The sequence below is a fragment of the Ruditapes philippinarum genome, unplaced genomic scaffold (assembly GCF_026571515.1).
Source record: "Ruditapes philippinarum isolate M1 unplaced genomic scaffold, ASM2657151v2 ctg675_1_1_1_1, whole genome shotgun sequence".
Lineage (NCBI taxonomy): Eukaryota > Metazoa > Mollusca > Bivalvia > Venerida > Veneridae > Ruditapes > Ruditapes philippinarum.
The window spans coordinates 162,200-234,288 of record NW_026867036.1 but is presented as its reverse complement, the minus strand read 5'-3'; the positions used below and the strand labels follow the sequence as shown (position 1 = coordinate 234,288).

At 31.8% G+C, this 72,089-nt stretch overlaps 5 protein-coding genes across 6 annotated transcripts in view; 1 reads left to right on the top strand and 4 right to left on the bottom strand.

Annotated features, from left to right (window-relative positions):
* Positions 1 to 8,386: 8,386 nt before the first annotated feature.
* LOC132734586 (uncharacterized) lies at positions 8,387 to 13,885 on the bottom strand. Its single transcript, XM_060721360.1, has 5 exons — positions 13,827 to 13,885; positions 12,890 to 13,080; positions 10,765 to 10,882; positions 9,571 to 9,961; positions 8,387 to 8,689 (listed from the first exon to the last, which is right to left on the bottom strand). The coding sequence occupies exons 2-5, from the start codon at positions 13,007 to 13,009 to the stop codon at positions 8,527 to 8,529; spliced, it is 792 nt and encodes a 263-aa protein (XP_060577343.1). The 5' UTR covers positions 13,010 to 13,080; positions 13,827 to 13,885; the 3' UTR covers positions 8,387 to 8,526.
* Positions 13,886 to 15,487: 1,602 nt separating this feature from the next.
* LOC132734584 (uncharacterized) lies at positions 15,488 to 17,266 on the bottom strand. The gene is made up of 3 exons (XM_060721358.1): positions 16,848 to 17,266; positions 16,315 to 16,416; positions 15,488 to 15,597 (listed from the first exon to the last, which is right to left on the bottom strand). The coding sequence occupies exons 1-3, from the start codon at positions 17,263 to 17,265 to the stop codon at positions 15,488 to 15,490; spliced, it is 630 nt and encodes a 209-aa protein (XP_060577341.1). The 5' UTR covers position 17,266.
* Positions 17,267 to 17,505: 239 nt separating this feature from the next.
* On the bottom strand, positions 17,506 to 29,396 carry LOC132734594 (uncharacterized protein DDB_G0284459-like). The gene is made up of 13 exons (XM_060721371.1): positions 26,686 to 29,396; positions 25,751 to 26,114; positions 24,853 to 24,972; positions 24,320 to 24,485; positions 23,325 to 23,534; positions 22,694 to 22,779; positions 22,075 to 22,403; positions 20,621 to 20,817; positions 20,233 to 20,343; positions 19,197 to 19,353; positions 18,453 to 18,607; positions 17,840 to 17,890; positions 17,506 to 17,516 (listed from the first exon to the last, which is right to left on the bottom strand). Exons 2-13 carry the CDS (start codon positions 25,802 to 25,804, stop codon positions 17,506 to 17,508), a joined length of 1,647 nt encoding a protein of 548 aa, XP_060577354.1. The 5' UTR covers positions 25,805 to 26,114; positions 26,686 to 29,396.
* Positions 29,397 to 34,000: 4,604 nt separating this feature from the next.
* LOC132734592 (1-acyl-sn-glycerol-3-phosphate acyltransferase delta-like) lies at positions 34,001 to 65,226 on the bottom strand. 2 transcript variants are annotated; one of them, XM_060721368.1, is made up of 9 exons: positions 65,154 to 65,226; positions 63,820 to 64,005; positions 63,112 to 63,281; positions 59,147 to 59,314; positions 49,861 to 50,014; positions 48,272 to 48,377; positions 46,100 to 46,178; positions 44,970 to 45,171; positions 34,001 to 44,072 (listed from the first exon to the last, which is right to left on the bottom strand). In XM_060721368.1, the coding sequence occupies exons 2-9, from the start codon at positions 63,995 to 63,997 to the stop codon at positions 43,972 to 43,974; spliced, it is 1,158 nt and encodes a 385-aa protein (XP_060577351.1). In that variant the 5' UTR covers positions 63,998 to 64,005; positions 65,154 to 65,226; the 3' UTR covers positions 34,001 to 43,971. The 2 variants fall into 2 exon arrangements, with proteins under 2 accessions (XP_060577351.1, XP_060577352.1); XM_060721369.1 differs by having other exon boundaries at positions 59,153 to 59,314.
* Positions 65,227 to 68,365: 3,139 nt separating this feature from the next.
* The window catches only part of LOC132734581 (choline/ethanolaminephosphotransferase 1-like), a 19,904-nt gene continuing 16,180 nt past the window's right edge, over positions 68,366 to 72,089 (top strand). The window contains exon 1 of the mRNA XM_060721353.1: positions 68,366 to 68,730. Within this exon, the coding sequence (XP_060577336.1) occupies positions 68,503 to 68,730 (228 nt within the window). The 5' untranslated portion in view covers positions 68,366 to 68,502. The remainder of the gene's footprint in view (positions 68,731 to 72,089) is intronic.

Here is a 72,089-nt window from a genome sequence, read left to right as displayed (position 1 = left end):
GTTTACTTATCTTTTTTTCTGATACAATTAAGAAGTCATGTTTTTATTTATTTATTCATTTATTATCAAATATGCTACACAAAAGAGACTATATGACATCATAAGAATAACACAATAAAGTGTTAAAATACATCATCATCGTTCTTGAGGTATGGCTTTGTGTGACGTAAGAAAATATGGCTTATCACAAATTAACAAAAGGTAGTATACAGTATAACATAAAACACAAAACATAAAATTAAAAAAAAACCAACTGAGCATATTTTGATAAATTTAATAGAATGTTTACAATTAAAGCAATATGAAAATATTCGTTTGACAACAACTACGATATTAACACTGAATGACAAAAGTTAAGAAAATTTATAATTAAAAGATATTTATAAATAAAGACAGTATAATGTTGTTTTATCAAAGATTCATGTTAAATTATTTCTAAAGAATTGCAAATATTGTTTGATTTTAAGGTCAATGCATCTTTGCCAATAGATAAGACGTTTATACATTGGCTAACGTTGACTCGTATTATATTAAAGGAAATATTGAAGGAAATAATTTGCTACAGATGTCTTAAACATAATTTTATCGATTGATTAACACTTCTAAAACATAGATAAACGCATTCACAAACTAATTAAGTTTATGCTATTTGTGTCATTAAATTCCTACGCAACACTTTATCTTTCTCACTTCACAAGATTTCTGAGCAAACAGCTAGAGACTCATCCGAATATGCTAGGCATTTAAAAGGATTCAAGATTAAAGAAAGTCTTATTGGCCACAGAATCAAATTACAAACAGAAATGGCTGCGGAATTTTATGTGGCTGGCGTTGTTTTAGTGTTTAAAAAGAATGTTCTCGAACATGATAATGAGTGTAGTTTAACATCAGAGTCAACTACTGAATACACAAGTACAATTATGGTAAGGCAGCTTATACAGGATCATAGTCACATCATACTGCGACACGCATAACTAAAACATCAACAATAATGATGCCATCAACTGTAAGTAATTGAAGTATTAAGAAACAAGAATATATGTGACATATATGAGTAATCCCAAAACATCACATCGATGCAGCTAAACGATATTGTCGATATTTGCAGAAAAAACACTAGAAAAAGCATGTTATGGCCATAGTGACCTCATCGAAATTAAAGTTCATGCTGGGGTGTTGTTTCTGCAGGACTGATTTTTTTCAATTGGTAACTTCTCGGAAAGCAGGTAAGGTGAAGCGACAGCTGAGATATAACCATAAATGTGTTAAAATCGGCTTTAAACCCAAATCATTAAATAAATTTGGTGTTATTTATATAATGCAAAATATTGGATGTATTTGAAAAAAAGATATGATGGCGTTTGCTCATTCATAAGTGTTTGTATTTATTGATTACAATCAAGATATGTGTATTGTAAATTATTTCAAAATACACTCAAACTTCATTAGCTTAATTAACCATGCCAAGGAAAATCTCCTCCACGATATGTTTCACTCTGATAACAAATAATTGACTATGTTAGAGATTTTATCTGTATCCGAATATTGTATTGGCGATATATGATCGCATTGTAATGTTTTGATGTGGACATAATTTGACATTGTTTGATAATGGTAACATGATTTGAGGGAACACAGATCTGCTCTATATCGAGAAAAATGTCCTTTATTGTTTCTTCATGACATAGCTTGTTACGGCGGAGATTAAATGTGTCAGGCGTTAATCTACATTTGTATGTTTGGCTTTTGTTACAATGCCATAAGAGAAAAAGATATGGTATCATATTAGGTTTAGAAATTGATCGTTAAAAAAGATAATTGTTTCAATCCTAACAGAGAGTTATCTTCAGATCACGTGATCAAAAATAGGCGTGGGTTATGCTCAGAGATTCTAATACTGGCATTATAATCAAAGTAGTATGCTCTCATCTGCCTTTGAAATGAGATTATAAAACTATGAGTAAAAAATCATGGTATATTAAAATGAATATCTTATTTGATCCAGACTAACGAAAATGTACATGTAGTTAGTCAGTATTGAAACTATTACCTCGTACTTTTAAAATGCAATGTTTGATTTATTGGATTAACAATAATCTAATATGAATATTACAAGTTAATTTTTTACAATTACGACATGTCTATGTATCTATATACAAAAACTAACCTTACAAATTCTACCATAAATATTAGAAACAAATTCCGATTGTCAATCACGAAAACGTTTTATTACACATAAATATTTTAGCTAATATCGGAAAATATATCGATGAATATTATCAAAAGAGAACAGCTAAATTTGAAAAATACGTAGTTCTGCAGCGTATAAGCAATAAAACGCAATCAAATACCACGCATCGAATTATTTATTGATATGCCAGGCTGAGAATTACTAACATTTAACTTACTAAATCATATATTCACCAGACATCTATTAAAAAATGGACAATCTATTTCCGTAATGACTAATATTGTTCTTAAACTGAGCTGTCTCCTATATGAAGAAAAATGAAGCCAGCGGCAAAAAGCACTTTAATCTCTGACCTCTGACTAAAGAGTTCTAGTTCTGAGTGTGTGTTTAGTTTCTTCTTATTCATTAACTCTCTATGTGTATGATTAGATATGTGTATTTGCTTTCTTCCTATGTGTATGATGTCCTGATTAGATATGTGTATATACAAGTTGAGGATTTGTTAAGAAAAATACTTTAATGTAAACGACCAATCGTTCATCAAGAAAACTACCTTTATTTGTAGGTATAAATTACCGTCCTTTCCTTTGGCAAATATTGAAGTTAAATTGCTCGAAACCGGTACAATTGCAAAAAATATAGTATCTTTTCTGACACTTATTTCACATAACCTATGGCGCATGTACATACTTGTGTATGTTTTGTAAAGTTCAAGTGTTAGAAGTAATAAATAATGTATAAAATGATGTTATAACTAAAATGTTTAACAAACGTAAGGCTGAGAGAGCTTGAGGGATTGATTAGATAAGGATTTTCACTGTGACCTTGAACTTCATCTGCTCAAATCAATGGTAGAAATCCACTGGTCATACCCATGGTTCCGTCAAGTTATATACACCAGTACTCAAGAATTGGACCGGACAAGGATAAAGTGCGTTGGGACAAACCATAGTATCACATCATGACTCCCACAAGTTGGGGCATTTATATGTTAAATTCATTTTCTGTTTAAAGAAAGATTACCTGACACAAAGACTGAATCTTAAGTTTCATTTTTTAAATGGGACCTTTCTTCAGCTTACAGAACAAATAGAAACAAGAAATGCTTTGTGTTTTTAACTTAACAAATTTCAATTTAATACTAAATTCATATTCACAATTCTATTATGGCACTTAAATATTTGAATGAAATTGTGAACTTTTTAAGAATTTCATATATCCATCCTTTATAGTTGTTAACTGCCAGGGTTACTCAATTATCAATATTGCATTCAAATACAGTGAAATGTGTTCAAATGTAACTTGTTGTTATTATTATGAATCAAGTGCTAAAACTCTTTCCTAAACCTAATTGATGTGCTATTCAATAAGTGTTAAATGGCTTTTTTATTAGTATTTCACATACCTAAAACAATTCATGAAGGGCTTATCGTTAAAGATCTACTGTTGTCCTGTGTATGTTAAATGCGATCTTATTGATATCTTCTTTGTACCGAAGGTTTAAAAAGTGGAAATAGGTCACATTTGACATGTCAATAACACTTTTACTAAGTAATCAAATAAATGTACCAATGGCCATCTACTTAATTTATATTTTAACAAAGTATCAGATTGATGTTATGTACAGAAGTGATCAAAAGACGGAATAATTCACATTTGGCATGTAAAACGTGAACTAAGACCACGTGAAAAAAGCATTATGTCCATCTACAAAAGAACCACATTATGAACCTATAACCATTTCCTCTTCTATCCCATTGTTTACTTTCTTTCTATCAGTTATCAAGTTAGCTGTAACACTCATGTCAACTTTACTTATTCAACATTAAAGCAACACGCCTCCAGATTCATGCTAACTTTCATGAAAATTTTGAAAATGTGTTTAAAAGTAGTATTTAGTGAAATAACCAAAAGGAAGCAATTTGCAAATTATCAATGGCACTTACAGCCCACGTAAATTATGAAAAAGATGACAAAATATGCAAAAATTGCTCTTACTGCGTTAGTAACGCAGTAGAAATTTAATCATAAATACTGAATAATCAGTCATTAATCGCACATAACATGTAAATTATTACTTGAATCTTCTTGAATCTTGAATATTTTTACTTTTCCTAAAATCTTAGTACATTTTTCTCAAATTTGTTTTTATTGAAATATTTTCGCTCATCTGGAGGCATACAGCTTTAAAGAATGCTTAAAATTCACAATTCAACAAAGAAGTAAAGTGTATTTTATTCGTTTCTCTCACATGGGATTGATAAACATGGCAACATCATAAAACATACAACCATGCAAAACAGAAACAACAGGTATGACTATACAAATAGCTCACAATTTCTAAGCATAATGCATTTGATCACAGATTCAGGTATATAATTCTAAAACCGTTATATTTTATATGTAATACTATGTATCGAAATGAAACGTTTTGAAACTTTGGATGCAACAATTTGGTTCAGCTCTCTTAAACATAAGTTCATTGGTTAATTAAACACTTTTCGAACATAGATAAACGCGTTCACAAACTAATTAAGTTTCATTTAGTTTCTTCGCAAAATTTTATATCCTCTCTCTTCACACGATTGCCGAGCTAAGAGTATTAAAGAAAATGCTTGGCATTTATTAAAAGAAATCATCAGAATACATACTAAAAAATACTAAGAGGATATTTTTTCGTTTGCGTGAAATATGGAATATATTTTCACGAAACATGATAAAATGCCACATATTTTCACGAGCCGGTACGGCGAGTGAAAATATGTGGCATTTTATCATGTTGAGTGAAAATATATACCATATTTCACGAAAAACGAAAAAATAACCTTTTTATTTAATTTCATTATCAAAGAAAATGGTAACGAATGCCCTTGCTTGCTACCAACTGCAATTGTACGGCGCGCAGTAATTTATGCGTAAGCACGCGCTGTTTGGCGCTACATTGTGACGTCATGTAAACAACTCTTTAAACGTCTGTACAGCGTTAATTACTGAATTAAAGATATTGGTGTTCGGATTAATTTTCTTAGTTAGACCATTTTCTATCATGCTAGATAGTTTTCAAAAACAATATTCAAGAAAAAGTTGTTTTGTATTCATCAGATTTTTCAAACAAAACGGCGAAAGAAGTCCCTTAAAATAAATATGAGTTTTGACTCCGCCCTCTTTCATATTTATATTTCATATTTATTTTAAAAAAATATGAAATATATTTGACTGATATAGCACCATATTTCATGGGTAAAATTAAATAAAAACGTATCTTTATAACTTCCCAGCGACAAAGGGGTAGCTTGGCCCTATATGTAATTTAACAGTGCTCGTGTTTAACCAGTCATTGAGTCCTTGGTAGTAATAGATCAGCCAAGCTCCAAATCTTCTGCCTGTGTTCTGTGCCTTCTCTGCGACGTGCACGCACCGAGGTGAAGAGATAAGTCAATAGCCTCCATTATACTGAAAGGTTCTTGAAGATTTCCCAAAAACACACGGATATTAGCACGTGATAGCACGGCTTCCGTAAAACGTGAGAATATTGACCAATCGATAACTATTTTCTTTTAATAACCTGCAAAATTTTAAACAAAAATGTGCCCATTTAAACTAATCAAAGGCCATAACTCCGTGTTAAAGGATCTGACCGTTTTTCTTTTTTCTAATTTTGTAGTTAATAAGAATTAATTAACCTGCTTATTAAAGGGACACCACTGACGGTTTTTTTAAATGGCGGGACTGGAAATAATTTTTTGGAGATTAATGTTTCATTTAAGACCAGGCGCAATGAAGACGACAAACCAAGAACTTAAAAAGTTGTGATCAAAGTTAAAAGTTTTCGGACGGCAACGGCAATGGCGACATAACTGTAACAATACCTCTATTTTCAAACAAAAATTGAACTTAAAATGGAAGCTGAAAGCGTCAATTCATGAAATTATTGTCTTAGAGAATGGAACATTAAAAGTATATAACGATAAAAATTTGATCTATCAAAAGCAAATCATGGAAATCGATAAAGAAGATAACAAATTACTTGAAAATACTAAAATATCATTCAGAATGAGGTTAGAGATATATAAATTTTAGTATGTGGATATTTTAACTCCCCTATCATGATGATTTCTTATAATTATATCAAGAATGAACTTGTATTAGAAGTATATAAATTTAGATTTTTTAACTTGGTCCCATATCAAGGTGATTGCTTGAGAAGTCTTGGAAATATGGGATAGTGTTTTATGTTTTAGTGTGATAATTATATAGTATCTCTAGTGAATCAAATATTTGATTGGTTTCATATACGAGGGCTGTTAGAAAAGTATCCGGAAAGGTTTTATATGTATGCAACTGTCATATATTGCATTGTACATTGATTGAATGATTGAATTATACATTATCATTATTGAAACTCTAATAAATTAATAAATAAATAGTAGTTCAAATCAGTGTACCAAAAGGCTATACCTTGACAAATAATCCAGAAAATGGCCAAGTGGTTTAGAAGCTAGTGTCCTTATATTTATTTCTTTCAAATTTGGAAATAAATGAAGGATATATTTTCCTCTTCTTAAAGAGCCTCTTTCAGACAGAGACTAAATCGGTTGATATTTAATCTGTTAATTTTCCCTTGAAATACCAACTTTATCAAGCATTCAAAAAAATAGAGAAGGGAACAAAATTAAAAGAAAGACGCAAAATTTTTCTTTTATTTTTTATTCACAATTATGTATAATTCATCTTTCCATAATCTATACAGAAATTGATTTTTTTACAATTGTGTCATAGGAAAAACGTTATTTCCACCAGATTCAGCTGGCCTTTAATAAACCAGAGACAGACTGTGAAGACATGGCTATCTACGTCATTCAATATTCAATTTCATCAATTAATTATTTGTAATTTTAAAGTATACATAAATAATTCATACTCTCTTGAAAGATTGCACTATATCAAAGGTTGCCAGTAAATTAAACAAATGTACATATATAGAGTAAATGCCTAGCAAAGGAAGACGCTATTTCCATGTAACAACTTTTTTGTTTTGTTATTTTTTTATTGTCAAAGTATCTCTGACAATTTAGCACATAAACATGTTAAAACATTTCTTTGTATTTCTCAAAATCATATCTGCTTAATGTATTGCACACAAACGTTTCATGAAAACATATGAATAAAGGTTTATAAATTCCTGAATTATAAACAATGTGTCTATAACAGATGAAATGCAATGGGTACTTCATATACCATGTAACCATCAATCACTGTTTGGTAATCTTAAAATTTAAGAAAAATATATAACAACCTAACACATCGTATTGGTTGATTTGAGCATATCAGTTTGTATATTTTTTTAAATAACAACATAAGTTAGTTTTGCTTTTTTTTTGTGTTTTTTTGGTGTTGTTTTAATTTCATTTACAATTAGTCATTCTCTATAATATAATCTAGAAATGTTTTCATATTCTTTTTTTTCTTTTAATCAATAAATTCAAATTCTCAGAATTCACTTATCAAATAAACATATAAAATAATGACGAAAATCTCTCAAAAAAGAATACATTAACTTTTATCCCAAAGTTATATAAGTGCCCACAAATTAAGCTGTTCTAAAACTAATCACTTTAGTTTCATATTAACCAACAAAAACATATAAATAAACACCCTCTATGGCCTCTTATCATATAAACAAATTTTTATTTCATAATATTTCATCAGAAAATTTAACACTTCTCCTTTAGCACTTTTTTTAATGAAATCGTAATGTTTTGAAAAGATGTCATACATCCATGATTTGTTGTTGTTTGCGGCAAGGACAACTTAACAATACCATGTCCAAATGCTGCTATAATTATTATTAATCAAGTGCTAAATCTCTTTCTTGAACTTTCACTGGATGTGCAACTCAACAAAATGCTAAATGTCATTTTTATTAGTATCTCATCTAACTAAAATACTTCATGAAATATAAATATACAAGTTAAACCTAGTTCAAAATGGCCTTCAGTCCAGGGCAAGAAGAATGAGGTCTTATTTACATTTTAACAAAGTATAACACTAGTGTTATGTACAGAAGTTTCAGACAGAAAATATAATTCACAATAGGCATTAAAATAACACTAAGACCATATACAAAGTAGCACTGTGACCATCTACAAAATGTAAACTTATAAACCTATTACAAGCTCTTTTTCTATAGCATTAGCAATCTCTTTCTCTTTATCATCAATTGAAACACTACACTCAAGTCTTCACTCATGATACCAACTTTAGTCATAGCATGTGAGCAACTGTCATTATAGAATGCTTAAACATCACATTAATCGTTTAACAAAGTTGTAATTTTATGAGAGCATTTCATCAATTTCTCTCATTAGTTCATCAGTATCCTTGCCACCACCATCCAGTTCGAGATCTATGTCGTCATCATCATCCATGTTGAGTAAATCGTCTTCAAAGTCCATAAAACTCTCCGATATGCTTTTCTTCTCTTCTCTCCCTTTTCTACTGTGAAAGAAAACAAGGAAACATGAGTAGAAGAAGAGATTTTTCAAACAATAGAATATAATGTTAATAACAGCAGACTTATTTCTTCTCTAATCCATGTCAAAATACATTGTTCTCTTATGTAAGCCTGTTTTTGCATAACAGAACATTCATTTCCATCAAACTTGATGATTTGTAAATCTGAAATCCTTCATGGTTTGTCAACTTAGTGCAAGAACTGGTAAACTCCTTTTTAAGTTAGAAGGACTTAACCTGTTACTGCACTAAGGTGACAATATATGATATATCTAAACCACTTAAAACCATGTGACTACGAGTCTGTGTTTGCATTTTTCCTATAAAAAAAATCAACAGTAATCAATGCTAATCAGAGCATAATTACAATGTAAGTAGCGAGCATTTGTGCTTATAATTAAGTGAAAAACATTCCTGTGAAGTGGCCGCTTTCAAGTTAAAAATAGAATGAACATCAGGAGTGAATAAAGACACACTTTATTCAAGTATAAAGGAGGCAGTAAACCAAATGATCATTCTGAAATTTTGTTACTTACTACATGACAGAAATTAAGTTAACATGAAAATATCAAGATAAAACCACTGCTTAACAGACTGCATTAGTGTGACTGTGAACAAAAATAGTCAATGACTCCTCAAAAAACATGTACATAGCCTATCACATGCAAATCATTAAACCATCAACACTCAAGAGCTTCCTTGACTTAGCCCCTAAGCTGCTAAAAACTTATAGTGATTAGCCCTTGCCACCAGTATAGAGCCAGGCCAGTCTGTACATCCAAAACTGATAACGGATTTTTCCAAAAATGGATGCTGGACAAGTCCATTTCAGAAATTCAAAAAGTTCAGGGTTAAAACAGCCTTACCTTTCATGAAAAGTAATAGATGACTCTGTTTTCACAGGTGATACAGATGTTAGTGAGGTAAACTCTTCGTCAAACCCAGATTCATCCACCTTTTCACTTTTATCCACTACAAAAATATCTGACTCACTTGATTGTTTACTATCTTTTGTGATATTAAATTTATTTTCCTGAGTTTCTGTAACACTTTTTTCCTGTGCAGGAGCTTCTGGAATGCTCGTTTTGCGTTTTTTCCAGCGAGATTTTGTTTCCGTTTTTTCTGTATTTGAAGCACTTGGTGGTTGAGACAATGTTTTTACTGGACTAGAGACGTTAGAAATGCTGGATGATATTGTGGATTGCGATGGTGTAGGTGATAGCCTGTCATCTGCTGATATACTTCCTTGTGACGATTCTGTAACATATTTAAACATTGTATAAACACTGAATAGAAGATAAGGAGGCTGCTTAATATATTTTACAGAAATTCAATAAAATATACACAACTGTGTATGAATATTGATTATATTGAGTAGGTTTGATTTGTTTGTTTGTAAAAAAATTTAGGTCATACAGCGCCGAAACAGGAAAGATGATTTTGCTAACCTCGGTTATAACAAAAGTAAAGCCACACAAGGGGTAAAAACTATCCCACCTGTGAGCTAAGAGATGCACTGTCTCCAGTTATTCGAACCCATTTAGTTGTCACTTACAATCACACAGGGATAAACAGATTTGTAACAAAAGTAACAAATGATATACAGAAATAGGTCTAAATTCTTTGAGAATCTTATAATCCATACATTAAGTTTTAAATTTAAACATAGTAAGTGTATAAATCCTGATTGTAATGAAAGCTTTAAGATTATTTTAAATCATTTTCAAGTCCACTTCCTGGAACTAACCAGCATTGGTGTCACACGAGGAATTATGGTCATAATTTAAGTTAGGCTACCTGATTTGAAAGACATACACCTTAACCACTTGGCCACCTCCCTTGTCTATTTTTGGGGTTAGGTGATTTTAATAAAAGATGTAGAAACTATGATAGGAAATGTTATATTATGAATCTTATATTTCATTGATAATTCCAGATTAATTTTAGATATATCGTATAATGTATCCATTTTATCAAATCTAAGTTATTTCAACACATCAAATGAAATGGATATATATGTTTTTTCATGTTACACTTTAGAAATATAATAATATTCCTACCTTTATCATCAAATGATATTGGTGTATATGGTTTTTCTTGTTGGGCTAACATTCGTTTCCTCTTCTTCTCCGCCATGATTTCTGCAAATGTCTTTACAGTGGCGTCTTTTACTTCCACCTGCAAACATTACATAAAAATGATATATTCCTGTAAAATCTCTACTTTAACTTTTCAATTTCTTTACTGTATAACTTTTCCTTTTGATCTATACATAACTTGATAAGATAGATGAGAATTCAAGCACTGTTGTTAATAAAATGACGAATGAGGTCATAAGCCCTACATCAGTAACTGGAGGACAATAAGTACAGGTGTTAATGTGACAGCTAATTATAACAAAGTCCTGTTGCTTTTCAAAGTAAAAGGACCTTCTGTTCTCCTGCCACCAACCTCCAGGTGGGGCTTTTATTAAACAAGAGGGCCATGATGGCCCTGAGGTCGCTCACCTGTATATAGGCCCCCAGAGCGGGGCCAGTTTAAACCCCAGGGCTTTTATTTGAACATACTTGGAAGACACCCATTAGAAGATGTTTCAGGATGTTAATAAGTTTTTACTACACACATATAATGAAAAACAATGATCTCCCCCTTTTCCCCCCCCCCCCCGGCAGGTCCAATTTTAACCCAAGGGCTTTTATTTTAACAAACTTGGTAGACACCCATAAGAAGATGTTTCATGCTAAACATCTAAGCTCTACCTTATTGGGTTTTTTAAAAGAAGATTTTATAAGTTTTTTCTATACACATATAGTTAAAAACAATGACACCCCTGGGGCGGGGCCAGTTTTGACCCTAGAGCTTTTATTTGAACAAACTTTGTAAACACTTACTAGAAGATGTTTCATGCTTAATATCTAAACTCTAGCTATTTGGGTTTTTTCAAAGAAGATTTTTAAGTTTTTGCTATACACATATAAGGAAAATCAATGACCCCGGGGCAGGGCCAATTTTGACCCCAGGGCTTTTATTTGAACAAACTTTGTAGACACTCACTAGAAGATGTTTCATGCTTAATATCTAAACTCTAGCTATTTGGGTTTTTTCAAAGAAGATTTTTTAAGTTTTTTGCTATATACATATAAGAAAAATCAATGACCCCGGGGCAGGGCCAATTTTGACCCAAGGGCTTTTATTTGAACAAACTTGGTAGACACCCATTACAACATGTTTCATGCTACATATCTAAGCTCTAGCTCTTTGATTTCTTTTAAAGATGATTTTTTAAGTTTTTACTATATGCATATAGGGAAAATCAATGACTCCCTGGGGCGGGGCCAATTTTGACCCCAGGGCTTTTATTTGAACAAACTTAGTAGACACTCATTGGAAGATGTTTCATGCTAAATATCTTAGCTCTAGCTCTTTGGGTTCTTTAAAAGAGGACTTTTTTTAAGTTTTTACTATATGCATATAGGGAAAATCAATGACCCCCTGGGGCGGGGCCAATTTTGATCCCAGGGCTTTTATTTGAACAAACTTGGTAGACACTCACTAGAGGATGTTTCATGCCAAATATCTAAGCTCTAGCTCTTAGGGTTTTTTAAAAGAAGATATTTAAAGTTTTTTCTTTCGGTTGCCATGGCAACCAGAGTTCTGCATGGAAATTCTTTGAACAATTTTCAAAGGTGACCACCAAAGGAACATTCCTGTGAAGTTTGGATGAAATTGGCTTAGTGGTTTATGAGGAGATGTCATTTAAAGTAAAAGTTTACGGACGGACGCCGGACGAAAAGCAATCACAAAAGCTCACCCTGTCACTTTGTGACAGGTGAGCTAAAAATACAGTAGATTTAGGTCTAAATATTCTAACACCTAACTCTTCTTCAAAACAGTTTTAATATAACTTTATAAATGCATAAAATAATATATTTTATAAACTTTAAACATAAAAATCTGGAAACAAAGTGATCCCTCGGAAGTATTAATCACAACAAAATTACCAGAGAATTGCAGACTCGGTTTGATTGAGTCTGTACATGAGGGTTAATGAATATGTGCAACATCCCTCACGCCCCCCTAGCACCGGCTTGAGCGGTACTCAATTCTCAACACTTAATAGTGCTGGTATCAATGATCCCGAAGGACAAGAAAAATATAACAACACTAGTTGCAACATAAAGTTACCTTAGGTGGTCCCCTGTTTAGCTGTAACCGAGGTCTTATTACACTCTCTGAGGCAGATTTTGTCAGCCTGACTGTACTCTTCTTCTCTTCAACAGCTGGTGTGGATTTCTTACTGAACATGTCTTCATACTGAATTATCTCACGACCTTTTGGAGGTCCTACCTTTTTTATAGTCACTGGTTCTTCTGGAACTATAAATAATCACCAATTATCTTAGGACTTTTATCACAGTTGCTAAGCTTTAATCAGTTAAAAAAGCAGTTTAAAAATATGATATCATTATGTTATTCTATTTGATTACAGGAAAAATATACATAAGGAAATGAGTAGATTTCATTGGATACATACAGTAGTAAACATTGCTAAATTATGATAATACAAAATAATGCTTTTTGCATATATATATTTTCATAAATCAAGTTAGTACAAGCCCTTTTCAACCTGAATGAGAATAGTAACATAAAGAAATCACATATACATGTATCTGAGTTTTGATTTCAACATCATTGCTGTAAAACTTCAATCAATTAAAAATCATTTCTAGCACTGTACCAAATTTGATTTGTGGAGAACAATTTTTCCCAGTTTTGCTCTGAATGGCAATGTATACATATATAGTAGGTATAAAGTTTTATTGAGACATTGATAGATACTAGAATTATAGTCCAGTAATTTTTCTCCTCATACAACAAAGGCCTATAAATTCTTCTTTGATTATAAAAGGCCACTTCCCAAATAAAACGTCTTTTAAGCCATGCAATTTTCCCAAACATCTAAACTCATACCACCTTTTTACTTCCCAAATAAACGATTTTAAGGGGAAAAAAATCCCCAAATCAACAGACTAAGTCCTTTTCCCAATTAAATGAGAAAAACTACTGAGTACAAATCCATCTTCATACAATTTAAATTATATGTATATTAACAAATATCTAACCTGTTCTTTTAGCTGTAGGAGGTATATATATTTGTCTTTCTCTTTTAAATCCTCTACCAGTTGCCCTTACCCTTCAACTGGTTGGGATTTTTTTTTTCCCCAACCCTTCCCTTCCCCCCCTTTCCCCCCCCCAAAAAATTACTTTTTATAATTTTTTACTTTTTTGGTGGGCAGATTCTATCCCAGGGAATGTGATATGAAAAGGGGCGATCAACAGTTTTAAAGGAGGTTTGTTTCCTTTTTCTGTAAAAAAATACAGTTCTGTAATCATTCTATTTGATATAATTTTAAAAAAAACCCCCGTTCTAAAAATCAGAGAAACTATTTAATCCCAAATGATAAACATATCTTTTTTCCCATTTTTAAAAACCCCAATTTTGAACAAATAATTGTTTTTTGCAAACCAGTTTTTTAAAACCACAACCCACGGGAAAAGGTTTTTCTGAAAACCCCTTAAAGCACACCCTCCAGATGGGGCCAAAATATTTGAAAAAAAACCCAAACCGGGGAAAATATTTATAAACTGAAACCCAAAAAGAAAAAAATTTTTAAAGTAAAAATTTATTTTTTAAAGTGTAAATTAAGGGAACTGTTTTTTGCAAGATTAATACATGTTATTGGAAACTTTGTCAAAATAAAGCTCTATATATTTATCATTTCTTACCGACAACAATTTTCCTTTTGTTCTGTCCCTGGGCAATCTTTATTTTAGTGTCCCCTGAAAAAGAAACAGCAACAACTTAAAAGCTTCATATATAAAATTTTACCAGCACCATTATGTAAACAACACTGCTAAAAGTCATTGCCTAAAAGTAGGCAAAACTGTTATCAAGATTCATTAGAATAAGGCAAAATATAACTTAATGAACAATATACTGGTACCACATTTCTACAAACAATTCAACCTGAGTAGAATCTATATCTTCTGTTATCCTAAATTACTTTAAAATCTGACTACCATATGATATCAAAAGATTCTGAAACTTTTCTAAATAGAATATTAAAGGCATTAAGCAATATATTAGAAAAAGATAAGCCTCTAATAAACTCTAGCCCTGCTGAAACCTAAAGTGACTAGTCATTGACACTAGTACAGACTAGCCAACCTACATGTTCGTGCAGTCGGACCAGGCTCACCAATTTAAAATTTTCATCTTGATATCAACCAAATTGGTAGTGGACAGATCCAACAATAGAAGTTAGACAAACTCATTTATGAACATTCAGCATGTTAAAGCTGCATGCCTCCAGATGAGCCAAAACATATAAAGAAAATAAACTTTTACAAATATGAACTAAGACTTAATTAAAGTAAAACAATTCACAATTCAAGTAATGATTTACATGAATGAGTGATTTTTAGGTATTTATCACTATATTTCTACTGTATGAGTCTCTCGCAGTAAGGGTTTTTTGTTGTTGTTGTTTTTGTTTTTTTTTTTTTTTTTTTTGGGGGGGGGGGGGATATTTGGACCTTATTTGGTAATTTAAGTGCTGTTTGCAATGTATACTTTATTTGTTCACTTAACAAAAAAGTATTTTTGCTATTACATTTTCAGAACTTTCATAACGATAAGCATAAATCTGGAGCCATTATCATAGAACAAATACAAAACCAGGTTGGGATTTTTTAATGCTCGTTTTCTTTCCCCTGATATCATCTAAAGACTTGGGTTCAAGAGAGCTCGCGCAGCTTTCAACTCCTTTTCATCTTTTTCTCTTTGGATGTTCCTCTTTGCCTCTTTACAATTCTTTTGCTCTTTTTCAACTTCTAAAATAATTCTTTTATTGGGTGGTAACTTCAAAATTGCTTGCTTGTTTTGTTGGATTTTAAGTCATACTGACATGATAAAGGTCATACTTCACTGGTGGAGAAAAACTCACTTGTGAATTATTTCAGGGACAAACAGGCACTCAAGTTAGCTGGATAGGTTGCTAGCATGAAAGACTACAAGGTCGCTGACAGGATTCAAACTTTCAGCAGTGAGGGGCAAGTGATTTTAAAGACATCAATCTATAACACTCGGTCACAGAGGACCCCAAAATATTCAGCAAATGTTCTTGATTAGAATCCTTTTATACTGGGTTTGGTTTTAAGTTATACCAAAACAGTTAAGATGGGCTCTCCAGCTTTAACTAGTGGTGGAACAATTCAGATGCCTGTCCATGCTGGCTTGAGCAAGCACACAATTAGAATTAACAACCTATTCTCACCTAGCAATACAGCTATCAAATGAAAGAATCTTATGTCCATGGCAGGATTCATTTCACACCCACAATGATGAGGAAAACCCACAGTGAGGAGTGACAAGCAATCTTAACCACTCTACTACATACATCCCCTGTTCATAAGCAAGTTCTTTATACATTAAATCATGAATGGTTTTATACAGAGGAATTATAATTTTAAGTAATTTCAGCTTATTTAATACATCTATTTTTAGTACTATATTATACCAATGAATGAATGAATATTGAAGTCTCTTACCTTCAGTATGTATTATCTCTGTCTCTTCTTCTTCTTCAAGTTGTATTTCATCCTCTGACTGAAGATCTTCTAAATCTACATCTTCCCCTGCATCGTCATCTGCTATTGTTTTAAATATTACCATAATTAAGAGCAGGTGGTTTAATAATAGTAAATTTATACATAACAGCATCTTTCACTACTTATCATTCCATATAGACTGCTATTAAACTAGAAAACTGTTTGTTTGGAAAAAGATGCATAACTTTTCAAATACAATTAAAACTATAATCAGTGTCAAAATAAACAATTTTTTCATAAATACAACATAAATGGTATCGCTAATTCTAACAGATTAAATACCCTAACATAAACAGTTTACGCTGAATCTATTTTAGTTTGTGTAGGAAGCTGTAAGCTTATAGTCACATTATATTTCTCAATACTGGAATAAACGAGTACTGAGCAAGGAATACAGTTTCTTGCTTAAGGAAACGATGGCTTACCCCTGAATGAGTCTGAACCCACGCTATATCAAAATACTAGAAACTGACCTTTTTCACTTTGTACATTAATCTTCCTCTTGGATTCCCTCTCATCATCCAGATCTTTGTACTCTCTCTTCTTCTTTAATCCTTTTTTCTTCTTCTTTCTTAACAGCTCATATTCCTCTTCTCTCCCTTGCTGAGTTAACAACCTTTTCAACAACTTCTTTTTCTCTTTCTTCGACAGAAGTTCTAAATCTTCCTCTTCAATTTCCGCCTCTTGTTCATGCAGAAGTTTCATCAGTTCTTCGTCAATGCCCCGCTTTCTTTTCCGCTCTTTTTTGGAGTCGGAATCATTTTCCTCGTCATCTTTTAGGCCAAGTCTCTGAAATATTCCGGCTTTTCTATCTTCGATGTCCGACTGATTTTTTATAGTTATCTGCGGCACCATTAAAATGTTTTTCCCGGAACTCTTACGTTTTTTCATGTCGGTAAATTTAAACTTTTTATAAAAAAAACACTTCCCCCTTTCCCAAATTTTTTTAGATCTTTCTGAAATTTTTTACTCACTGGATTATTTTTTAAAACCCAAATCTATCTTTTAAACCAAAATCTTTTTTTTACAGATTTTTTTATTGGTACCGGCCAAAGAAAAGTTTTCTTGCACTCAAAAGCTCCCGGATTTTTTTTTTCCCCTTTTAAAAACCAAAAACCCTTTATTTAATTTCTAGGCCTTTTCTGAAAATGTTACAAAAAAGGCATCATATTGGTTTGATTCCACAAATATTCAATTTTTAAACAAATTTAATACATACATTAAACTAAAATATACATTAAACTAAACTATAAAAACACCAAAATTAACATAGACATTGAAACATAAATGCCACTAAGGCATAGATTACTTTTAAAGGAAAAAAAAATTACTGTAAGGAAAATAATTAATAAAATACTGTCAGAACTATCCTATCACTTTACTAAATGACTGTTACACCTTTACTGGTAAATGTTGAGTGTTGTTAAAATTTATACTACCAAGCCAAATATTAATTTCACTTTACCTGGTATGGATACAGAACTTTTTGATTTAATTTTGTGCTTGACCGGCAAGTCTGAAAAAAGTAAAAATATTGCATAGATATGTAAACATATCAAATAGGTATGACATTATTACTGCCTATCAAAGTTGCCATAAGGAGGCAGCTGTTTTGGCCCAAGGGGACTGTCTTTTAAAAAGCCCTTTTAAAAGGCCCCCCTCAAAAAAATTAAAAAAAACACACTTTTTTGAATGTAAAAAAAACAAAAACGCCAAATTTATTTTTGGTCTGGAAAACCTTTTGCATTGGTATATTCCCCGTGGCAAAACGTTAAAAAGATTGGGAAAAAGGATTGTAAGTTTTTTAAATTTAAAATTCCCTTTAAATTTTGGATTGTAAAATTTCCCAAAAAAATTCCTAAAGTTTAAAATATTGAAAAAAGGGAAATAATAAGACGGGTTTTGAAAGAACAAGGATTGGGAAGTTTTTTAAAAAAAATATATTAAACCTTTTTAAAATCATAGAAAAAGGGCACTTTTTTAAGACGACTTTTACAGCAAACCCCCATTTTTTTCTTTAAATAAAACAGCCCTTAAAATATTACACAGAACTGCTAGTAATATAATTACAAGATTACCTTCTTCTCTCTTATCATGTTCAGATTCCTTATCAGATTCACTTTTCTCACTTTCATTATCATCTTCTAGATCACCTTCACCAATTTCTATATCTATATCATCAGGTAGGTCAATATCTGACTTGTTATCACCTCCCTCATCTGCAGAGTCACTACTGTTGAGAGAGAATATATCTTGGTATATGTATATATCACAATTTGATCGCAGTATATAAATGTTTACAATGTTGACAATTCTACACATGAAAAGAAACAAACTGGTTAAATAGTTATAGCCCACAGACAGTTGAAATAATATAACTTCTGAATGATAATAACATTTTTATTGTCTGACCATATTATCATCTTTAATTCTTTTACCCATAACTTGCTGGAATTGAAAGTAATCAGCCTTTGTTATCAGTTACAGCCAGGCCACAATGCACATTAGTTGGTAGCATAACTTTTGTATTTTGTTAATGAAATCCCCTACAACTAAAGTCAAATGAACTGAAGAAGGGTAGAATCATTACCTAATTTCAGCACAGTATGGTAAAACTATCCATTTCAAACTAACAATGATGAGTAGAAGAAACATCTCAAATTTTAACATATCAAATATTCTAAGTGGACTTTATTTTGAAGGAGTCTGTTATCAATTTAAGGGAAATAAGCCCTTTATAGAGTTCCAGCATTAAAAAATTTAATTATATTCTTCCAGTGAACCTACTGAGGGCAGTTTTGGTAATTGTGGAAATATTTTACCTTGAATCCACTTCTTCATTCTTATTATCTCCCTTTTCATCAACATTGGACTGGTCCTCATCATCTCCAGACTGTTTCCCTGATTTATCGGATTTCTCTGACTCGGATACCTTCTTTGCCCCCACATTTTCCCACCTTTTTCTCTTGTTTTCAAGGACTGTAAATTAATCATATAAAGCATTTTTTTAAAAGTTTGCTGGTAACAAATAATCATTTAAACGTATCTTGTTTCCTCAAGAAAGTAAGTAAGCATAATGGTACAATACTTGTGATCATATACCATTTGCTAGGCTGGTTCTAGGGCTTTTATTGGAAGACATTTAAGAATCATATATATGAAATACTCATTCTTAAATATGAAAAGATGGATCAAAAATATTAGATCCCTTTATGAAATGACAATGATTTTATAATAATCTTTACCAAACAGTCAACAATAGATGGATTCAAATTAGGACAATCAAAGTTACTGTAAAATTAATAAAGATTACAAAGAATTTTCGAAAAACGCCTACCAATGGAAAACACATAAAATCATAGAACAAGAGCTGTCGGTAGGACAGCAACGCTCGACTATTCTTAGTGCTTGATAGTAAAAAAAAATGCTTGATATAGTTACCTCCTCCTGTTTACAGGTTGGGGTCATGATGGTGAACAAGTGTGCAAAGTTTCAAAGCCATATGTCAATGGACTTTGAAAATATTTGAACTATTACAAAAACTTTAACGTAAATTCTAAGTCCAAAAAGGGGCATAATTCTGTCAAAATGCTTGATAGAGTTACCTCCTCCTGTCTACAGGTTGGGGTCATGATGGTGAACAAGTGTGCAAAGTTTCAAAGCCATATGTCAATGGACTTTGAAAATATTTGAACTATTACAAAAACTTTAACATAAGTGGTTACGCCGACGCTCGGGGTACTACAATAGCTCTACTTATTCTTATCGAATAGTCGAGCTAAAAATCACGACACATTTGGTCAGCATTATTAAATCAAACAATTTCTCACAAAAAATATCTACATGTATAACACTAACTTTTCTTTCGTTTTGCATCCATCAAGGATTGCAGGGCACGTTCTCTATAAATATCTTCCAATGATTTGACGTCCTCTTTCACAATGTCTGCGACAACTTTACTGCGATCACCTTAAATACAACAATGTTTTAGTAAAAATATTGATGCAAGAACTGAAACACTTTTTTCTATCGTAACTTAGATAGCACTATTATTAATATGGATTACTACATATGCAAATGGCCAAACTTTGATCTAGTTCATTCGCATCAAGAAAGCACTTCTAGAAATTGGACTAAAAAATAACATATTTAACCTTTAAAGAAGAAAGCCACTTTCATATAAAATCCCATTGTAATTTTACAAGTTTGATAAAATGAGCAAAAAAAATATTCAAAAACTATATACTTTTCACTTTGTCCACTTTTTCTTCTTTCTTCTCTGTTTGTTTTTCCTTCTCTTCTTCCTCCTCTTTCTCTTGTTTCTTATCTTTTTTAATGGATATAATTTTAGATCCTGTCACTTTCACCTCCTGTAGTTTCCGACCCCGGCCCCCTTGTCGGAACTTGTTCAGTATACCTCTTTCCCTGTCACGATTTGGACTTCTGTAACAGAAATAGATAAACATACATAATAATAATAATATTTTCCTTTTGGTTGGATTTTAATCACAATAATACTGTTAAGGTAAGGTAAGACAACAGCGAAATGCTCCTCTCTGTGTATTATCCAAAGCAATAACAGCCACTTTCCCAACCCCCATTTGAATCCAAAATGTTTTGTTAGTTAAGTGTGGAAAGATTAATCAAATGCCTGTGCAGCTTGTATCACTCTGTCAAAAAGGTAAGGCATGACAAAGTATATATTTCGACATGACATCATTTGCATTAGGCCACAGAAAATTAATCTTTAGACTCTCATCCCCGCCCGCCCGTATCAAAATCTTTCCGCCCCAAAATAATTTATTTTCAAAAAAAAAAATTGTTCATTTCCAGGGTTCCCTCTTGGTCAAAATTAGTTTCATCTTCACATGTTCCCGAAGTGTCACACAATTGATGACATAATTGATTATACGGTACCCGATTAATAGTGCGTGACCTTTAACATTTGGGCCGCTTATGTAATTGACGCGGCCTCTTATGACATTTAAGTGTACTAGTTGTCGGATGCTTTTATCTTACGTTGGCGCCAGTTGAATTCGCAAATTAAAGATTTTATGCGCCAGAATTAATATTTTGTCGCATTTGAAGCCATTGGCGATCGACAGCGGGAACCCTGCATTTCGCAGACGTCTGTGGACGAAAATTCGTCCGAAAATCGTGGTTGAATATTCGCGGGACGAACACATAAAAATCAGACTGAGGTTTACAGCGTCTAGTGATCAAGATTTAAAATACGTTGTTTTCGATCAGTAAAATTGTCAAAATGTTCGTCATATGTGAAATATATGATGCAGTAAACAAGAAAACTGTTTGTGATTGGTTTGGGTTTAGTTTTGATCAAAATCTGGGTGGAAATGATGCGACGTTCATCAATATATTCATACATTTCTGTTTTTTTTCAGGTCTTAAAAGTGCTGGATAAAATAAATTATAAATTATAAATTCCGCCCAACCGCCCCAATTATTTCTTGAACCTGGATGAGAGTCTAAAGATTAATTTTCTATGGCCTTACACAAACATAGCATAAAAGGGGACTAAATGTAAGCATTACACTATAGCCTCCTCAATGGAAAAGTGATAATTTTTATTGTAAACAGTTCTTTTCTCAGTAAGCAATAAATAAAATATTATATTCAGGTATGTTTATTACTTAATAAATTCATGTTAAAAAAACAAAATGAAATATCCTGTAATTTTACCTGGATCTTCGCCTGGGAGGACTTCTACTTGACCTGCGGCCAAATCTTCTGCTATCTCTCCACTCTGGACTCCTTGACCGGTCTAAACTTCCTGATCGTCGCCTTATACTGGAACTATAGCGCTCAGCACTTAATGACCTCTGTCTGCTCACTGGAGTCGGACTCTGGGACCTGCGTGGGCTTACAGATCTACGTGGGCTCAAAGACCTACGAGGACTTTTAGAACGTGACCTCCTCAGAATGGGACTAGGTGATCTTCTATAAACATTTCTTTGGCTTGTATCAACCCAAGGTTTGGCATTTAGAAAATAATCCAAAGGATTACTGGACTGAAAATCAAAAACATTCAATTCAAATTAACTAACAAATAAAACACTTGATAATAGTCACTTTATTAATGACTTGTATTTGTACACACAAAAATTAATTTAGAGCAGATCACAAATAATTATTAATGTCTTATAAAATTCTGTAGCAAGAAGTATTACTCCTATCTTTTAATGCAGTTATTATACATTTGGTACAGAGTAATCCCTAAAAGAAGCACTAATGACTATCAGAAAGGTGTTTAAAATCACATTTAGACGGGAAATTACTTTGAAATAGTAAAAGATCATACCTGTATTTGTGTATGAGGTGGAACTGTGGGCTGTACTCTTGTTACAACTTTCATCGGTGAGCCTTTAATGCTATCTTGGTCAGACTCTGTAAAACAGACAGTCTTTAAGTATGTTGTATTTGGGATGACTAAAACAAGCATGCATTACACCAAAATAACAGTTTAATAACATGGTTTTCCGCTGTACTAGCTATTTAGTTCAATATATCAATATATCATCAATACTTGGCTTTCAATATACCAATACAAAATTTTCTGTCAATGACAGCTAGAATACATTTTGTAAATTTAATGACAAGATGGAAATTAATGTTATATGAAAGTACAGTAATCATTTCAGTTTGAGTTGTGTTAACAGCTAAAAAGGGTGCGTTTGTTTGTTTTTTGTTTTTTTCATAAATGTAATTCACATTCATATCAATATTAACAGGTACAGTAAAAACTCTGAAAACAGGACCCTGCTCAGGCTAACCTAAAGTCTGGTTTTCAGAGGATTCATTTTTTCCGAGGTTTTATAGATAGTCATTTACTGGTCATTATTATGATTTTTTGTACATTGACTTTGTATCTTGTAATCGCATTTTGATATTTCACAGTATCAGAATTCTGTGGTAGAAATGATTGTAGTTACCTTCATTTGGGTTAATTATAACAGGATCAATCTGCATCAATGGAACACTTGCTGGTGGTAGAGAAGCACCTGGGTGAAATGGCGGGAACCCAGGAGGTGGTCGAGTGATAGGTGGCCCTGGGAACATCTGTGCCGGTCCAATGCCCGCACCTTGCCAACCAGGGCGTGGTGGTGGTGGAGGGCGATTGTAAATTACTGGTACTGGTCCCGCTAATAAATAAATTCCACTTATATATAACACAAACAATTAAAATGCATAAGCAAAAAATGGATTATAACAAAGGTATTTGCTTCCCAATGAAATGGTAAAATCATAACAAAGAATTACTGTTTATCATTACAATAAATTTTAGGTTATATTTTGCATGTCCTGACATGCTAGGTTTTTGCAAAAAAAATTCATCAAGTCATGTTCTATTAATCATTTCATATTGACATCAAAAGCAAGTTTAAGGAGAGGAAAGTTCAAATTTAGTTTGAAATTTTGATAATGTTGTCTCTTTTTTATTGGGTTTAATGTTGCACCAACACAGTATAGACAGCTGGCGACTTTGCAGCTTTTACTGGTGTAGAAAGACCTCAGGTGCACCTCTTTGCATTTTTTTTTTCAGTCACATGCAAGTACCTGAGTAGAATCACCAAAATTCTGTAAGCCAGCTGGAAATAAAGCCTTCAACTTTTGACATCTCTTAAGTCTACACTTTTAGTCAATTGTCAGTGACAATATCACTACTTTCTGGAAGATCGATTACTGTCTACTTTATAACAAGTATTGTCAATTTATTGTATTCAAGACATTTTTTTGTCACAGAAGTTTTTTGGCTTCTTTTTTACACCAAAGGGGGTCTCAGTAATAGAAATAACAGATTCTGAATAACTGATGCCGTACTGTTGTTCATTGATTATCAGGTGTTGAATTTTAAAATGATGCCAGAGTTTTTTTTAATAAATATAGATTTGAAGTGATATGTTATATAAATGCAATATGAACATACCTGAAACTGGTGGCCGTTGGAGGATATTTCTGGCCGGTACTGGAGCGACTGAAACGGGTACTGGTCCTGGTGGGGCAGTCTGTTGTTTACTGAACTTGTGGCGGAACACACAGTTTGGTCTGGTACAACCCCCTGGCTGAGTCTCATAAAAACATGGTACATTTTGCTGAAATTTTTCATATATATGAACTTTATTATCTACAGCTTTGTAAATATCATAGCATTTTTGTGACAAATGGTCAGACAGACAGACATGCAATCAAAATGGAAAAAGGGGAACATTTCTTTTATTTTCTTTTGTTTAATCGGACCCTTCCTCTTTTGTTACTAAATAAATTGTTAATAATGAATAACTCTATCGTTATCTTTTGTTCTGTTTACATTTAGATTGCCCCCTATTTCTTTTCCGTAGTGCAGACAGACAAAATAGATGAGATCCCTATTTGTCCCGGCAATTCTGTAGCAGGAGTCACAAAAATCACATTAAAATTATGAAACAAATTCATATTTGTAAAGTTAAACAATATTCCTACCTGTAACTCCATATGTCGTAAAGGACACGGGAGAGCCTTGCATAAATGCATTCTCCATTTATCGCAAGTCACCGTACTACCCTTGGCTTCCTCGACGTGTCGGTATGGACACAATTCTCCCTACAATATATAGTATAATAGTAATATATACATAAACAATCTCTGCAGAGAATCTTAACATGTATTCAGAATTTTTTTATGACAGTAATCAATCTTTCCTCTTCAAGATCTCATATAACAACATTCTTCCTATTTAATCTTTGTATTTTTCTTGTACCAAATCATGCAAATTAGTAAATATTTCTTTTACTTCCTGGCTTATTACCAAATTATTTAAAGGAATTTACCTGATGGGAAGACAAGTCTCCAAAAATGTTAAGTAAAACAAAGCCCTGTGGTTTTACTGGCTTAACTATGATGAAAAGCAGGTATATCTATTTAAAGCCTAAGCCTCAGTTTCTGTGGCCTTTATCCGATCAGCCTTAAATCATACCCAAAGGTAAAGGTCAATGTAATGTACCAAAACACAAATTACCTAAGATACTGGTAATTCATAGAAAGGTGCTATGAGAATGCTGGATGATCATTCATGGAAGCATATAAAGTCAAAACAGAAACTGTATGATCCATTGAAATATACCGTGTAATGCAAGGATTAAAAGTTAACACTGAACCAACTGTATTTGCATAATGGACCTGCTCTGCCTTGATTTTGGAACACTCCATTTGAAGTTTGAGGGATTTCAATATCAAAATACAAAAAAAGTGAGCTACAAACAGTATAGAACTTGTAGGCTGGGCTGGCTCAATCCTCGTGACAAAAGTTAATCACTTTCAGTTCCAGCAGGTTAAGGGTTTATAGAAAACAAGAACTGCAAGATTAGTGAAATGATTTTACCTTTATACAAGTTTGGTTGTAGAAGAAGTAACAATCGTCCCCTGTCTTTGCCATCTTCCCTCGATCCCTCTAGTTGCCCTAATGAGTGTTGTTGCGAGCGGAATGTGTCGTCCCCTTAGTCCATATCTAGGAGTTCAAGTTGAAAACATGCCATCTATTTTATTATATATATTTATCAGTCATGTCAAAAGTCCTGAAACATTTTCACTCACACTTTTCATTCACACAACAATATAATTTTTTTTCTAATTAAACCAACAAAATGCAATAAGACTGAAATAAATCATGTCCTATCCAAAGATGGCTTAAAAATTTTCTTTCCTAAAACTGAGAAGGTGGATGAACTTGCGTCCAATAGCCAGACCTGCAATAAAAGAAATGTAAATCCCTTTAAGTATTAAGTTACATAAACAAGTCATTTACTATTAACAATTATTACACCATTGAATATGGCAGGAAAAATAATCAAAAACATTATTATTAAACAAACAATTAAAACTTCAATCTACATGTATTAACATTTTTACAAAACATATTATTTTAGGTGCGAATGAACACCAAAGTAAAACCATCGACCTTTCGTAAGCAAGCCGGATACATGTAGTTTCCTCACACTAAAGTTTAGGATTGGATTCAAAACAACAGCAGTGAAGGAAAATATGAAGTAAGATGCCATAACACAAGGCCATTCTGATCTTAGTAACATTTTAATAATTGGTTAAAAAAAAAGCATCAAATACAGTATCACATTGTTAATTATTCTCTATAATTTGTAAATTTTTCATCAAACTAATATTACTTAGAATTTCTTTTCATTTGCTTCGCCTTGAAATCATAAATAAAAGTTAAACAAACAAAAATAAACAACTTCATAAACAAAACCTCGACACAAATGTATTTTATGGAACAGTATCTTTAAAAGTAAGATATTTTACCTTAAAGAGTCAGACTGCAGGGAACCGGCAACTTCTTGGTCTTCATGTCTCTTGTCAGTGTACCCTATATTTTTATCTTATTTCTTAAACTATATTTTTTTAAACTATAACATTTTTTTCTGTTATTGGTCTATATGACTATTTTATATTTTCAAAAAAAAAAAATTTTTTAAAACTTAATTTCAAACAGTTTTTTTTTTTTAAAAATTCATTTCAAATAAGGATAACAAAAAGTTGATTTTACAGAATTTGACAATTAATGCAAAATTAAGACCTCAGAAAAAAAAAGACCTCAGATTTGTTTCCAAAAATTTTGTTCAGTAACAATGTTAAAAACAGGGGAAAACATGTTAACTGAATTACTTAAAATTTTAATTCTCCTGCTTCTAGAAACTTCCTAATTTGGATATCAAACAAAAATTTTAAGAATATATTTAAATTCACAATATGTTTGTTATGCACAGAAGTTAAAAATACCAACTTTTGTCTTGACACATACATGTCTGTCTCCAATATGCATTAAGTGCATGTTCTAATATACATATTATTACTTCATTGCATTTTAATTAGAAATTTATCTATTTATATTATCAGATGTATACACAACTTCTGACAAACAAAAAATCAACAATGTGTATAGATTCTTTCTGTAACAAAATATCATCAATCTGTATAGATTCTATCATTCATAAATAGTTCAGGGCAATACCTGAATGAACAATTGTCTTTATTTTAAACACAAAAGCTTCTGCGCTCTTCAAAATTTCATTTTAACAAAATAAAAGATTTTAACAAAATGAAAGAAAATACTTAAAATAAACTTTCTTCCTACAAGATATGCCTGACACGTAAACAAACATTTTGTTCAAAGTCATGGCCCTTGAGCTTTTGTTTTATGAAATAGCTTTAGTAAGTTTACAAAGTAAATCAAAATAAAATGCTCCTCCTATATACATGAAGTATATCAAATATACTGGTATAAAATAACCATGTCCATCCCAAGTTTCTTATGTGGCCTCAACGAGACTCCACTTAGGTTTTTTTGACATGACAGATTTGTTTTACTATTTGAAACATGTCTGAATCAATAACCTTTGTGCAAAATTTCTGATCATCTGCTCATTTTTTCAGAATAATCATTTTCATTGTGTAAAAAGAAAGAATAAAAAATCTTATGCCTTTATGCTTTTTGGACCTCAGTGGCGTTCCTTTAATTCTAACTGTCCAGTTCACTTAATTGTAACCCTAAATAAACTATAAAATTCAAACCAGATTTACACCATTTGTTCACATTTACTTTCATACTTTCTACAATGCTGGTCAGTCTTACAATTTTACTTTCAAATCTGATGGTATACAACTGCAAAATAATTCTGAGTTTCAAATATCTTTATATGCTGTTAAGACAAAATCTTAGATTAAATTTTAACAACTGCCATATATTTAATTGCATAAAAAATTGATTTGACCAGATGACATGTGACAATTTTGGTTTTTAAAAGAACATAAACTTCTTTTCTGTAATGATAAAGTAAAACTGACCAGTTAAGTTGATACAGGTACATGTCATTTTTTTTATATTTTTTTTCTTTCGCACTGACACTTATTTGCTATCACATTCCCTAACAAAAGAAGAATGTCAAAACAAAACTGATTTTCAAAATTATACACATAGGATTTGTGAAAAAAAAAAGAGACCAGTGGCATTGCACTAATAAATATATTTAATTAATATAAACAACATTCAAACAGCATAAAATCCTTGCCGTCTATAGATGTTATATTTTGGTATCTTAATATTTTCATTTCACTTTTCATTCATTTGATTTAAGTTGTAACTGCAAAAGTTTAAACTCTTTGAAGTATTAATCTACATTTTATTCCCCACTGGTATCTTTTTACTTGCCACTGTACTTGACAAACATACATGTAAATTATAATCAAACATATATCAATATGTATAGATATACCAAAAATGAACAAATAAAAATAAATTTCAAACAAGAAAAAATCCTTTAAAAAAAACTTATATTCTATCAATCTTGTAAGTTATATTCCATTAAGTCCACTAAGCTTATAATGTGAAATTTGGAATCACCTAATTCTTAAACCTGACAAACATAATTTTCACAGCAAAACTTTTACTAACATTTTTTTATCACCAAAAATATACAAATTGTCTTAATTATTAATTCTTAAAAGTAAGCTTTTACTTTTTCTTTATATTTGATCTGAAATTTGTATTAATTTATACATATGCAATAAAATTCAACTGGAATGTAACTTTCTTGTAAAAAAAATTAAAACGCTTAAAATAATTAATGAATGGTATGCCCTTTATAAAGAAAATTGAAGTTAAATACTGGGCATATTTCTCAGTTTTTCATATATATATTGTTCAGAAATTTAACTTGTTATTTTTAAACAAGACTTCCTAAACTATATTCTCTGGGCTCCATTGCCATATATCTCATTATATGTCCATATTTTTCATGTACTATTTATAACTTTTAACTGTGCCTTTAATGCAAGTCTTTAGTGTCTGCTTTAACAAACTTCATTATAAAACATTTAGCACAAAGCACAACATTATGCTATTGTCTTACTGACATTAACTTGGAATGATACCCTGTACATGAAACTTACAAGACTAAATTTTTTGTTTCCTTTACCCAACCCTGTCAAATATCATATTTGATCAATCATCTTCTTTAAGCGAGTGCCCAAAAACAGACTCTACAGAAAATTTTAAAAGATGGGTTTAAACACGAGGGAACACCCGCATGCCACGGTCCCTTTGTTAACTTTAAATTTAACAGAAACTAGTTGCCCTTCTTTCTTCTACAACAATTTTTTTCCTTTTAACCCATATAAAGTAAAGTAATCCTCTGCTCCCATCCTTAACTCCCTAAAAATTAGTAATTTACATTAATGCAACACTCTTTGTATCACTAACTGTCTCATGTAAAAAAAATACAATGCAATGCGAGTGAGCATCTTCAAACCACATATTTTTTTACACCATGCAAATGTGAGCACTACAAATATCTTCCAGCAATGATTTCAGGGACATGTTCTTAGAAACGGTGTCTTAGTGTTGTTTCACTACTGAATCAAGTACAAGTTATGAGAGATACAATTGCAAAGGAAAGTTGCTTCTGGTAAAGAGTTTTTAAGTGAATGGTGAAAAGACTAGGGAGAGAGCATGGGATCCGTTTTTTGTGGTTGTGAGCTCAAAAATCACACCTGTAGTATGATTTCTTCAACATGTATAATCTGCACAGGTCCACCTGGGGATAGTAACCTAGCATCTGTTGTGGTAAAAAGTCTACTCTGTAAAGAGTCTACTCGGCCCTACAAATATGGGCAGAGTTGACCCATGCCAAGTTGGAAGAGGGCCAAGCTGACTCTGGGTCCCCCCCCCCCCGAGTACAATTTAGGGCCAAACTGACCCCAATTCATCTGCTGTGACAAAAATCATGCCTAGATCCCGAAGAAGGACATAGACCTTACTTCCAAAACAAACCCGTTCAACTACCAGATGGTATATGGATAATAGAATAACATGATGATCTGTAAAAAAGGTGTATTAGTCTGAAAACACATGCATGTAATATCCAATCCGACAATGTCATTTTTCTTCCTCCTCTAATTGTACAAGTGTAATCTATTATTATTCTATCCAGAATGATATGTGCTTATAAATATCAATTTATATTACAGCTATTATAGATGAACATTTTTGTTTTCTAAATCAATTTTTTTAAATTTTATACAGGTTGGAAAATAGCTAGTGTCTAAGTTTTATTGTTACCAACTATAAATAAAGATTATGTTATCGTTTTATCTAAAAGTTGCGCAATACATACTTAAATATACCTGTAGGATGATAAAATTATAAGATTTACTTACATGATATGAAAATTATGTACAAAATTTAGATCTAGCCTTTAAATTTTTTTTGAGTCACAAGTCTACAAAATAGAGTATTGATATGAACATTGAACCAAACTTAGAAGTATTATTTGTATACTACAGGCATTTATTTAAAATGATTCCTCGTTAAAAATAGATAAAAGTTATTTCCGTTTACGCATCAAATTTGATTACGAAATTATACGATATGGTAACCCATTTTTTTAGGTCAGGAAATCATTTGTTTTACGTCACACGCATGAAACAAATTTAGTCGCTCCTTACTTCAAATAATTTGATCAACAAACCGGCATGTATTCATAGGAAAATAAATGCTTCAGTCATATAATATTTTTAGCAAAATGTAAAACACAATCTTTTATATTTACGGTAACTTTTTATGAAAATTATTGCATTGCTGTCTTGTAAGAAACTCTTAAAGGTCAAGTACGGCTGAGAAGTAATAACAAATTTGATTGGCTGATAAATATAAATTCAGGTTAGGTATAATATAATAATTTCTTAATAAAACAGAAGGAAAGTTCATCTCCACATATACTACTACTAAATTTATGATTGTTTATATATTAATTCATTTGAGGTAACACGAAATGTCATTACAACAAAATAAAATTATTTTGAGTTCTGACATGTTACAAAGGCAAGTTGCTCTTGCATAAAATATCTCACAGAGTGGGGGGTTGCACGGGTCGACACATGTATCAGACTGTCTCCCATAACTTAAGATGACTCTATGAGCATCATTGCGTAACATTTTTTAACAAATATATGTTCGTGCAACTGTTTGGCCTTGTACAAAATGGCTTGTTTTAATAAACATTATTGTTTTGTTAATGTTTTATATATAAGCTATAAAAATGATCAATGCTCAATATTTTGACTGCAAGACCGACTGATTTTACAAACTGTTATTACACAGATGTCAGTCTAAAGGCAACCATCATCTATATAATAAAAAGCCCCAGAGCGCACAATTTGTTGGGCTTAATATATCTGGGACCCAAAACATAAAAAGTATACTTTTGGTCCCAGTATATCAACAACTTAGAGTTGTGCAAGGAGCAGCAGTCAGGCGCCTCTTTTCTCAGTATACTTGATAGTATAACAAAAGCAAAAGGGGCATAATGCTACAAAATGGTTATCTAAATCATTTGCCATTGATAGTAAACAAGTACCTCAATTAAGAAGTGAATATATGTGATGGTTTTTGCAAAAATTTCAAAAATATGAAAGGGAGATAATTAAGCAAACAAGAGCTGTCGGTAGGACAGCAACGCTCGACTATTCTTAGTGCTTGATAGTAAAAAAAATGCTTGATAGAGTTACCTCCTCCTGTTTACAGGTTGGGGTCATGATGGTGAACAAGTGTGCAAAGTTTCAAAGCCATATGTCAATGGACTTTGAAAATATTTGAACTATTACAAAAACTTTAACGTAAATTCTAAGTCGAAAAAGGGGCATAATTCTGTCAAATGCTTGATAGAGTAACCTCCTCCTGTTTACAGATTGGGGTCATGATGGTGAACAAGTGTGCAAAGTTTCAAAGCCATATGTCAATGGACTTTGAAAATATTTGAACTATTACAAAAACTTTAACGTAAATTCTAAGTCGAAAAAGGGGCATAATTCTGTCAAAATGCTTGATAGAGTTACCTCCTCCTGTTTACAGATTGGGGTCATGATGGTGAACAAGTGTGCAAAGTTTCAAAGCCATATGTCAATGGACTTTGAAAATATTTGAACTATTACAAAAACTTTAACGTAAATTCTAAGTCGAAAAAGGGGCATAATTCTGTCAAAATGCTTGATAGAGTTACCTCCTCCTGTTTCCAGGTTGGGGTCATGATGGTGAACAAGTGTGTAAAGTTTCAAAGCCATATGTCAATGGACTTTGAAAATATTTGAACTATTACAAAAACTTTAACGTAAATTCTAAGTCGAAAAAGGGGCATAATTCTGTCAAAATGCTTGATAGAGTTACCTCCTCCTGTCTACAGGTTGGGGTCATGATGGTGAACAAGTGTGCAAAGTTTCAAAGCCATATGTCTATGGACTTTGAAAATATTTGAACTATTACAAAAACTTTAACATAAGTGGTTACGCCGACGCCGACGCTCGGGTGACTGCAATAGCTCTACTTATTCTTATCGAATAGTCGAGCTAAAAATGACCCTCATAATTATCTGTCCTGACTACATGCATTCCAATTTTAATCTTGATCAAGTATTCCAGTTTAAAGTGGATATCTTTGATAGTTTTTGGGTAATTAACCATAACAAAAAGGTTAATCAGGGCAAAAAGGGTCTATTAGTCAACAAAGGGGCTTAACAAATTATAATTTTATCTGTGATACAGTCACATACATGTTAGGTACATTATTTTAGCTCAGTTGTGAAGAAAACTTGTAGTTTATTGGAGTCACTCTAAAGTTCATTTCCTGGAACAAACCATTACTGGTGTTATATGAGGAAATATTATCATGACCCATAAGGACTTGAACACACACCATCCCTTGGTTGAGATGCAGACACATTAAAGTGACTCCACTGAGGTTTTTTGACATGACGGGACTCAGGAAATAATTTTTTGAGATTATTACTCCATTTGATGTAGATCTAGACTAATAACTTCTGTGCAAAATTTCAGATCATTAGCTCGCTCCGTTTTTCCAGAATAATTATTATAATAGTGAAAAATGACCCAAAATTGAAAAGCGTTAAGGCTTTTCACTCAATTTGGACTGAGAATAGCACACACATATGATTTTCAATGTATTTCTTGTATATTTCTTAATTATATTTTATTCATATTTCTGTTTAAATGCTCATGTTTATCGATGTGAAAAATTAAAATTTTATGTTTTTCGGCTTTTAACCTCAATGGCCTTTAACAGTTAGGTCACCACTGACACTTTGTTAGGTTTCAGAGAGTAAAGGATACATAATATTATACTACTTGTCAGCTTTCCAGTAAAGTCAATGTTTGAGTTTGATTTGCATCATCAACTTACTTTCAGTTTATAGGACTTAATTTTAATTTTTTTTTCATTATTTCATACGGTTTCAAGTCAAAACAACACTGTCAGTCATATGAAAACATCCCGCTAATATTCATGCATGAGCAGCCAGTTAAACAGCACTTTATCAACCTTTCGTAAGCTTCTATAAACAGTATAGCTTTCTCACATAAAATTATCCTAAGTTTCCAGTGAAATCCAAACATACAGTGGTCAAGATCAAGTGGTTTGAAATCAGTGATCTTAACCACTGTGCCACAAAGACCCCATATTCTTTTGCTGGTTGGCTCAGAGGTACATCTCTTAATATCTAAGAGGTAAATCTCTTATTACCTGGGAGTGATGTAATAAAAACAAAATAAGTATAGGGTATATATAGCTTTTACTTAATAGTCAATTAGCAGTAACATTTTTTAGTATAATTATAATGTGACTCAACATCTAAAATACCTACATGTACATATACAAACTTACAAAATTATATAAATAAGCAAGTATATCAGGTTTAAAATTAAAAATTATAAGTGTTTATAATTAACAAACACCTCCATCCAAAATCTCGTGTAATTTCCTGAATTTTAAACTTTGACCATCAAGGCTGAAGGTCAAGGCCATTTATGGCTTGACATCATACATCATACAATATGCCAAATTGAAGTTCTAGTCTTAAGGTATATGTTGTATTGAAATATAACTGTAGCTTATAGATCGAGAAATAGAACAATTATGGGTAATGTTAAAGATGTCTGCAAAAAAAAACCCAGACAAAAAGGCAAACAATTAAAACAATACTATGCTTGCTGGAAGATTTCTAACATACATATTGCTGCATTATTTAATAAGCTAAATGGAATAAAGTACAGTTTAATACTAAATGAGCTTAATAAACAAATTGGCAAGTTTAAATATCATGGCATTAAAAAAGTAATTATAAAAGAAAACAGCAGACTTTATATAAAATTAAGGACTCCGTCTTATAAGAGGTCAGTCTTGTAGGTAAATAAATAGATTGAGTAAATGATGTTTTAAAGCCTTATCACCATATCACAGATATAAATGTATAAAATATACTTGGTGCTACAAAACAATGCCAATATGCCCTTGTTTCTAATCGCTTGAATAGCCACAAAATTCAAATTTTAATTATTTTATAGTATCTTTGATTATGAAATGGATGATAAACAAAACACTAATGTATAAGCCAAACAAATCACAGAGTAAGTTTGATTATGAAGAATTATACACTTTGTCCACAATATGTATACATGTGTACACTTTAACACTTACCCTGCAGAAATCGTAAGTTATTACCCTTTGATACCAGTATAGAGCCAGACCAGCTCATAGTACATACATGCAGTATGACCAGGCTCTAAACTGGCTTACTTCTAATTTTCATCTCGATACACAATGAAAATTGACAGTTGAAGAAATAAAACCTCAACATGGTCATTTAAAAAAAAAATAAGCAGGTTAAAGGGTAAGTTACAGGCCATTACATACAGGTCAGTAACAGTTTACTGCTATTTTTTTTTTTTTTTTTTTTTGGTTGGGTTTTACGTTGCACCAACACCGTAGAGGTCATAAAATTGGCAACTTTCGACTTTTATTGGTGCAGGAATACCTCGGGTACACTTCCCTGCATTATTTCAGGCATGAACGGGCCTGAGGAGAACCACCGACGTTCCATTAGCTAGCTGGGTAGCTTCCTAACATAAAAGAATCCAATGTCCCTGTCAGAATTTGAACCCACAGCGGTGAGGGGCAAGTGGTTTGTAGTCAGCGACTTTAACCACTTGGCCATGGATGACCCTAACTGCTTGTTTCAAGTACAATTCTATGTGTATATTACAAAACATTAATATATTTTTTCCTGCCTTTAAGACTTCTTAATTAGAATTGTGCTTTTGGCCTTTTTTCTATGTAGAATTTTCTCAGTCAATTGACCTTCAATTAATGAATTCAAAATTTATACCAAATATACCAGATATGCAATTTGTTGCAATTCTTAGGCTATTAAATATTAGAGGGTATTAAATGTTTTCACTTGTGAATAATCGCCAATAAAAAAAACCCCCAAACAAACAGTGCTCAAAAAGTCATAAATCACTTCAAAGGCAAATAAGACAATTTACATATTTACAAGAAATTGTTCTATTTTTTTGTGTTTTGTTTGGTTATAATTATAGCGCACCAACACAATTTAGGTCATATGGTGCCAGAACATGGAAGATGATTTTAGCTAACCTCGGGTGTTAAAAACTTAAAGAATCACCAGGGGGTCAAAACCACCTCACCTGTTAGAGCTTAGAGATGCAAAACGGTGACTGCAATTCTGATGACTTAACTCTTGGAGGCAACCAGTTACTCAGCCACAAGGGGGGATTGGGTTTTAAGACACATTGAAAGTGTTAAGGTCACATGTTGACTTAATACCTCGTCATGTAGTAACTTGGTCATATGCTGATTTTCAAGCTTTACTGGCAATAGGAAGAACAAAGATGCCCCTCTATGCACTATTTCAGCTATTGAAAGGCACCTATGAAGAACAACAATCTTCCACGGCCAGATAGCTTTGGAACAGGAAAGAATTAAATGCCCCTGACAGAAATCAATCCCATATCTGTGAGGGATACATATAATTAATTGATCATGATCAAATGTTAGTTTCTATGATCAGACTGGCTATACAAAAAAAAACCAGAATCATATTTTTGTGCGATTCTTAGCTGATCTGAGATATGTGTTTGAACACTTCATTTTTGGGCCATTTATCCACAATTTAAATGATTATTTTGGAATAACAGAGTGAGGGTGAGCAAATAATCTGATATTTTGAACACAAGTTACTTGTCAAGATTTTTATCAAATGGTACAAAAAAAATCTTGAAAATTGTATTTTGAATGTAAAAAAACAAACAAACAAAACCGATTTAAGTCCCTTTAAGAGACAGCACCTTAAGGTAGTGACAAAAGCAGCTAACAGTTCTAGACTGTTCATCTTCATGAAGCAAAATGTTTACACATTTATGTTTATATATATATATATATTATTATATGCTGAACAGAAAAGGTATTTCTAGATATATTCTCTTAGTACACAAAATACATTTTTATATGAAATCCATGCAATGAACAACCATAATAGCTCAAAAAAAACATTTGAAAATTCATCATTCGTTATTGTGAAAATATTCTGCAATTTGTCAAAGACCACTTTCGAGAAGTGATAAAAAATCTCCCAGATCCAGACATTTTTTTGGTAGTTGATATCCATAAGGTTTTCTTACAAAAATCACAGACATAAAAGAGTGTTAAGCAAATTAACTGGTGTGATATGCTATAAAAGAATCTAAAAAAAAAATTTAAATGTACAATCACGTTTTAATATTCTTATGGTCGTATGAGTTTTGGCATGGTGTGTCTCACATTATTTAACGCACATGAACAAACAAATGGTACTGTAAGCTGATATACTATCCTATCAAATAAAATATACATATTATTACAGGTATATAATTATTCATACACTATACAGAAAGCAAATAAGTCTATATTAAAGATATCTACTTTTTTCTTTCTCTAAAAAATAAACAACATAACAAATGAGATCATAGAGTAAACTAGCAAATAAATAAAGAAGATATAATAATAAAATAATAAAACTACAAGCCTTTAATCATACTAGTACACGCTTGCACTGTTCAATATATAGTCGGTACATATTTTGAAATTTGCCCTAAAAAATCATGAATGTTTTTGTCCCGATTGAATGATGGACAAGTCCTGATTTAAGATATTTAGCGGGGCAATGGTTTTCAGCCAGAGAGAAAAGTTCAGGTAAGAAAATAAATTCTGATTAGATTTTTACAAATTATTTTAATGATTTTTTTTTCTTTGGTCATGAATATAGCTTAAATAAGACACACAATAACAGTATAGTGGCAAAGTGGTTGACTTGTCAGACTAGTAGTGCTAGCCAAATTAGTTCAAACCTTGTTAGGGACAAGCCGCTGTTGCCAGAAAATTAACACTCATTGTTCAGTATTGGTTTGTTCCAGGCATGCATTAAACAGTGTGTCTATAAGCTTACAGCTTCCTTCTCAATCAAACTAAAATGAGCCGTGTCACGACAAAACCAGCATAATGGGTTTGCGACCAGCATGGATCCAGACCAGCCTGCGCGTCCGCGCAGTCTGATCAGGATCCATGCTGTTCGCTATCAGTTTCTCGACTTGTAAAAGGGTTGGTAAGCGAACAGCATGGATCCTGATCAGACTGCGCCGATGCGCAGGCTGGTCTGGATCCATGCTGGTCGCAAAACCATTATGTTGGTTTTGTTGTGACACAGCTCAAATATATTCTGTATAAACTAATGACAGTATTGCATACAATGGTAAATAGGGGTACATGTATTATTTATAAATCATAATTTCAGTATATAGCCTTAACAATTTAATAAAATAATCATCAATAATTTCAGTGTATAGCCTTTATGATTTTATAAAAATAAAAAATCCTAGCTTAAACTAGAACTGTGTCCAAAGGACACGGATGCCCCCACTGCAACATATATATGGTATATAGTGAAAAAATCAACAAAGGGCCATAATTCTGTTAAATTTGGTCGCAGCAAAAATTCCTTCCTTTACTTTCATCTACACATTAAGGTTGTTCATCCCTGGAAGTTTAAGCAAAATCTGCCATCCGGTTTAAGAGGAGTTGCGTTCACAAAATTTCTATATTGTATATAGTGAAAAAATCAACAAAGGGCCATAATTCTGTTAAATTTGGTCATAGCAAAAATTCCTACCTTAACTACCATCTACACATTAAGGTTGTTCATCCCTGGAAGTTTAAACAAAATCTGCCATCCGGTTTAAGAGGAGTTGTGTTCACAAGATTTCGGGACGTACAGACGGACAGATGGATGGACAGACGTACGGACGGACAAGTGCAACGCTATATGCTCCCACTTTGTGGGAGCATAAAAAGTGCCATTTCTTTGACAATTAAGACATTCCTTTAAAACAAAAGCACCTGTACTTTTATTTAAATATCTGTAAATTACAAATACAGGTATTTCAACCATACATCTCTGGAAGCCTATTTTAATCATTCACACAATCTGTCTAAACTGTAAAGAGGTCTAAGTAACAAAATTCGGATAGAGTCTACTTTAGTGAACCCCAGAAATAATCAAGTGTGTAATTATGCCTTTATTATGTAACAATGTGTTATTCTCAGTTTTGTTTTCGGTAAAAGAAATAAATATGTAAAACAGGGGGGTATGTGGTGTCAGCAGCCTGCATTAAGTGAGCATGCACATATTGTTTATATTCAGGGGTCCGCTATACTAGATGCGATCTCAAACTTTGACAATGACAACATAGCATGTAAAAACTGAATCAATTAAATGCCGAAACGAAATGAAAATACTTTGATAATAATAACTGTAGAATTTTGATTACAATTCCAAATACAAATGTATTATACAGTAATAAAAAAAATATGTATAAATAAATATAATACTATCTAAAATGTAGTGACAGTGTAGTTGTTAGTAACAATCACATAAAAGTCTATTGTGAAAAAATTTCAAACGTGACAAAGGTCAACATGTTGATAACCCTTAGCCTGCTGAGACCAAAATAACTAGCTTTTGCCACCAGTATAGAGCCAGGCCAGCCTACAAACCAGTGCAGTCTGTCCAGGCTTACACTATACTGCTGGTAGCTTAATTTTAAAATCACTTAAAGGCCCATTATGCCTCAGAATTGCTTCTCAAAAGCTTTATATTTTATATGTACTTCTTTAATTCCAAAAAAGTTACTCATTTGTTTTAAAAAATAAGCTTAACCATATTTTTTACCTGTTGTCCTTTGGCAATTAGTACAGTTATAGTGATTTAGTATTTTGTATGAAGTCAAAATACTACTTTATTTATATAATGCTTCTTTTATGACAAATCATTTCAATCACTACTTTCTTCAGGTTACAAGCATCTAACATGCTCTTAAATCATTATTTAAACCTTGTAAAATTCACATTTGCCTTTCCTTAAGAAGTTAAAATTTATTCCTTCCTGAGGCATAATGGGCCTTTAAACTTCAAATGGACTGTCACAGATTCAAAGCTGGACAAATCCATTTCACACAACCAGCAGGTAATGGGTTATTTAGTTAGTTATACATTGCGCTGTAAGAAATTGTACAAAAGGTAAAAAATACAAAACAACTTAGTGCATAAAATATCAAACAAGAGGGCCATGATGGCCCTGAGGTCGCTCACCTGTATAAAGGCACCCGGAACGGGGCCAGTTTAAACCCCCAGGGCTTGGAAGACACCTATTAGAAGATGTTTCGTGATGTTAAGTTTTTACTACACACATATAATGAAAAACAACGATCTATCACCCCCCTCCCTACCCCACCCGGCAGGGCCAATTTTAATCCAAGGGCTTTTATTTGAACAAACTTGGTAGACACCCATAAGAAGATGTTTCATGCTAAACATCTAAGCGCTAGCTCATTGGGTTTTTTAAAAGAAGTTTTTTTAAGTTTTTACTATACACATATAGTTAAAAAAATGACACCCCTGGGGCCGGGCCAATTTTGACCCCAGGGCTTTTATTTGAACAAACTTTGTAGACACTCACTAGAAGATGTTTCATGCTTAATATCTAAACTCCAGCTATTTGGGTTTTTTCAAAGAAGATTTTTTTTAGTTTTTGCTATACACATATAAGGAAAATCAATGACCCCCGGGGCGGGCCCAATTTTGACCCCGAGGCTTTTATTTGAACAAACTTATTAGACACCCATTAGAACATGTTTCATGCTAAATATCTTAGCTCTAGCTCTTTGAGTTCTTTAATAGAAGATTTTTTAAGTTTTTACTATATGCATATAGGGAAAATCAATGACCCCCTGGGGTGGGGCCAATTTTGACCCAAGGGCTTTTATTTGAACAAACTTGGTAGACACTCACTAGAAGATGTTCCATGCTTAATATCTAAACTCTAGCTATTTGGGTTTTTTCAAAGAAGATTTTTTAAGTTTTTGCTATACACATATAAGGAAAATCAATGACCCCGGGACGGGCCAATTTTGACCCCAGGGCTTTTATTTGAACAAACTTTGTAGACAACCATTAGAACATGTTTCATGCTAAAGATCTTAGCTCTAGCTCTTTGAGTTCTTTAAAAGAAGATTTTTTAAAGTTTTTACTATATGCATATAGGGAAAATCAATGACCCCCTGGGGCGGGGCTAATTTTGATCCCAGGGCTTTTATTTGAACAAACTTGGTAGACACTCATTAGAAGATGTTTCATGCTAAATATCTTAGCTCTAGCTCTTTGGGTTCTTTAAAAGAAGATTTTTTAAGTTTTTACTATATGCATATAGGGAAAATCAAAGACCCCCTGGGGCGGGGCCAATTTTGACCCCAGGGCTTTTATTTGAACAAACTTGGTAGACACTTATTAGAAGATGTTTCATGCCAAATATCTAAGCTCTAGCTCTTAGGGTTTTTTAAAAGAAGATATTTAAAGTTTTTTCTTTCGGTTGCCATGGCAACCAGAGTTCTGCATGGAATTAAATTCTTTGAACAATTTTTAAAGGTGACCACCAAAGGAACATTCCTGTGAAGTTTGGATGAAATTGGCTTAGTGGTTTATGAGGAGATGTCATTTAAAGTAAAAGTTTACGGACGGACGGACGCCGGACGGACGGACGCCGGACGAAAAGCGATCACAAAAGCTCACCCTGTCACTTTGTGACAGGTGAGCTAAAAACAATGCTTAATAAAACAATTACAGATTTCATATAACTATAGGTATGTAAAATTATAAAAGAAACAATTTATTCATGATTTACAAAGCAAAACATGGAAAATATTTATTTCTTACTCTCTCTCTCTTTAACAAAATGGTAATATTAACAAAGAAGTATCTATCTTAGAAAAAAAAACAAATCAAGAGCACATCAATACAGATCGAATTTATTTCAATAACTCTTTTGCTGCTTACTGGCAAAGATGAAAACCTCCATGTTTTTAATATCATTGGTCACTTCTTACGGACAATGCTCTAAATGTAAAGATCTTAGCTTGCCTCATAACTTTATGTCACAAATAGACAAAACTATAAGGAAACTCTAACAAATAAGAAAAGATACAATTAATGGAAACCTTGCATTGAAATATTTGTTAATGCACAAAAAAGGTGCATTAGCGCAAGTTCTTGGAAAAAAGAATACAAAATGTATGTCTAATTCTCATTTTGTTATTTATTTTTCGTATGAAAAAAAATGATTTCAACATGTTTTACGTGTGATCATGCAATGTCACCTGACAGTTATGTTTTGATAATGAACTTACTGGGGCCGTCACAGCAATCAGCTATTTTTTACATGGTGCCCCGAGTCATGCATATCCAAAAACATGCAAAAGAGCGTGCTCGTTTAATTTTATCCATTTATGCAAGGTTTCTTCTAAGTTAATGTATACCTGTGTGCATAGTTTTTATGCAAGAACGCTTACTTTGAAACAATTATTATGTAAATTATAAAATTATTAACTAATTCAATTATTAACATCATAAAGTAAAGCTCTGACATAAATCACATGTTATACAGGTATAATAGTAAATATTTCTCAATTATGTACCAATAAATATTGCCAGAGTCACATCAAGGCAAATTTCTATAGTTTATTTCTATAATTATTATGATTCTGTATTCGGGCTGTGGTTATTATTAACACAAACTATATTAACTCTACACTGTAAAGGTAATGTGGTGATTTTCCTACTGGTGATTTATAGTGGAGGAGGAAGACTTCAAGTGGCCCTTTATACATTATTTCAGGCACAAAAGGGGAACCACCAAACATCTGTAAGCCAGCTGGGTAACGTTCTCAAACAATATCAATCAGAATTCCTGGCCAGATCACAGCAGTATTGGGCATTATTTGTATTTTGACAGCATCTCAGTCAATAAGATTTAACATTGGGCATTTATATATAAATATTGCCTAAGAATTAGAATACATATGTATAAATAACAAATAAAAATCATTGACTTATTAAGAATATCATTGTCAACAAGTAAAATCATTAACAATTTATAGTAATCAATTGAAGAAACAATATACTTTCCTAATACACATATACACTATTCCTTTTACCATTTGTATAATAGAATTTTCCCAGATTTGAATTTTGAGTTCTAGAGTAGTCCATTTTCAACTCAGGAAGGCATTTTAGTAAAAAAATAGTAAAAGTAAGCTGTCAACCATATCAAGTCATAGACTGTACCTGTGATAAAAGAATGAAGTAACTGCTAACTAGTTTCCTAAAGTTGTAACACACCACTCCATTTGTATATAGGACTGTACGAGAGTTATCATTTCGTATAGCCTTAATAAACAAGTCTAGAATAGGTTAAAAAGTGATTCTATAGAAATCTTTATAACATTTTGGTAAGAAGGTCAAAGCAAGGCTATGTAATATGCCAAAGAATCTAAGTTTCATTTTTTACCATATAACATAATAAAGCTAAATAAATATTGAAAACATCAAAATAATTTCTTATTTTTTCAATAACATCAAAATCATTTCTTATTTTTTCAATAACATCAAAATAATTACTTATTTTTTCAATAAAATCAAAATAATTACTTATTTTTTTCAATAACATCAAAATAATTACTTATTTTTTCAATAACATCAAAATAATTACTTATTTTTTCAAAAACATCAAAATCATAAGTTATTTTTTCATGACTTCACATATCAACTTTACAAAGAGCTCATGATGTTAAAATGTTAAAAAGTGTGAAATATAATCAAATAAGTATTGATTATACAGTATTGAAAACATAATTGAGCCGCCCCATGACAAAACCAACATAATGGGTTTGCGACCAGCATGGATCCAGACCAGCTTGCACATACGCGCAGTTTGATCAGGATCCGTGCTGTTCGCTGACTAACCCTATAACATGTAGAGAAACTGATAGAGAACAGCATGGATCCTGATCAGACTGTGCGGATGCCCAGGCTGGTCTGGATCCATGCTGGTCGCAATCCCATTACGTTGGTTTTGTCATGGCGCGGCTCATACCAATGTCATATAATAAATGCAAGTAATTGGGACTACTGTCTTGTTGACCTTTTACACGTAGATGTCAACCTATAGTATATCACAGAATTATCATTCATATTATACCATAAATAAATATCAAATGAACTTGTGTTTCCTTTTCCAAGACACTTTTAATGAAATGAAGGACCTGGCTACTTTGTCGAGTTATCTCAAAATATTTCCAGCGTTATTGTGACTTCTTCGTGCCATTTTGTTTATTCTCCAGTCCGTAAGATGTTCCATGTTTAACCTCAGAAAATGATATCATCCACTTCATGACCAAAATCACTGAAATAAAAATGATAAGTTAACTATATATACTTGCATAGATTTAGTATAAAGTAATGTATGTATTGTGTTTTGAATATGTATTGTGTTTTAAATATGCATTGTGTATTTTTATAAAAAAATATATTATAGTTTGTGTTTTCATGTATGTGTTTATGAAATTTCACTGTATAACCATGATGTATATTTTGGAAATTATGTTTTTGAGGCCAACATGGAAGATCAAGTAATCAAATGTGTAGCTTCAGCAAATAGTTAATACAAATTTATTTTAATTTGATTGTGTTGGAAGCTATAAGCTTATTGAAACTTTCTCGAGCAATGAATGTAGTTTCATGCTCACAGAATCAACGGCTTGCCCATGGCTGGGTCCGAGCTCATGCTAGCAATCCTTAGATTACTAGTTGCAATCCTTAATTTTCTAGTCTGACACGTTAACCACTCGGCCACGCCGCCGCCTCAGCGAATGAACACTTTACTTACTTACTACCAATATCTGTTCATTTTTTTATTTCATTTGGATAAAGAGAAATTAGCTCAGCTGACAACATGCCAATTTTCTTAAAAACTTTTTCGATACTTTATTGATAAATCTATTCATCAATGATCATAGATATCTTATTCTTGTTTAAGAAATATTGAAAAAGAGCATTTGAAAGTGGAATGATCTACAATGGGCACATTTTCCATAAATATTTCATATCCTAGTGGCTGCCCTTTTGTTATCCCATTTTTAGCTTGTCTGTTTCAAAGTTAAGTAGAGCTATTATAATTGCTGTCATAGTGTCAGCAAAGTTGTCCCTAAATATGATGAATGGTTTTATCCACACTGAACGACGGACAAGTCTAATTAAGATATTTAGCATGGTAACAGGTTAAAATAAAGTGAACACTTACTTGCAGTCACTATGACGATGACTGTCACTTTATGTACAATGGAAGCAGTAAACACTAGATAAACCACATAGTAACACAGTGGTATACATGTTAAACATAACCAGAATATATACCAACACAGGTCATAATAACGCTTCGGAACATCTATAACTGGAAGCCCATTAAATTTTTCAGTCTGTTTGTAATATTCTAAATCATCGTCCTGCAAAATAAGATTTCAATCGGTAATTTGTCAAATCTTGAGGGTATATATACCGAATATATAAACATAAGTAAACAAATACTTAACAATATTAAGTTTATGCAGAATTTATTTAAGTGCAATTGTGTAGAAAGTTGATAGCTTTTAGACATACTTTCGAATCTGTTCCTGGAACCAACCAGTACTGAGCGATAAGTGTAAAGTTTCTTGCTCAAGGGAACAACAGCTTGCCTCAGACAGGGTTTAAATCCATGCGGTAAGCAATCCTTAGATTATTTTACTGTTGTTTTAACTGCTTGGCCATGCCACCACATAACAATATTTACAAAACATAGTACAAAGAATTGTACTAAATGTTGGGGACACGCTTCAGAAATGCTATATATACACAATCAGTATATTTTAAATCTTCACTGGGGGTATAGCCTCTTCACCTTCTATTCCTGCATATCAGACTGACATTTCCGTGAGTTTTACCCATGCCAGAAATTTCATCTGGCATGCCAGATGAGTCGCGTGCTGTACAATGGCACGCTTAGAATGACGTCATTTTACCGTTATGAATGAAGTTGTAATTCATACAATGTTGTAAGAAAGTAGTTACGGTTGTAATGATATAAATTTCCATTGAAATTAAAGATAAAGAATTAAAAATTTAATGGAATATGGTAGAATATGCAAGAAAAAATATCTGACATATGTTTGCGGTTCGGATCGGAATATCCATCCCTCGGTCACCCGCCCATTGGCGGTAACTCGGCAAGCCTCGTTACCCCCCAATGGGCGGGTCACCTCAGGACGGATATTCTGATCCTACACGCAAAATATGACAGATATTATTATTCCAGCAGCTGAAGGTCTGTAATTATCTTTAATCTTTATCAATAACTTACTAAAAATCAATTGTATAAAAACAAACTTTTCATACCTTTTGTTTATAAATCTGTCTCAGCCAGTTACCACACTCTTCCTCATTCTCACAAGGTATGTCATCTATTTTGTATGTTCTAAATATAGAAATACAACATGTTATAAATATCGAAACACACCATGTTCAAAATATAGAAATACAACTACTTGAATATTCTTATGACTATGTCACAGACAATCTGTTTAAAATCAGCTCCTAAAATAACGCTATGCATTAGGATCTGACAACCACCAATAGGTTGTTCACCTTCTTGTGACCTTTCCAACAGCCAATCATCAGTGAGCTTTAACAATTTTGAAAGTGATGCGATTTCTAATTTTAAGCGCTTGAAAACCAATACTTAGTAGGGTTTTTATTTTAATTTTGAGAATTAAAAAAGGCCATGTCAATATAGCCAGCTTGTAAACAGGCAAAACATTCTTGCCAATTAAAAATTGGGTCTATTATTTCCAGTTTATTTGTTTCAAATTACTTCATTGTTTTCTAACAAAAATCAACAATTTTGTTTTACTTTCATTGAGAACAATATTGTGATACTTCATTTAATGCCTTTCTGCAAAGGATGGTTTGATAGCATGGCTAAAAATTGCTAAAACTAGTTTTCTTGGGAAATCTGAATTACAATGAAGGCGAAACAAATATGGTGGCAATCAGATCTTCATGCAAGAAAGAGGTAGATCTGAACTTGAGTCAGATTGATGTCACAGAGATTAAGATTGTGAAAAATGTTTGGATACAAAGCACCAGAAATCTACACTCCTTGATTACTAGTCTGTGATATCCAGTTTTATTATCGGTGATATAACTGGTGATATAACTAGCTACATCTTATATGCTACTTCTCAAACATATAGATGCTTAATATCACCATATAAGTTAAGTGGGAGACATTGATACAGTTGATGCCAGGAAAAATATCCAGAATGCTTAGGGGACATAATTAGTTATACTTAAGTGAATGCTACTGCCTGAAATAATGCTCAAAGGAAAATCCCTGAGGTTCTTCTTAACCAGTAAAGCTTGGAAGATTCCAAACCTTATCAACTAAATGCCTTAACAAGAGCTGTCTATAGAACAGTGTTCTAGACTTTTCTCAGTGCTTACTAGTAATACAAGAGTCTTGAAAATGTAGAATTTTCTTATTTTAAAAACGGACCATAATTCTGTCAAAAACTATTTTAGAATTATGGGCCTTTAGTAGTGACCTCCTTTTATGCTATAAAATAAGTGTGTGAAGTTTTAACCCATTCCCTTCATGCGCTTTGAAATTTATTTATTTTAACTTTTCGTCTATCTTAATGTTTTATAAAGATATCATTTAAAGTAAGGGTTTGAAGAAGAAAAACATATTTTTGAACTTCTTGAATATTGTTAAGATAATGTCACAGAGATTGTGATGAAATTGAGAACAATGTTTGGATACATCGCACTAGAAACCTGCGCTCCTCGATAACTAGTCGGGGATACCCTTGTTACTGTAGGTGATATGTATATAAAACTATATGCTACTTCTTAAACATACAATTTCTTAACATCACCATATAAGCTAAGTAGATGTACTAAATATACTGAATAATTATAAGTAATGTTATTTTTCAGTACAAAAAATTTTGTTATTTTTGTAGTATAAGTAATTTTATTCTAGCAACTCTAATTTCAGCAATTTTGTTCTACCTGATTCCTTTTTTCACATTAATTCTTTTTTCCTGCCACATCACTCATTTTGTCTGAGATTGTTTCTCATAGTTTAAATTTTGTTTTCAATTTTGTAAACAGGTTAAGTAGTTGGTATCAAACACTTATCTGACCATATTGTAACCATATTACTGACAAGCTGTTATGATGAAATGGGAGAACAATGTTTGGATACATCGCACTAGAAATCTCAACTCCATGATTTCTAGTCCGAGATACCCTTATTACTGTAGGTGATATGAATATAACTATATGCAACTTCTTAAACATACAGTTTCGTAACATCACCATATATAGCTACGTAAATTTACTAAATATACTAAATAATACTGTATATCAAGTAATACTTCTGTACAGCAATTTTTTCGCATTTTTTTTGTAGTTATCTTATTCTAGCGAATCATCAGTCAACAATACAATAATACATCAATATCATTTTTATTGATAACGGCTCTATGTAAAGGATAAGTTTACCTTGCTATAATGGCACATCTAATCTTTTTCCCAGAGATAGCGTCCCATAGAGTAGGTTCAGGTTCACTGGCAGGAAATCCAACGGTACAGTCTAAAACTGTAGGTACTGTAAATATATTTATATATCACTTATCTAATTATAACTGCTGTAAACCATGAATCACCTTTCAAAGAGAGAAATGAACTTGTTTATTCCAAAACATTCTGGAAAAGGGGAGATAAAAATATTCAAAGTCTATAAAGGGAGAGAACTGAAGACAAATCAATGCCAAAGCAACGTCACTTGACAAGGTCATGGCCTATACTGGTTATTAAGTGTGTATAACATAAAGCTATTGGTAGCTATAAAAGTTAAGATATCCCATAAACCAACTTGCCAGAATAGGTTAACCATACCTATTTTCAAAATGCTAAAAGGGAATCTACTGAAGAAAATGGATGCCACCAGTTATATAAATTTCAAAGAATATGGATGTAGCATTGTTAAGTTAGTGTATTGATACAGATAAAACTTAAGATACATGTATATTCAATTTGCTGGAATAACTTAGCAACACCTATTTTCAAGAGCTAAAAGGGGGAATTACTGGTGCAAATGGATGGCACAGTTATGTAAATTATATAGCCAATGGTACAGGCAGAACTTAAGATAATGTATATCCAACTTGCATGTTGAGGTACACCTTGTAAAGACAGGTAGTTAATTTCTATATGCTTAGTCATAAAGCAATACATTTAGTGTAACTTTTTGTTATCCTTGTAACTAAAAATCTGACCAAATAGAATTTTGTAATCTATTTTAACAGGATGGCCAAGATGGCCCTAGATCGCTTACTTGACCCATCAAACTCATCCAAGCAATTACTTAGACAAGCATCCTGACCAAGTTTGATGACAATTGAGTCAAAAATGTCACCTCTAGAGTGTTAACAAGGTTTATCGGAATTTGGGCTGTGTGACCTAGTTTTTTGATCCCAGGTGACCCATATTCAAACTTGACCTAGAAATCATAAAAACAAACTTTCAGACCAATTTCCAGGATATTTTGATAACAACAGTAGCATTTAGAGTGTTAACAAGATTTTTTTTATTTTTAGCTTCTGTGACCTAGTTTTTCATCTGAGATGACCCATGTTCAAACTCATCCGAGCAGTTACCAAGACAAGCATCCTGACAAAGTTTGATGATGATTGAGGCGAAAATGTGACCACTAAAGTGTTAACGAACAAATGTGGACAGATGACGGACAATAGACGACGGACATTCAATGATCCTAAAAGGTCACCATGAGCTAGCTCAGTGAGCTAAAATGAATCATTCCTGCAAAGTTTGCTTGGCATTAACCAATAGCTAAATTACATCATGCTTTGTGAGACACACAGACAGACAGACAGACAGACAGACAGACAGACAGACAGACAGACAGACAGACAGACAGACAGACAGACACACAGACAGACAGACAGACAGAAAGCTGGGCAGACAGATATCATTATGTACCCTATCAACCTAAAACAATTAACATTATCATCTTTTTTCACATCTGTTATAAAGACATATATGTATTTATGAAAACTTTAAAGTTTTACTTTTTCCTTTCATCAGCTGCATGGACAAAGTGAATCCTTTTGTCCTAGGCAAGAGCATGTGTTTGTACTCCGGATATCCTTTCTCTTTAGCGATCTTTTGACAAATGGCATGTTTTTTTGGCGTCCATCTTGTTCCCTCAGGAAACAACAGGAGCTATATATAGTAAATAAACAAATGAAATTCATTATTACGATAAACGGTATTAAGCTATATATGTGTAGAGAATAAAATGAAAATATCTAATACAAGAATAGAAAACTGATGATGATAAGAAACCATTATATAAGCAAGGCTTTAGTTAGAAATTTTGAGACTCGGGTCATTGCCAATGCAAGGGGGGAAATTTTGTATAATCTTTAAATGTTTTTCCTTGGAGGGGAATTACAAGGTCTTGCATTAAAACATCAAAAAAAGTGTCATTTATCAAATTCATTGTTTATAATTATATTTATAAATCTGCAGGAAACAGATAGCTGCTTCATCAAAGATAATCAATTTATGTCTAAAATTAATATGTTATGTTTCCTCAATTTCAATATTACCCTGAACATTTTCATCAATGCAACTTACATCTGCTCATTATAATTTTTGAGGGGGATTTTATTTTATGCTGGGTATAGGGGAAAAACAGAGGTAATGGGGCTTTATATAATAATTGACACCAAATTTTGCTAAACAAGAGCCCTGATAAGTCTCAATGGTGCTAAACAAGATTTTAACCCTGAAAAATAGTCAATATGAGTAACAAATAAGCCTGTGAATAAAGGTGAAACTTAATTCAAGCTAAATTCAGTCTACATTCTCAACAACTTGATTTTGTTTTATGATTTTTTAAACATTTTTTCTTCTTTATTTTGTAACAATAAATTCTTTAGAAATTTGAAATAGGGATTATTTCTGCTATATATAAAATAGAAAATCATATTTTTCAACTTTCAAATAAAATGCATTGATAATATATAAACCACAACCAGGGACAAACAATTCATGGTTATTAAAGTCTGATTATCTGTTGAGCTATGGGAAAGTTTGACAATAAATATATTGTATCAAGAATAAACAAACAATACATCAGAATAAACAAAACATGCTGCTATACATACTATATTATACATACTATATAGAATTTTACTTAAAAAAAAAATTTCCCCGCTGATTTCTTGATGCGTAAATTTATATATAAAACACCAAAGTGCACACACAGAATTAAAAGCATGAAGAAACATGAGCTGTCAGATGGACAGCATACTGGACTTTTTCAAGCATTGATTGTAAAACAGCACCCCATATAATGTTAGAATTAACAAAGACCTTTAATTGTAATTCTGAAAACATAAATTAAATTTCATGTTAGTACCATCTGACAGTAGTTTTCTTAAATTCAAAACTTCAAGCAAACATTTTCTATATCTTAACAAAGGTCTAGTCCCACCATTAAAAAAGGTCAAGTCCTCCATATTAACAAAAGGCAAGTCTCCTACATTAACAAAGTTTAAGACATGTCTAAAGCATTAACAAAGGACCATTCCCCTGCAATAATAAAGGACAAGTTCCATATATTAACAAAGGATAACTCCCCTTTTTGAACAAAAAAAAAGTCCCATACATAAACAAAGTGAAGTCCCAAGTTTAAACAAAAGACAAGTCCCCAACATTAACAAAGGACAAGTCCCAATATTTGTTTATTTTCAATGTAAAATTTATTGAACTTGTTGAATAAAACCATATTTTGCTCATCAGAGGCTTGCATAATATGGTTTTATTCAACTCATTCAATAAATTTAATATTGAACCCACACTTATTCAATATCCACTTTATTACGGTGCCACAATATACTGCATACATAAGACATGAATGGATAAATATGAATAAATATAACCCAAAACAACCAAAAATCCATAAAATTTATATTTATAATTCTTTACTGTAATGATGTTGCTGAAACTAATACTACTGACTTAAATAGACTTTACAAGGCCTGTTAACACTCTGCTCATCCGTGGTTTGTGCAATCCTGCCTTGAGTCAAACACATATACAAGTTTTCACAATATACCATATTTTCTGCAGTGACTTTATTTCTGCTTGATAAGATCAGCCGCAGAATTTAAATCACATTTCAGTGTTGCATTTAGGCCGCGCGATTGCGCGATTTGCGCATTTTTTATGCAGATCGCACATTTTAATGAAGTCAATGCGCGCCAAGTCGCGCATCTGACTATCTTTTCAACTTAATTCAGTTTATTTTCATCGTATCTTAAACGCTTCAGCCGTGTTTGTTTTCACTCGTGGTAATGACTAAAATACGTACTAAATCGCGTGTAGCAGCCGACAATGTCATATCGCGTGTGTTTTGTAGTATTCGTCAATATTTTATTTTTTCTACTTCCGTTTTTTAGCGGACGATAGCTGTCAAAAATGCCTGAATGTAAAATAAATGAATTCTATTCGGTATGTCATATTGTAAGGTAAATGTATGTCCCCCAAATTTTTTTCAAATCCCCCACATTTTTCAATTGAGTGGGGGACAATCCCCCATAATTTTGAAATTCTAGATGCAACACTGACGTTTTGTCCAAAGAATGTGCCGCAGAAATATAGACTGCAGAAATAAAAACATACCAAAATTTGGACAAACCGCAGAATTTCGAGCCCGCAGAAAAAACACTTATAAGTATATACCAACAAATGTACAATTATAATAAACCCATCAAATAATACAACTATAAGGTATGTTCATAGAGTTTCTGGCTAACATTATGTAAATATTTTGTATCTTAAACAATATTTTTGTCCTGACAGATACAGAGTTCTGCTGATCAAATTGCACAAGACCTAAACCACCATTTCACCATTTTTTATCAGTTTACAAAAAGTCTTTTTATAGACCCTTTGAATATTGATAATGTTTTATTTATGCCACCTGTATAAAGCCAGGGCCAATATGCTGACAAGGCTTATTTTATTGAACTGATTTCACTTCAATTATGTACAGTTTCAATTTCAAAGTACTGTACTCACTTAAACATTCTGCACATTATATCACATAAAGTAAAAGGTAATCAATTGAAATTTCGAAGCAAAGTAAATGAATATATGACATAGTTTTGACATTACTGTTTGAAGCAACCACTTTGCCCAACACACTAGCTTAGAAGGCATCTATCCTACAACTCCTGTCTGTTTTTGTTCTTGTGAATATTTTACTGTTTACAAATACAAATCACTACTGCACCAGAAACTGTATAAACACACAATGTACATCTTTTTAAAGTCTGATTAAAGAAGCATGCATAAAACATAAAATTATGTAAATATAATTATCATTAACCCTTAACCTGCTGAATTTCTTAATTGGACTTGTCCAGCTTTCATTTTTGGAACAGTCCATTATCAAGTTAAGGGATATCAAGATGAAAATTTAATGTTAGTCAGTAAACAGTTTAAAGCCTAATCAGATTGCACAGAATTTGTCACCTTAAAGCAGTAACAGGTTAACTCCTAGTAAAAATTAAATAGGGAATTAACCTGTTACTACACTAAGATGTCAAACTTAGCGCAGTAACAGGTTAACTCCTATTTAATCATGTAACAAGTTAATCTGTTACTACACTAAGGTGACAAGATGTACAGACTCGTCTGTGGTCTATGGTCTATACTGGCGGCAAGAGCTAGGCACTTTGTGTTTTTTCAGCAGGGTAAGGGTTAAAGGCACATTATGCCTCCGAAATTAATAAATTTTTACTTTTTGAGAAAGGGCAAACACGAATTTTATAATGTTTAAATAATGGTTTAAGAGAATGTTAGATGATTGTTACCTGAAAAAATAGAGGTCTATATAAAATATTTGTTATCAAAGTAGCAAAATGTAAACAAAGTAGTATTTTGACTTCCATACAAAATACTTATTCACTATGATTGTACTTATTGCCAAAACAACAGATGAAAAAGATGATTAAGCTAATTGGCCAATGAATAACACTTTAGATACTACAAAAGAACACCAAAATTAAAAAGCTTTTGAGAAATAAAGACAGAAGCATTTCTGAGGCATAATGGGCCTAAATTTCCCTTACTTATATTCAAATAACATAAATCCTTTACCAAGTAAATGCATATTATGTATATCATTATTTGAAAATATGGCCATGCCATTACAACTCTTTATCAATGATTTCCTTCGTTTTACACACAGATAAAAAGATAACCCTTATATTGCAAGCAGTGTTAATTACTTTGTCACCTGTAGTGAGCCCTGTTCAGCCTGTACATCTATGCTGTCTCATTAGGCTCTGTACCATATGTGTAGAGTAAATCCAGGTAAATATGGGAAAGTTTTACAGGTTTACCAATGTGAAGGACATAAAAGCACGTCACAGACAGAAGTTTTGAAACATGGTACTTTTTGAAAGCTTGATACTCTAGTGTCTGTAATATCCGTTCTGTCCATATTTACCCAGATTGACCCTACTAAATGTAACTCCGTAATTTTATCATTTTCATACTGAAATTTCATATTCACAATTTGGACATGCTAAATACATGAAGTCTGCAATTTAAGGGTTTTCCGTATTTACCTGTATTGAAGTTATAATTGTAGAAACTGACGGACATTTTTTAGCTGTGCAAATCAAACAATCAAATTATTTAAACTGAGAATATAATTATATTGGAAGCTATAAAATTGGGTCAAGGCATAAAAAAGGGTAAATAAAGTAAATAAACTTGGCATAAAAAGAGAAAAGGGAGAAACTTCTTATGTTAACATTTTTTAAAATCCTAATACATACAGACTATTCTTATTTTTATTTATATTCCACCTTTAAAGTGCTACTGTTGATCATGCCTTGCCCTATAAAATCAGCTAATTCTATACTGCTGGCAGATCACTGAGGTACAGTGATATTGAAAAAAGGAGCTATCAGAGACGACATCACATCTAGTTTAACGCTATACCTTTATCAAAGAGCCTTTGCAATCAGTAATGAGTACCGATCCAGGCCAGCCTGTGCATCCATGAGGTCTGGCCTAACTTTTACCGTTTGTAGCTCAATTTTTGTCCTTTGATATTGAAATCCCTTAGTATTTGAATGGACTGTTCCAAATTCCAATTACGTAAATCAATTTAAAAAGTTCAGGAGGTTAAGGGTTAAATCTGGTTAGCAAAGAAAAGTAGTGTTTAATAAACAAGAATAAAAGAAACTTCCATTGTTACAAATATACTGTTGTAATAAATCATAAAAAATAAAATTTCTATGTCCAAACATTAAACATGCATGCATATTAAAAATAATAACAATGAAAAATGAAATATCAATAGAAATACGATTTTGAAATATTAATACCAGACTTACACAGCTTGTCATATGTTATGTAAGAGAAGATAAGAATGACAAGCTTGGATTGGACAAAACTAAATTCTACGCAGGACAAGTCCTTTATACAAATGCAGCTGGGGTACGGAACATTTAAAGAGTTGATAGAATGGCCTATATTTTAAGCATGCAGTGCATTCATCATACAAACTTAGTGATAGCGAAACTCATGCAACACTCATATCTGAAATAAAATCACAAAAATGATCAATCAAAACTGATCCTTTTAATACAACGAAACAAAAGGGTGAATTTCAGCACCTGAAATTAACATTATACTATCTAGTTTTACATTATTACATAAGCTGTGAAACTGGGTTTAATAAACACGGATGCAAACTGAAGCCTTTGGAACTGAATTTAGGATCATGGCAATCAAGAAACTGAAAATTATAAAAGCCAATCATGAATGCAAGCTTTTCCAAAAGTTATGTGACCCCAAAATATTCAAAATCCTTCTGATTCTAGATACAAATTATAAAGAAAATACACAAAAAGACAGTTTTCACAAGACTTTCAATGTTATATCAAAATACTAGTTGAAAGATTTTTATCATCATTGGCTTTTATTCTAGACAGTACATAGCAAAGGTCATTTACACTAAAATAATGAATACAGATTATATTGGATTTTGCAGCATCCATTACAGAAAATATATTGGAAGGTCAACCCTGATGCAAATAAAAAAGCAATACAATGAATATGGATGAACATAACAGAACAATGATGTGTTATAACTCATTAAGCGGTTCATAATACTTCCTTTTATTAAGTATTAATCAGATTGCAGAGTGTTTTGATGTTCTTTCTCTTTTGTATCATAGTCAAACACAAAAACACGTTCCCTGTTGACACAATATGAAACCCCGGGAAAAAGTAACCAATGAACGAGCATCTGAATATGATATTTCTGTCGCTTTCTCTTCTGTCACAATAAGTAAACCCCAGCAAAAATGAGCCAATCAATGGGCATACTCTGGAGTGCGGGTAACTATTACCTGCACTCCAGTTAACGCAATGTGCATGTATATGTATACGATTTAACTCTGACACATTTTCAACAGAAAGGTCCCCAAACTATGATACAATAACATTTAATTGCTATCAATAAATTTGGCAGGTCACTAATTTCCTATATTTCTCAAACATGAAAGCTCACAATATTTCATACATCTCTTATATTATAAAGTTCCCTGGGCGTCAATTTCATACACCTCTTAAAACTAGGATGTTATGTGGCCATCTTTATAACTGAGATGTCAACTGGTTGCAAATTTCATATCTCTTAAACTAGGATATTTCCAGGTAACCTATTTCATACATCTCTTACACTAGGATATTTCCAGGTAACCTATTTCATACATCTCTAATACTAGGATATTTCCAGGTTAACTATTTCATACATCTCTAACACTAGGATATTTCCAGGTTACCAATTTCATACATCTCTTACACTAGGATATTTCCAGGTTACCAATTTCATACATCTCTAACACTAGGATATTTCCAGGTTACCTATTTCATACATCTCTAACACTAGGATATTTTCAGGCTAACAATTTCATATATCTCTTACACTAGGATATTTCCAGGTTACCAATTTCATACATCTCTAACACTAGGATATTTCCAGGTTACCTATTTCATACATCTCTAACACTAGGATGTTTCCAGGTTATTAATTTCATACATCTCTTCACTAAGAAGTTTCCAGGTTATTTCATATATCTCTTACATCAGGATTTAAACTAGGAATAAGGATGTTTCCTTGTCTCCTTTTCTAAACATCTCTTACACTAGGATGTTTACTGGTTTCCTAGGCTACTTAAAACATCTCTTAAACTAGAATATTTTGTGTTCATTAATTTCATAAAGCACATTCAGCCTCAGAAATTACTTTTTTTCTTCTTTCTGTTGGAAGGGAAGATATGCGTTTTTTATATTGTAATAATGGATTTAAAACATGTTGAATGTTTCTCTGGCACTTGAAGAAAAAAAAAGCACTGAATGTTCAACAATTTGTGATAAAGGTGAAAATGGTATTTTGACTTCCACACAAAAAACTAAATCAGGGTAACTGTACTTATTACAATAATGCAAAAGATGCAATCGATGACTCTGCTACATGGCTAATCTTGAACACTTTGGAAACTAAATCAGGACACAAGTAAAACAAGAGCTGTCTGTAGGACAGTACGCTCGACTATTCTAAGTGCTTGATAGTAAAAGAGCCTTGATAATGTTAAATTTTTTAAGTTCACAAAAGGGCTAATTTTTTTTTATAAATTCATGTTATAGGTCTTAGAGAGAGTCTAATTATACAGAATTGGCTTGACTATTTGGAAGGTAATGTCACGAGGGTTTTTTATTGAGTATAATAATACTAATTACCTATGAATACATAAATTTGACAGAAAAGGTACAAAAGCTTGTTATTAAGATGTTTTATCAAGTAAATCACTGCTTTATTATTATGAATGCATAAAATTGCCCCAAAAAAGGCACCAACCCTTCAGTACTTATTGAGATAACAGCTTACAAGCAAAACTTTACCATGAATTTCTAAGTTGAAAAAGGGGAGAAAAATCAGCATAAATGCAAGATAGAATTATGGATCTTTGTCAGTGACCTACAATTATGACCCTAAATGCATATGTGAAGTTTTAAATAAATATCTTTAATAGTTATTGAGATATCATATGTAAAACTTGCATGTAAACATTAACCAAGAGACTAAGTAGAAAAGGGGATATGAATCAGCCTTAATGCAAGATAGAGTTATGGAACTTGGTCAGTGACATACAATTATGCCCCTCCAATTATGACCCTAAGTGCATGTGTAAAATTTCAAGTAAATATCTTTGAAGATTTTTAACCTTTAACCAAAATTTCTAAGTTTCAAAGGGGCAAATAATTCTGCAAATATTGCAGACAGAGTTATGCAATTTTGCAAACTGATGTACATTGTTATTATAAATAAGAATTTTAAATTTCAATTGAATATCTCGAGCAATAATTGAGATATTTGACTTTACAAAAAAACTTTAACCAAAATTTCGAAGTTCCAAAGGGGCATAATTCTGTCAATATGGTAGGCAGAGTTATCCAACTTGTCAATCTGATGTACATTGTTACTATAAATAAGTATTGTTAGTTTCATTTGAATATCTCAAGCAATTATTGAGATATTTGACTTTACAAAAAAAAACTAACCAAAATTTCTAAGTTAAAAAGGGGCATAATTCTGTCAATATTGTAGGCAGAGTTATCCAACTTGTCAATCTGATGTACCTTGTTACTATAAATAACTATTGTAAGTTTCAATTGAATATCTCAAGCAATAATTGAGATATTTGACTTTACAAAAAACTTTAACCAAAATTTCTAAGTTAAAAAGGGGCATAATTCTGTTAAAATTGTAGGCAGAGTTATCCAACTTGTCAATCTGATGTACCTTGTTACTATAAATAAATATTGTAAGTTTAAATTGAATATCTCAAGCAATAATTGAGATATTTGACTTTACAAAAAACTTTAACCAAAATTTCTAAGTTAAAAAGGGGCATAATTCTGTCAATATTGTAGGCAGAGTTATCCAACTTGTCAAGCTGATGTACCTTGTTACTATAAATAACTATTGTAAGTTTCAATTGAATATCTCAAGTAATAATTGAGATATTTGACTTTACAAAAAACTTTAACCAACGCAGACGCCGACGCGGACGCTGACGCCAACGCCGACGCCGGGGCGACTACAATAGCTCTCATATTCTTCGAATAGTCGAGCTAAAAAGAGAGCATTTAGACAATAAAAAGGGGCATTGTCAGGCTTAACGGGCCTTTAAGATCTACTACCATTTAAAAGCAACAACAACAATTTGCAATGAACATAATATAATGTATACTTACAGTTACCCAAAAAGGATCTGGGTAGGTAATAAGTTCTGTGATTGATTTTTCCAGAATTTTCTTATCTTCGTCCCAGCTTCTCTTAAGAAATATACTTTCTGTGAAATACCAGGTCCATCCAAGCACTGGTACATACTTCAATATATCTTTTCCGTAGATTTTTGTATTCTGTCAAAGCAAAAAGAAGTTATTTTAATGATAACAAAGAAATATGTTCAAAATTTACATTTCTATAAATGGTTATTAAGTTTGCATAATTGTTTATTGTTTAATTAACATGGGTGAAGTAAGAGATCAAAAATTTGACATAGTTATTGTGAAGTACTGATATTTTTCCATCACAATGAAATACTTTTATTATTTATTTATCTTTATAATGCAAAAAAGTATGACCACATAAACTTCTTATTTTGCTGTTAGCTAATTTGTCACTTGAAGCAAAATTCATAAATACCAAAAATCAGTTTAATAGGCTTAGAACAGTTCATTAACATATGCTTTGAAGATGGTCAAATGTATCTATGTATTACATAATGTATGCACTAAAATTTATTTTAAAAGATTAATATTATTCACATAACTGAACTTAAAATGTAGAAACTAATTAACAATAATAAACTTATCAATACAAAATTGAACAAAAATGAAAAAAATTTGATGGTCACAAATTTACCTAAGTCTGTATAACAGTACTTTTAACTCTGGAAACAAATAATACAATTGTCTATTGTACACAGCTTGTCAGTCTCAAGTTATGTCAACCTTTTTTATATTTTTTGGGGGGTCTTAATCTTTTACCTCATAAAGCCCCTTCCAATATACTGCATTATAACCCATATCACAGTAGCCAGATAGATAATCAATAATCAATATCCTACTGATAAGGAGTCACACATTCTCTCCATATAGGGTATGATAAAATATAGGTAAACAAGACAAGTGTGGGTAAATTATTTAACAAAAACTGTGCAGTATAAATATTAATATTCAACTAACAAGTTGATCAATGGAACAAAATAGTATGGAAGATGCCTGGAATAGCTTTCCAGATGACATTTTTACCTCAGCAGATCAAAACTAAATGATATCATATTACAATAGGATATGTTGTGACAGATCAGTATTACATTTATAAAGGATTAACTTTGTTTGTTTGTTTGTTTGTTTGTTTGAGTGTAAGATACAGACATACATATTTCACTGTAAGAGTGTACACCAGATGTAACATTTTCCCCAAGCTGTGTACAAGTGAAAACATCCTTGTCTTAACAAGTGAAAAAAAAATTGATTTTAAATGTAAATTTGAACAAATATTCTATTTATTTCAACTTTTTCAAGTTTTATTTTAATGACTCAGTGATTTTTTTACAAATTCATCAGTGTGAGTCCTAGGACTCGCTGGACTATAAATCTATGAGTCCCAAATTTAACTGCCAAGTCCCAGTAATTTTGCTTTAGTGATATGAAAGGTATATTAAAGGCACATTATACCTCAGACATGAATTTTTTTAATTCTTTAGAAAATTTAATGTCAAATATGTGTTTAGAAATAGATTAAGTGCATGTTAGATGTTTTACAACTAAAAAAAGTGGCGCTCATAACATTCAGTTATGTGTCGTAAATGTAGCAAAATGTCAACAAAGTAGTATTTTGACTTCCATACAAAATACTAATTCACTATAATTATACCAACTCCCAACAGAACTAAAGATGTGAAAGATAATTCATGTATATTTGCTATGAGAATGCTTTTGTAACTGAAATATGAACAGTTTTTGAGATATAAGATTTGAAAGCATTTCTGAGGCATAATGGGCCTTTAACAATGGAATGGAAAAAAAATGAATTTGACTTATAAATTTATAACAATGCTTCATCAGATACTGAAATAATCCAAAATTGTCATAAGGTTATTTCCATTATTTTAGTTTGATATTAATCAAAACTTCACTCTCCTTAATAGTTTTATGCTTATCTATATTAGTTTTATTACAGCACTTTTTTCTTTCTTACCTGTAGTAAATTGGAAGACCTAGAATATCAAATGAACAAATAAGTGATGTTTTTTTTCTTATTTTAACTGTACTGAATATTAGATGGTCGTATGGGTTCACATTTCTAGTATAAAATTCACATTCCTTACCAATTAAGCAGGTAATTATGTTTGTTGTCCTTATTTTTTTTCGTATAATTTTCAGAACTATCAATTTGTTGTTGCATTGTTTTAATTTGTTTATATAAATGATACACTTGCCAGTGATACATTCAAACCAAATGTAAAACTTCTAAAAAAATCTTGTTGATTCGCAGTTTTTTTTTAATGTGCAGTTTAATCGAGTTAATGCTCTCAATGTCAACAATATGCCCTCCCCCCCTGCCCCAGATACCAGGGACTCACAGTTATAAATAACCTCTGAAAAGGCTGAGCTATTATCGTATAGGTATTATTGATAGTTAAATTAAAAGTAAATTTACAAAAAAAAACCTGAATCAGAATGTATTTAAATGATTAAAAAAAATCAGAATGATACTGGAAAGTTGTCATCGAGCGGGTCAAATTACTAGAATATATTCCGTTAAAGTTGACATTCCAAATAAGCGCTACACAAATAAAATGTTTACAAGCATACAGTGAGCCTTTAATGGTAAAAACAATGTTCTTTAATGGTAAAAACAATGTTAATTATTAGCAAAAACATTTACTGTCATCAGATTGACATAATTTGAACACAATTTGGTATTTATTACCAGATTCCTGTCAGACAGGACTCCCTACTCAGAAAATGCATGTGTCCAAAAGATGCACATTATTTGAAACTTTGCGTCCACAAATTCATTGGGTTCTAACGCAGGACTCAGAGGTAAAAAAATCACTGTGACTCTTACATATCATTACTGTTTTAAACTACTTAAGGTTTTAGTATCAAATACTAATAATGACATCATCAAATCATGATGTCGAAATCATGTTAAAGTTGAAAAAATATAAATCAATTCAATAAAGATTCTTGATTTTTGTTACAATTCAACATGTAAGTGTAATGTATGTTTACTTGCAATTATCATGTACATTTTTACTTATAATATATGTTTCTGCTAAAACCTATAATCATTAATGATATATGCTACTTTACCACATTCAAATATATTTAAGCTACAGTGAAATGATATAAGATATTTCACTGTGAAATTATTATAATCTACCAAAAATGCATATAAAAATATACAAGAGCTGTCCGTAAGACAGCGCGCTCGACTTTTTTATTGCTTGCCAATAAAAAAAGTTTTTGCAGTAAAAGGCAATACAAGAACCAAGATTCTAAGTCGATAAAAGGCCTTAATTTTTAAAACAAATCCTTGACAGAGTTACCTTCTCTTGCGTACAGATGGGGGTAATGATGTGAAATAGCATTAAAAGTTTCAAAGCAATATCTCAAAGGGTTAAGGCAATAAGTGGATTTTACCCATATTCAATGTATTTTCTAAGTCAAAAAGGGGCATAATTCTGTCAAAAACCTTGACAGAGTTATGTCCTCTTGTCTGTTGATGAAGGTCGTGATGGTAAACAAGTATGGTCAGTTTCAAAGCAATACCTCAAATGGTTTTGAAATAAAGTGAGGTGGTACAAAAAACTTAACCAAGCTCAATACACTTTCTAAGTCAAAAAAGGGCCATAATTCTGTCAAAAACCTTGACAGAGTTATGTACTCTTGTCTGTAGATGGAGGTTATGATGGTGAACAAGTATGGTAAGTTTCAAAGCCATACTTGTAATACTTCTGAAATAAAGTGGGGTGGTACGAAAAACTTAACCAAGGTGTGACGCCGACGCCGACGACGACGCCGACGCCGGGGCGAGTAGGATAGCTCCCCTTTTCATAGAAAAGTCGAGCTAAAAATGCATGTTGCCAATTTATAAATCTGAAAATTTACTGACAATTTGTGTATTAGCAGTATTTCCTTACCCCCAGCATACCATGTCTCTCGGCCATCATCCATGCCATAAGCCAGTCTATCTCATATGTGTGGTTTACCATACAAACAGAATGAGACTTGCCGAGTCGTTTCTGATCTTCAGGTGATATATATAACTTACAATCTGCTCTAACCCACCAATGAGCTAGGAAGGAAAACTCTACAAAAAGAAGAAAAACAACTTTTTCACCACATAAAAAACATTGGATTTAATTCCTTGTGTGGTTGTTACTGTCAGCACTTTACAAAATGCAAAATCAGTAATATTTCAATGTGGGGAACTAATTTTCATGGTTTTCGTGGGATTGGTCATTCTGTGAATCTAAGATCCAATGAAATTTCATTTGGTCTGCCCTAAGATTAATTTGCATCACATAATTTACATTTTACGTTAAGGAAAAATAAACAGTCCATTACCTTTTGGAAAAATAAACAGTCCACAAATTTAAGAACCCACAAAAATGTTCTTTGTGATCAATCCACAAAATTTCATGCCCACAAAATTAATATGTGAATTCACAATAAGAAAGGAAAAATTTCACTATTTCACTAATCAGATACCAGTTTTAAATGTATTTTTAATCAAAATAAAGATACTATAGGAAACTGTCGCTCCACTACCCTTTGTAGCAAAAAGTAACGGAGCAAAAATGATAATCAATCTGTTTTTTATGAGACTAATAAGAAAGCAAACTTACGACTCCATAATGCATACGATAGGAAGTAGGCATATTTTCTGTACAGTGTTTTGTTGAATGGTCTTATCACAACACCAACCAGCATAAGAAAACTGACCAGGAAACCACTTGCCATGAAAATGTATCCCATCAACAGATGAACTATCGTCAAACTTTTAAACCATGACCACAAACCCATTGTGTAACCTGCAAATAATTATCACAAAAAATTAAAGAAGACTTATAGAAATAAGATGGTACATCAGTCTGAACCTTAAATGAGAACAAGTAGATCTTATATCATAAATTTATCAGGTAAGACAATATTTTTTTAAAGAATTATCTTTTAGTTGCAATATAGAAAAATAAAATAATAAAGTAAGTACATCGTGCCACTAAAAATGAATTATTTAATCTGATATTGATCATAAATGAGCCATAAGAAGGTTATTTTTAAAATAAAAAAAAATAGCACTTTCAAATTTTTCAATAAACAAACACCATTCTTTGCATATCAATTGATCTTACTTTAGTTTTATTGCAAATCATGTAGAAAATTCCATATTGATATTTCTTGCCATTTTTTGAAAGTACAAGCTATAATGTTTAGCAAGTACAGCCCCTTAACATACAATTTTAAATTCCCAGACACTTAAGACAAGCAATGAACACTGTGCAGTCTTAATAAAAATGTAAACTGTAGTCATTTTAGTGTTTGAAAAAAAATTGTCTTCATGTTCAAATAAATTTCTTTCTTTTTTTAAAGAAAAGGTAATTTTTACAATTACGTACATGACATGATTATTACCACCCAAGCAGCATGTCTTGTTATCTATCTATCTCTGAGTACTGCCAACCCCTCTCGCGAGTGTTAAAGGCGAGTGTTTATTATGTTTATAAATTAATTAATTGTCGCTAGATTTTCATCATTATATACCCTGATCCTAAGGTCTCATTTCCCAGAGCTAAATCAGTAATATACTGGAAAATGATGTTTAAAGCAGACTAGCAGATATAACCTCTGGCAAATTATCACAAATATGAAAGAAACATTTGTTCAGGCAAGAACCATTTATTTATATTGAAAGAATTTTTGTTTCAATCCTTTTGCTAATCGTGTATTATATTCATGATAAACTGTTATACATGTCTACAAAAAGAGCACTAAAATATATTTAAATCAAATCTAGTGGCGAAACATGTGATAGGCGAATGGTAGTCGGGGCGAATCTATATTATAATCTGTTTTGACATGTTCGGTCCAATGCAATCACTTATTTTGTAATCGCAAGATAAAATAAACTCTAACTTGTATTAAAAAACTTCCATTAATATCATTGCTTTGGATAACTTACGAGTTATACCGTGGCGTATTATGTTTCAAAGGTTGAACTAAAATATAAACTTAGTTGTTGTTGTTGCTGTGCTAGATAAATGACGAAAAATATTGTTTTGCGAAAATTCGTAAAAAACGGAAAGGTCAGAAAAATGTACAGGTAATGGCTTTAAAGGAGCTCTACTAAGGCCAAAAATCCTTTAAATATGAATTTGAAATTACAACATAGATTAAGCCAGAGTCTTTTAATTATTCAAAAGACCCTGATCAAGTGAAGCACATAAAATAAAAAAGTATGGAACGGATGATAAAAACATAGATCTACTTAGAATTGAATTGAATATCGATTTTTAAGCAATTCTCACAGGCACGAGTATCGGACCTGGGAAGAAAATATGACCACATTGTTAAAAAAAAAAACCTCTGTGTTCGTCTTAAATGTGTCAAAACCAAAAAAAGACAGAAATATGAGCCACAATAAGTTAACTTATAGTATCTTTAAGGGGGGCTCATATACTTCAATATTATTTATTTTTTATCAATGTGGTCATATTTTCTTCCCATGTCCGATACTCGTGCCTGTGGCAATACTTAGCCCGAATTTGGACGTTTTGCTAAATCTAAAATAATTATTCTGGAATGATCTGAAAATTTGCCCACAAGTCATTTAACAAGACCTTCATCTAATGGTAGTCAAATCTCGTAAAACATTTTCAGTCAGCTATGTCAAAAAACCTTATCGTAGTCCATTTAAAAAAAGGGGGTGTCAAAAGATATTGATTATTTACTCTGAAGATGTGCGGTTTTATTTGAGAATTATGATCAATTTGACCTATAAAATATGTCTTTAAAATGGCTGAAAAAATAAGGTTTTGCAGCTCTGTGCGGGTCCAAAAAAATCAGTTTTGTACTCAACAATATATACAATTATAAATAGGGACAAAAGTTTTGTTTGTTATGAAATCTTTATTTCACAACACCGATTTTAAGGACGTTGCACTTTTCATTATTCCTCTTGTACACACTCAATCAAACCGACTCTGCAATTTGTATGTAATTTTGCTGTTTTTAATGCTTCCGAGGGATCACTTTTTCCCCAGATATTTACAGAACTTTGTTTCTTGGAGTACGATAAGAATTTGATATATTTTTTACGTATGAAATTTTCATGACGCTTAAAGATTACAACAGTGGTTTGATGTTGATTTTTGGACGATGAAATTGTTCAAAACGTGTGGTACGAGATGTCATGCGCAATAACTTAAAAAAATGTACTTCATTTTTTATCTCGTTCCCATGACTTAGTAATTCGTTCCTACAGAATACTAATTAAGTCTTTCCCTTGAGTTAGTATCTCGTGCGAAGGGAAATACTTACCGTAGTAACTCGAGGGAACGAGCTAGATTTTTTTTAAAGCGAAGCGAATCTTATATTTTTTCAAAAACGGTGTGCGTATCACCTCTGCACCACCGTTAAAACAAAACTATAGATATGGTGACTAATAATGATTTGATATGGACCTTTTTTGGACTTGGAAAATGAAAATGAAGTAAACTGTAGTACGATTGGATCCAATGATTATGATCATATGTGCAAGTGCTGGAAGATCATTGGCTACATTTTATTAGTATTTTTTGTGTGTGTTTTTTTTTTATTGCGGTGGGCGTTGGATTGCTGTTGATGTTTTTTGTTTTGTTTTTTTTTTTATTTATGTATGTACCCAGATACGATATTTATGCTTAATTTTATAGTTTAATGTATCAATTTCAACAAAAAATTATGATATATAAGATGCACGGATTTTTCCTTCTTCAAAGATTGAAATGAATCTTTCTAAAAATATTTAAAATAAAATGTGAAAAAATGTATTCAAAAGATGCTGTTATTTACATATCTACTGTTAATGCCTTTTACATCACAATAACCCAAATATTGTTTCTACAGTTTTTCAATTTACAATTGAATTTTCATTGAATTTATTGTTAAAAATTGTGCCACTGAGAGGAAAACTAATTTAATGTTATGTGATTTAATGTAAATTTGTAGAATGTATTAGAAAGTATCTAGATGTTCTCATACAACACACGTGACGTTAAATTGCATGAAGTATGCAAAAATAAAGTGATTAATTTTTATTTATGTCACGATAAAACGAAGTAAAAAATATATTTCTGCATAATTTTACATGTTTACATTGGTTTTCTATGGGTTCTTTACTAATTGTCACTAAAAAAAGGTTGAATTAGGGACATTATATTAAGGGCAGATAAATTATTACAATGTATGTTGCTGGTAAAATCACTTTGTATACGTGGCTAAAGAATCATTAAAAAAAATTAACTCAATAATGTTAAAATTTTAATGAAATTTTAAAACCACCTTGAGTTGCATCATGTATTTTTTTTTTTATTTATGATTTATGATTTTCTCTGATCACAGAACAATACGTGTATCTCTAGATTCCGTGTGTCTTAAAAATTTACATACTTTACTATTTCTAAAAATGTACACTTTCATTTGTTTGGAAAAAAATGAGAGAATGCAAAAATTCAATTTTCATAAAAAAGAAATTAAAGATCCTGTATGTTGTAATTGACGTTGTATACCACACTTAAGTGAAATTATATAGAATAAGATGTATATAATTCAATTATGCTTAAAACAATTTTCAAACATCGAAGAATATGTAAAATATGTACTGCAAATATTTGTACATATTATATGTAATCATTAAAATATATGCATTAATTTCTTATTGAAACATTTGACCACGGATTTATATGTAATAATGTAAATCCTTGATTTGACTTAGACTTTATAGAAAATAAATTTTTATTACCTCCCTTTATTTACATGAAATGTTAAATTCGGTAATATCTTTATAAATAATGCTTTTTGGAACTTACAAAATTGATAAATCTTAATTTGAGCAACATATTTATGATACAAAACCATAAACATTTTGTGTTCGGGATCTTTAACTGTCTGAAGAAAAACGTAAAATGGCCTTTGGAATTTGAGAGCTTCTTGAAGCCCATGCCAATTTATTGTAGGATGTTCGATTTACCGTGATATGTCTAATGTATCAGATTAAAATCTTAATTACTTTGTGTTTCTGTATTTTAAAACGCGACTTACAAAAAATGCAATATTTCCGTTATTTCATAAAACAAACAAACCGAAAGTGAAAGTAGAAAAGCCCGAGGAATATGGCGCATGCGTACTTGCAAAAATATTAACTTCCTGTTATGTTGTCGGTCAGAGTACAAAATGGGATGTGACTGAAAATTACACTAACATAGTGTTGTTTACATAACAATTAATGCTGTTTTGTGATTAATTTCAATTTTTATAAGCAAACTTTTATAATGGCAGCAGAAATTCTAAATAGCCGACAGATCAAAGCTCTGAAAGAGCACAAATACAGTGCTGAGGGCTCATCCATCTGCGAACCTTTTATGCAAGTTTATTGGAGGTGGTTGGTTGAACAAATACCCAAAACCTGGGCACCAAATACTATAACTCTAGTAGGGTTAATTATAAATGTAGTGTCAACACTTATTCTCATCTTTTACAACTATGATGGAACAAAAGAGGTAAGACTAACTCTGAATTATTTAATTTTCATTAGAAATCTACTGTATAATTTTATTTATTTAAAATATTGACAAACATTTTATGTTGTTTTTATTCTTTTGATCACCACTAATGTTCTATTTTTAAAGTATTTTTGTAAATAATAACATGTATTTAGTGATTCAAGCTTAACCTATCCAGACTTGGTGCTAATGGGCAGAGGTTTGGCAACACATTATTAAGTAGGCCCTTAGCGCCAAGGCTTTTTCATGTATGACGACTGCTGACTGACTTTCGTAAACACAGACATCAATAATATAGCAGTTTGTTATTCAGAATATTGAGACTAACACTAACCCTAACAATTATTGTAGCATTAAACTGTTCAGCTAAGGCTGGCAATGGATAAATATCTAAATTTGGTAAGTTCTAAACCAACAGTATCTTATTTTGATAAACATAACAGAATGAAATGAACAATTTTTTTCATCATTTATAACATTTAGGGGCCTATGTAATTTTGGAGAATTTCCAAGATGTAAAAGGTTAAAGTGCACCCAAATTCTTATTTTCTCAAAATTTTATTCTGGAAGTGGTCAAACCAATTGATGCTCAAAGTAAGATCATTGTAATAAATGATATGGATAAGTGCTCTTTAAAATTATATACCTTCTGGTAGATAACATTTCTATTTTTAAAGTAATCTATGCACTTATTCCTGGAAATGTTTACATTAATAATTCTATTTAACATTATTATATTAAATGATGTTTAAGTACTAGGAGGACTATGAGTCAGTGTAGTTTATGTCTACCTGAATCAATGTTTGGCTTACTGATCTGAACACAGGGGGCCCACACAGTGTTTGGATGGTATATACTGCTTGATTGTGACCTTAAAATGAGATTTTAGTCACAACCTTATAATATGTATATAAATATAGACAAGCTTGTCTATATTTATATACATATTATAAGGTTATGACTAAAATCTCATTTTAAGGTCACTATCAAGCAGTATATACCGTCCAAACACTGTGTGGGCCCCCTGTGGATCTGAAGGCAATGTATTTAGACCTAAATTGGCTAATGTATAAAAAATAAGTTTCCAAAAGTGTTAATCAAATTTAAAAGCAAATACTTTAATAAATATCTTTTTATTAATTGTTTAACTAATTACCAACATTTACCTTTAAATTTAATACTTTTTTTGGCACCAGATATGCAGTAAATTCTGTATCATCCACTTGACTTAGATACTTTGTTTCTTTGACTTACCATGCAAAACATGATGTTTCTTTTAATTGTAATTATATTATAAATATAATAAATCATGGTTCAGTGGTTTAAGATATTCATTATCATGATATTATAATGTAATAGGGTTGAAAAACAGCTGGTATTTTTTCAAAATGCACATTTTTATTCTGGTACATGTAATAAAGAAAACAATGTGTAAATCATTATAATGATTATTATTGTTTTTTTTTTTTTTTTTTTTTTTTAACCAAACTATAACCTTAAATATTCAAAAAAGTTTCAGAAGAAAATTTGACAGTGGCTGTGTAAAAACTTATATGACATGCATTGTATTTCTCTGATTAAACCCACGGCAATTACTTTTTCCTCATTAAATCTTTGAGTTATCATATACATTTTTTTATAATAGACACACTTGATTAAACTCTAAATGGATTGGGCCAAAGTGTGTCAGATGTGAACTACTTCAATGTTTACAAGTATTTCCTACATAAATCACCCAATCAATAACCTTTAGCTGCTGAATTTCTGAAATGGATTTGCCCTAGTTTGAATTTGGAATAGTCCATTTAAAGTTTAATGGATTTTCAATATTAAATTACATTGTATTAAAATTGAGCTGCCAACTGTATACAATGTAGAGATTAATCTGGTCAGAGTGCACAGATCTGCAGGCTGGCCTGGTTCTATACTGGTGACAAGAAATGGGTTAAATCTTAAGTAAACAAAGTTTAACTCTCAAATATATTTTCGTCAGAGAGAGAAATGTGTTTAAAATTATTTGGTAAGAATATTTTGCTCAGATCAAGATATATTATAATATATCTAGTACTATCATTGTTCAGTGTGTAGCCGAATTTCCAAATTTAAGACAGACAGACAAACAGATGAAAAACTATTTCCACTCAGGGTATTTACAGATATGTAAAATAAATATATTTAGCTGTATAAAGTTCTGAAAAGGTTTGGCAGGTTCTGCTAAATATGAGAAAGCCTTCAAAAGTGTATACATTTAATATTTCAAAGGCATCAGTATCAAGTAGGACAGAGCGCCTGTCACACTAAATGAATTCAATAGGTTAAAGGGTAATCAGATTAAAAAAACAATAACAACACATAATATACATGTATGAAAGAGTGCATCACAAATGAGAAAGTACATTGTCCAATTAACATAGAGTTTTACATTGTATATAGATCCAAATGATAATCAACACAAGTTTTAGTCATATCCTATTGTTATCAAGTGTGAGCACTCAATGACATCTCAATGTTTGTTTACAAATAAGTTATATACATGTATACAAATAATACATTGTATTGTTTAGATGGTGAGAGGCGGGAAAAAACTTATGTTGTAAAGAAAACTGACATTTTTCAAACTGATGATTTTCTGCCATTTTGCGAGAGCAAATCTGAAAAAAAAATACTTTGCCAAGTTAAACATTGACAACATATTGTTTTCTGTGTATACAACTGTATTTTTTATGAATGAGAGATACATGTATTCTCACTAATATTTATGTACATATCATGTTTTGTCTATGTATATATGGTAGTATGGATTGTTTCCTTTTGTGCAAGTCCAGGGCTCTTGTTAGCATTTTGAGACTGTGGCCAGGGTCCATGTAGGGGAGGGGGGAATTTCACATTTTCAAATATTTTTCATTGAAAAGGGAATTTCAACAGAAGAAAATTAATACATTAAAAACAAGCGAAAACAAAGATTCAGTTAACAAATTACTCAACAATATGCTGCTGTCATGAAAATATTTCTGTTATTTCTAATGAAATTGAATAAATCTTTGAAACTTTGTATAAAAATTCAATTTAAAAACGTGATCCCTGATCTATGGCCGTTATTATTATATTCAAGGGGGAATTTTTTCGGTTTCAGGGGAAAAAACACACAATTTTAATGGGGGAATTGGGCCATATTCTGCCCCAAATTTACCGAACGAGAGCCCTGAAGTCTGATTTTAAAAATAAATGGTACATTTTTTTTGGCCTTCCATGTATTTTTCTATTTTTCTGATACAATGCCTCTGTAACCAAGTTGTTATGGTCACTGATTTTGAACCACTTAAACTGCCATGGGTTCGAATCTGTGTCAGTGAATT

Bases quoted from the DNA above. Each gene is read 5' to 3' on its own strand.
- LOC132734586 (XM_060721360.1), bottom strand. From the start codon at position 13,009: ATGTTCAGTAAGAAATCCACACCAGCTGTTGAAGAGAAGAAGAGTACA. The intron at 10,883-12,889 runs GTAACTTTATGT...TAATGTTTGCAG, and splicing joins TAAACAGGGGACCACCTAAG to GTGGAAGTAAAAGACGCCAC. The intron at 9,962-10,764 runs GTAGGAATATTA...AATATGTTACAG, and splicing joins AATATCATTTGATGATAAAG to AATCGTCACAAGGAAGTATA.
- LOC132734584 (XM_060721358.1), bottom strand. From the start codon at position 17,265: ATGAAAAAACGTAAGAGTTCCGGGAAAAACATTTTAATGGTGCCGCAG. The intron at 16,417-16,847 runs GTCAGTTTCTAG...TTAAAACAATAG, and splicing joins TAATGTACAAAGTGAAAAAG to CAGATGACGATGCAGGGGAA. The intron at 15,598-16,314 runs GTAAGAGACTTC...GAATTATTTTAG, and splicing joins AGAGATAATACATACTGAAG to AAGTTGAAAAAGAGCAAAAG.
- LOC132734594 (XM_060721371.1), bottom strand. From the start codon at position 25,804: ATGGCAAAGACAGGGGACGATTGTTACTTCTTCTACAACCAAACTTGT. The intron at 24,973-25,750 runs GTAAAATCATTT...TATATATTGTAG, and splicing joins ACAACCAAACTTGTATAAAG to GGAGAATTGTGTCCATACCG. The intron at 18,608-19,196 runs GTAAAATATTTC...CTCTCTCAACAG, and splicing joins AATGAAGAAGTGGATTCAAG to TAGTGACTCTGCAGATGAGG.
- LOC132734592 (XM_060721368.1), bottom strand. From the start codon at position 63,997: ATGGGTTTGTGGTCATGGTTTAAAAGTTTGACGATAGTTCATCTGTTG. The intron at 45,172-46,099 runs GTATGAAAAGTT...CTTATTTTGCAG, and splicing joins GACAGATTTATAAACAAAAG to GACGATGATTTAGAATATTA. The intron at 44,073-44,969 runs GTAAGTGTTCAC...TTTTTATTTCAG, and splicing joins CATCGTCATAGTGACTGCAA to TGATTTTGGTCATGAAGTGG.